We start from the raw sequence: 72089 nt of genomic DNA, 5'->3' as shown, positions 1-72089 counted from the left end.
TTTTTCACTTTCACGTACAAATTTTTTTAAACACACATTTTTCACATTTTTTTCCTACGCTTTTCTACTTTTTTTTTCTTCCCTCTCTAGAAGGTTTGTCGTAGGGTTCAATGTCTTGAACGAACCCTAATGTGTCATTGTCGTTAACAGACAACGACGACAAACCTTTTCTTTTTATCTTTTCAAATCCCTCAACTCAAACTCAAAAAACAAACTTTTGGCCGATGATTACCTATGAGGCCTCTCCCAAAAAAGGCTTTCTGACCATTGTTGTCTCGATCTAACAATGGCTGACTCCCCTATAAAAGGGTTTCCAGCCATTGTTGTTCGGCTCCCCTAAAAAAGGGGTTTTTGGCCATTGTTGTCTCGATCTGAGAATGGTCGGCTCCCCTAAAAAAGGGGTTTCTGGCCATTGTTGTCTTGATGGCCTATTTTTTTCACTACATATGGTCACATGGTTTTGGCCTTTGGTCGTTGTTGTCTCGATGTGACAATGACCATATTAAAACCTTTAAGGTTTTATCCATTTGGCCACCCTTTTTTTAAATCTATTAGTGAACAATTGTCAAACCTTTTTTTTTTTATAAAACCTAAACCATGGTTTTGGCCTTTGGTCGTTGTTGTCTCGATCTGACAATGACCATATTAAAACCTTTAAGGTTTTATCCCTTTGGCCACCCTTTTTTTTTAAATCTATTAGTGAACAATTGTCAAACCTTTTTTTTATAAAACCTAAACCTAAAGATTAAATGGGTCCCCTGAATACAAGGGAGGCAAAGGGATTAAATGGGTCCCCTGAGTACAAGGGTGGAAAAGGGTGGAAAAGGGACTCAAGGGAGGCAAAGGGATTAAATGGGTCCCCTGAGTACAAGGGAGGAAAAGGGTGGAAAAGGGACTCAAGGGAGGCAAAGGGATTAAATGGGTCCCCTGAGTACAAGGGTGGAAAAGGGTGGAAAAGGGGGGGAAAGGGAGGCAAAGGGTGGAAAAGGGTGGCAAAGGGAGGCAAATGGATTAAATGGGTCCCCTGAGTACAAGGGTGGAAAAGGGTGGAAAAGGGTGGCAAAGGGAGGCAAAGGGTAACACCTTCCCTTTGCCTAATTTATCTGCTTACCCAAATCTCTTTTTTAAGGGTTTCTCACTTGTCCAAATAAAGTGGGTGGCGAGTTCAAAAGGGTTTCTCACTTGTCCAAATAAAGTGGGTGGCGACTCGTTTGAACGTAAATTTTTAAGCAGGTTGCTACAGTCATACATTTTAGATTTGTAAAATTTGAAATTTGACGGGGTGTTGTCATATATTTTAGGTTTGGAAAAATAGAATAATATCTAAAATAGGTTTAATAAATTTTTAGAATTAACTCATTTGGATTCAACAGGGGTTTGTTAACTCGCTTGAAATCACGGGTATATGTGAACATATCTATGAGCTACAAGCTATTGCACAAATGTTTGATATATATAAAGGAACTTTGCAAGTCAGAATTAGATACATGTAATGTGAAATCCCGACCAGACCCGTGCGACAGTAGGGGTTTCCTACTTTTTAAATTTAAAAAACATAGAAGTATTTTAATTTTTTTTCAAAACTATCATACTATTTATTAAAACATAAATTGAAGAATTACATTAAATTTAAAAACTCGCTTTTACTAAATTTTAAAATTTATTACTATTTTTAGAAAACATTTAAATATATTAAATTTAAAAAAAACATTTTATTTTAAAATAAAATATTTTACATTATTTTTAAATTCAAAAAATAATTAACTATAATATAAAGGAAAACCCACCTAAAATTTTCCAGTGGAATTACATGCGGATTAAGTAGTGTAGTTTGGTTTTTACTCAAAATAGAAACTTCGCAGCAAATTCCACAAAAAAAATTCCTGCGGATTCTATAATTTTAATCAAAATATATATTCTACAGCAAAATCCGCGGGAACTCTTGCAGAATTTTCTGCAAAATCTTAATCCGCAAGAAATTTTATTTTATTTAATAATGTCCTAGGAAATCCTTGATAATGCTTTTGAATTGTTATATTAATCCCATCCCACTCTCATGGCTGAATCTTTGATAGGGATAACCTTGAAGCAACTTGCAGATGTTCTGACGAAAGCCGACAAGACTGAACACTTCATCAATTTGAGAAATAGAATTGGTGTTGTTGACTTTAGCTCTATATGTAAATTAAAGGATGGTGTTGAAGTGTAACTGACCATTTAGTGTTATTAGGCATTGTGTTGGACTTTAATTAGTTTTACCCCATATGGGTTTTGTGTGTGTGTCTATATATATATATATATATATATATATATATATATATATATATATATATATATATATATATATATATATATATATATATATATATATATATATATATATATATATATATAGTATCATATGAGAATGACATTTTTATACGAAAACATGAGAATGAATATGAACCATTAGATTTTAAAATAAATGGTAGAGATTATGTGTCAATCTTTTTTTCTCTCCTCCATTATTAAAATAAATGATGGAGGAGAGAGAAAAAAACAATGACACATAATCTCCACCAATTATTTTAAAATATAATGGTTCAGATTCATTCTCACATTCTCATATAACTTATCAATTCTCATAAGATATATATATATATATATATATATATATATATATATATATATATATATATATATATATATATATATATATATATATATATATAGGTTAAATTACTCCCAAGATCCTTTAAGTTATTTAATTGTAACAGTTTAATCTTTTAAGTTTTTTTTGTAACAACTTAGTCCTTTTGGGTGATATCCGCCTCTTTTTTCTCGCGTTTTAATCATTTAGAAATGTTGATTGTTGTGTTTCAAGAAGCACTTCATCATTTTTACATCCCTCAAAATAATTGCATCCATAATTATCACATTTTCTCAGTTAAAAAAGGATAATGGTGCACACATTTGATAATATAAAAGACCTAATTGTAGCAAAAATAACACGAAGGACCGAATTGTTACAATTAAATAACTTAAAGAACCTTGAGAGTAATTTAACCTATATATATATATATATATATATATATATATATATATATATATATATATATATATATATATATATATATATATGCTCTACAATGATGTAGAAGATAGAATCATTCATTTTAACCGCTTTTTCAATTGAGTAAAAGTTAGTTACAATTTTTCTCTCTTTTATTCCATCATCATCTTGTTTATTGTGCTCCAACAAACACTTTCTTTTCTACTAATTCATTCTTGAAAGTATAAAATTTAATGCTTTGAAAAATGAACAAATATGAAAGAAAGTTAAACGAAAAATAGAAGTATTGGAGAGATTTTAACTATAAAAGAACATGAGATGAATAATAAGTTGCAGAATGTTAGAAAAATATTAATCAGTATAAGATATGTTTCAAATACAACATAATTTTTCATATGATTATTTTGAAAATCAATTTAATAGGGATTAGTTAAATAAATAATCCACATTAGATATAATAAACTCAACTCGACGAAACAAGATGAGAGTTGCACAAAGAATCACAAAAACATAATCTTAAACGCAAACTCAATAACAATAACTAAACTGCAACATATAGACTTTCATAACTTTGGATAGTAGAACAGCTAAACAACAACGACATCAACAACAACAAAAACATCAACAAATCAAAAACAACAACTAACATTAAACAACAACTTAAAAAAAACTCTCTCAACAAAACTATAACAACATAATTAAAAAACCTATAACATAAGTTATTTAAACAACAACAATATCCAGATTAAACCTTTAGGGTTTCGAGTCTCAACAACAACATTAAAGTAACATGAGAAGTGGTGTTTGACTTATCAGATCTGAAAGAAGAAGTGAAAAAAATATTTTGGGTCTTTCATTCGGACAAGTATCGAATGAGAGCCCTAAATACATATCATCTTCATATTAGGGATGATATGTGTTTACGACTCTCATTGTCCAGAGTTCACTTATTTTCTCTATTGTTTAGGGTTCTTTTGCCAAGGTTCTGTTTGTGTTGTTTTAGGCAAGTGAAACTTAATGCTTCAAAATATATATATATATATATATATATATATATATATATATATATATATATATATATATGAAAATATAACCAAGGAGAAAAGTGGTTTATTTTTAAATTCAAAATAAAATATTCAAGTATTTCTAATTTAGTAAAAACATAATTGAAGCTGCTGAGATTCAAAACATTTACCATAGCACATTCTTCATCATATTTTTAACAATAACTTTAATATATTTCCTATTTATTTTTTATTCTAATTTTTAATTAAAATCACCACTATTTTTTGGTGAATTAATTTTTTTACATTTATTACAATTTGTTATAAATTCCTAACAACAAAAAATTTGTTAAACTTACATGAGAGAGTGTTATGCATGCAATTTATGAATGGTGTGATATGAAACAAAATGAGTGTGTGCAAGGGATATTGAAATGTCAATTTACTGTGTATGCATGGGATTTGTTCCGAGTTCAAGAATATTGCATAGACCAATAAAATTTCAAGGATAAAAAATTTAACAGGAAAATAAAGAATGCGTATCTAGAATAAGTATAGTGTTTAGAATCCATGATTAAAAGGTTTTGATTTACCAAATGGAATGCATGATGAAGAAAGTTTGTAAAATTTAAGAATGCATGAATAAAATTGGAGAGAAGGGAGAATTTCTTTCTAGTATAAGTATGTATACAAATGTAGTGTTTAATAAAAAATTGAGTTTTATAATAAAAATATTTGTGCGTTGGTACGAGTAAATTTATTTAAATAAATAAATAAATACATATATATATATATATATATATATATATATATATATATATATATATATATATATATATATATATATATATATATATATATATATATATATATATATATATATATATATATATATATATATATATATATATATAATGTAGTAATGTAGTATATAATGTTATTAAAGAATTTGTAAATATGAAATGAATAATTTAACTATGTAATGCATAATTATTATTTAAACTCTATTATATTAAAATAACTTAATATTTATAACTTTAGAAATATAAAAATCTTATTTTTAGAATTTAACAACAACAAAATTGAGCAAATCTATTTCATTTTTAGCTCATTATTTGCTTTAATATTTATACATTTTGAAACTCTTCTTTGTTGGTTATTTATTACCATTCCTCCACTTCCAACCACACTATTCAATGCATTCTCCTACTTATCCTTTCAATTTTATAGATTAAAATCATTTTGTTTCACCACTTTCCATCACACATGGTCTAAATCTCAATGACACATTAAAAAACATATATCTTACCCTTTTTTATTCTCATATTAGTAGTTTATGTTATTTTCGGATGCATTCTTCTTCTTTCATTCAAAATCTATATTTTTTTTAAAAAAAATGTTTATATTTTTATTTTTTTAAAACTATGTTTCTATAAGACAAACATGATTTTTTGTTTTTGTTTTTGTTTTTGAATTTTATTTGTTGTTGGACAAAAGATATTTTGGTTTTAAATTATTTTCTTAAAAATTAAAAGGGGTTACAAATATTAATTTATTATTTTAGGTTGCAAAACTTGAAATAAATTTTGTTGAATGATTTAGAGTTAATTGTTGATTTATAGGTACATGATAGCAGTGTTTTAAAATTCAGACAGGATCGGCCGATCGAACCGATTCAGCCGGAAACCGATGACATGACTGGTTTGATATAAATAGGAAGATTGGACCTGCAAAGAAATCAGTGTAAACCGGTATAAACGACCGTTTTTTACCAAACTGGCGGACCAACCAATAAGTGTGAACCGGTTCAGCAGATGTATGGAACCCATGACTTGATTTTCTTAGTACTGATACTAAGTCACTCGCTATTTAGTTCTTTTGTGATGCAAGTGAGATAAATTGTATATATTTTAAGATAAAGATACATTATATATTTAATAAAAAATCAAACCAACCATATTGATATAAAATAGTGTATAAATAAGTAATGGCATAATATTTTGTTTCTCTTTTATATATATATATATATATATATATATATATATATATATATATATATATATATATATATATATATATATATATATATATATATATATATATATATATATATATATATATATATCAATGTATTATTTTTAAATAAATTATAATATATTTTTATTAAAAAGGAAACATTATAAAAAGGATGGGATTGACAAAAAAACCTATCAAGAGACGAACCTATAGTTAGGCATTCCTAGCCTATTACGAACAAATTATAATATAGCATACATGTTATATTTATAAATATAATTTTCAAAGCAATATTTAAAAAAAAATTGTATTAAATTAAAAATATATTAAAATATAATATATTTGTATTACATTTATTTTTATATGTTTTTATTATAATCATAAAGTAAAAAAAAAAAAAAAAGCATGAATTAGGTGATATATTTAGGGTCGGATTAAGATTTAGAACTTCTAATTAAATAAGAATAGGTCAATTGTATTTTAGATTAGTTATTTTTTAGTTTAATATATTTAAATTTTGTATACACGTGTTTTTTTTTTTGATTTTTTATAAAGAGACCGGATTAACAACCATGCAGGTTAATTAGTGATTTAATGGTCCGATCACTAACCCAGTGACCCAGTCTATTGTCCGTGTCAATTACCGGTTCAAATTTTAAAACACGTACTACATGATAGAATAATCTTTAAACTCAAAGTTAATCTCCATATTAGCATTTAAATTAATTAGTATTAAATGTTAATTTAATATTTTTTTGAAAAAATATTAACTTAATATATTTGATTAAAGTAACTCAAATACATCTACAACTCAACTGGAGAGGATACAAGTCCGTGAATTATGCTATTAACAATAGCATTCGGTACAAATTATTATAATCATGGAATCAATCCAATCCTAGTGATTCTCCACCTACTTCACAGTATGGCCATATTTACGGGATGCAATACACTTGTAAATAGTTTTAGTAAGACACAGGTACTTTATTCCATACGGATATTTTAAATTGACGTTAAGACCAATATGTACAAACCTGAAAAAAAAATCCAAATAACCATGTTTAATAAATAAATTACACCAAAAATCATGTTTTCGGCAAAATTACGCATATGACCAGGTTTCAGAGGCGGACTCCACATAGGAGCCACCCCAGGTGGCGCCAATGCCCATTTCCTCATAACCTATGCGCCACCCAGGGTGGCATCAATGTATATTTTGGACTTTTTAGCCACCTAGGGTGGCGCCTATATATATATATATATATATATATATATATATATATATATATATATATATATATATATATATATATATATATATATATATATATATATATATATATATATATATATTTTAATTGTTTATATACTATTTTTTTTTTAAATTTTTTTTATTTATTAATAAAATTGTTTTTAATATAAATATACATGATTAAAAGTATATTTTGTTTTTTTTATTTATTAATAAAATTGTTTTAACAATTAAATAAATAATGAAACACCACATGTCATTCATTCCAAACATTACAAATACAAGAAATGCAGAAACAACATTACAAATACGGTCATACAGTTCAAACATTACAAATACGGTAAAAAAAAGAAAATTTATAAAACATGGATATTATGCTATTCACCACCCCTCCGACCACGACCCCTCCGACCCGGAGCCGGACCATGACCCCTCTCACCGCCAGTTCCGCAATCTGGAACTGTTCGATTCCGGTTGGAAGGTTCTCGACGAGCCACTTCTCCACGACCCCCCCTATTCCTTGGTTGTTCTTGTTGTGTCTGGGTAGGTGGTCCTCGGATTAGCCCCTCCATGCGCTCATTGGACATGTATTCTTGTATGTTGCTGTCAAATAGTCGGGTCCCCATGCCCTCAAAGATTTGTCTTGGCGGTGGAGTTGCGTCACATGGTCGGTAAAACCCAGCGCTTGATTGACCTTGAAAAAATGGCATTGTTTGTTGGGGTGTGGTGTACCCATATTGTTGGTGTTGTGGAAATTGGGGTGTGGGGTATCCATGTTGTTGGTACTGTGACGATTGAGTGGTCATTTGCTCGTTTGGGTCGTAATTGTCATCTAGACCCATGTCGGGGCTGGGTTGCCTATTGTAGCTGGAGGGGCCGGCGTCGCCGTGCTGTTGGGTGAAGGCCCATGATTGTTGCTGGATGGGTTGCCTAGTGGAGGAGATCCGGGATCGGTTGATGCATGCCAAACTGCAGTCTCACACGGTCAGATTGGTGCATCTCCACGATGTTGAACCTTATTATCGGTACTACTGCAGTCCAAACTTCCCGGTCACTCTCGTTTGGCTCATGGTCCAGCAACAAGTATGGTCTCCAATTAAACTGCGTAGGAGAAAAAATAACATATTATTAAAAAACATGATGAATTGTAATACATCTATATGATCATATAAAAGTTTAGGGGTAATACATCTTCAGCTCGGAGGTGATCAATTAGGTCCCGATACAAAACAACACTCCCCCTCGGATTCTTACTGTAATCCAATTTAGGACCACAGAACCTAAGAAAAAAGAGCAAAAATGTTATTTCAGATTTTTATGTAAAAGAGAGTTAGCGTTCAAGGAATAGCGTTGAAAAAGAGAAAAAGACGTACCTTGTTGCATAAGGGAACGTGTAGTTGTTCCTGCTGCAGGGGACAGCGTCGGCATTCTCCACCAACCCCATACTTGTAGGAGGAACGCACATCCATAGAAGGTGCACTTCTCGGCAACCGCGTTCTTACAAAGAGACTGGTATAACATCGCCAAAACGGCGGACCCCCAACTATATTTCCTAATCTTGCTAATACTATCAAATTTACTTAAATAGAAAAAGTTGACAGTGTTACCTATCGACTCCGGGAATAAAAGTTTACCAAACATCAGCATTATATAGACCTTAGTCATTAACCAAACATGCTCCTCGGTAGAGTTGTCCATAAAGACGAGTTCATCATAGTAAGCTCTAAGTGAGACCAGACTGATACCCTGGCCTCTTGAACCTTGAGTAGGCACAACTAGATCTCTTCCCAACACTCTCTCACACATTGAATTAGCATGTTGAACAGATCCATTAACAGCCTTGCCATTAATGGGCAGACCAAGTAACATATAAACATCCTCTAGAGTAACAGTACACTCACCTATTGGAAGATGAAACGCGTGGGTTTCAGGCCTCCATCGCTCTTGTAAGGCAAGGATGAATTTTCTGTCTATGGTGTTGTTGCTGACTTTTATGATATGTCCGAAGCCACATGCTTGGAGATTCGGAATAATCCTCTCGTCGGGTTCAACATAAGCGTGAGAACGTGTACGGAATCGGTCAACAGCCTAAGAACCACAAATAAATCGATTAAACTGGATATCATATACGCATAGATGTTTAGAAATAAATAAGTATAAACTTACATAGGTCGCCAAATTCGCTCTAGTTCCTCTGTGTGTTTCACCCATGGTAAGAAGTTGTTGTTGAGCCATTTTCAAGAACTCTTTAAGTTTTCTGCGGATTTGAAAATGCAAAGTGGTTTTTTAAAGAAGAAGAATATATGTTGGTGAAAAGAAAGCAAGTCTATGAGAGTATTTATAGAGGGTTGGTGGTTGCTGATGTTAAGTGCATGAGGGCCAAGTGGTGAGCATGCATGTGATACAGATATCAAAGTGATAAAGATGGGTTCACATGCATTCTGTGTTGAAATGACCATGCATTCCCGTGTTTTGTGCTGACTTTGTCTAAGCATGCATGCATTAATTGTTTCTGGCAGAATAGACTAGGCCTGCATCCCGTGTTCAGTGCTGAATTGTCTAGGCATGCATGCATACAGTATTTCGATGCAGGTAGATCACATGCTGGCGGATCAGATTAGGGTTTTGGAAGTGGGGACCACTAGACAAAATTAGGGCAAAAAAAAACAAAAAAAAAAAGAAATAGCACTAATGCGCCACCCCAGGTGGCGCCATGCTGGGAACTTTTGGTCTAATGCGCCACCCCAGGTGGCTCCTACATGGTTCTGTTGCTTTTTTTTTTTTGAAAATTTAGGGTTAGGGTTTGGTTAGGGTTTTCTATGTTTTTATTTTATTTTTAGGGTTTAGGGTTTTCTAGTTGCTGTGTCACCGAAAATAATTAGCATACAGTCTTCGCATGTGATTGTACAGTGTACACTGCTCAGTATGGTTGTGTCTGGTCAAGTCGGCAAAACTGTAGTTCACCAGGTGTCAAGCACACCTCAAATCAAATCAACTCAAGCATTCATTTTCCGTCAACTTTATTCGCATGTGATTGTACAGTATGCACTGCTCAGTGTGGTTGTGTCTGGTCAAGTCGACTGTGCGGTTGTGCAGCAGTGTCATCCATACCTCAAATCAACTGTGCAGCAGTCTGGGGTGCAGCAGTGCAGCAGTTCACCAGTTCACGGCTCAGTACGCATGTGATTGTACATTATTCGCCTTCATAATTGTCATCACTCAATGATCGTCTACATAAAGGAAGCCTCTAATGTGGAAAGAAACACAACTCATTACATATCTCATTTCACATCTGAAATAACACTCTCTACCCACTCAACAATGGCCCCTCCACAATACATTATCAACGCTCATGTTTTTGGCGAGACATATGATAACGAAGAAGTTGGTTTTCTGTTTAGAAACACCGAGGTTAAACGATTTTGTTTAAGCAGAAAAGCAAATTTCAATTACTTCAAACAGAGATTAGAGACGAAGCTTGCGTTGGGTGATGTATCCCAAATTTTTTACCAATATCGATTTCTTCGTGGGGACAACCCGATCAAGTTTATCCAAGTTGAGATCAAAGACGATGAAGACATGCATAATATGTTTGCCAATCATGAGTATTCTGGTTACGAATGCATAGAACTGTATGTTACTCTACCAGAAGTTCAACCCACACAGATGGTTGAGTCACAGGTCATTGATGCACTTGGAGACGAGCAAGCAGAGGTCGACGTTGTAGATGAAGAAGAAGAAGCACCGGAAATAGAAGTTGATGACCTGGTAAACGAGGAAAGTGAAGATGAACCGGAAGTTGTTGTACCACGAGATCAAGTGCATATGCCTCCAGTGCACATGAGGAACCTGAATTTTGATGGGGATGACGAACCATCGACTGATATTTTCTATGATCCATACACCCAAACAGATCAACGGTTAAAAGTAGGAGACATATTTCGTTCTAAGGAGGCATGTATCATGGCGATAAAAAGATTTCATATGGCAAACAATGTTGATTTTAGAGTTGATCGCGCCAATGTCGAAAGGTACAAAATTTACTGTAGTAACACTGATTGTGGATTCAGGTTGCATGCATCATACAGGAAGAGAAGTGACTCATGGGTTATAGGATATATTTCCCAAGATCACACATGTATTAACACAAATGTATCACAAGATCACCGTAAGCTCAGTTATGACATCATTTGTCAAGAAATCTTGCCTCTAGTTGAAAAAGATCCATCGTTAAAGGTGAAAACGATAATCTCTCATATCGTTGCAACGTACAACTACACTCCGTCTTATAGAAAGGCGTGGCTGGCGAAGACCAAGGCGATCGAAGTTGTGTATGGAAATTGGGAGGATTCGTATAAACGACTCCCACATTTCTTATATGCGCTTCAAAATTATGCTCCTGGAACTGTTACTATTTTAGAGACCCTTCCGGCGCAATCTCCAGACGGAACATCACTTCAAGGAAATGTGATATTCCACAGGCTCTTCTGGGCTTTCCGCCCATGTGTACAAGGATTTTCATATTGCAAACCAATTCTTCAAATAGATGGAACTTGGTTGTACGGAAAATATAAAGGCACCATGTTGATGGCTGTGGCTCAAGACGGAAATAGTAACATCTTTCCTGTTGCTTTCGCTCTTGTGGAAGGAGAAACTGCTGGAGGTTGGGGTTTCTTTCTCAGAAATCTTCGGACACACGTTGCCCCCCAACCTGGACTTTGCCTGATTTCGGACAGACATGCTGCCATCGAGAGTGCGTACAACAATCCAGCAAACGGGTGGCAAAACCCTACATCAACGCATGTTTACTGTATTCGACACATCGCACAAAATTTCATGCGGGAGATAAAGGACAGGGCTCTTCGGAAGACTCTTGTCAATGCCGGATATGCGTTGACTCAACCAACGTTCCAATATTATCGACATGAAATTGTAGCGGCAAATCCAGATGCAGGAAGATGGGTAGACAATCTTGCTAGAGAGAAATGGACCAGATCATACGACAACGGGAAGCGATGGGGGCACATGACTACGAATCTTGTGGAGTCTATGAACGGGGTGTTTAAGGGCATCAGACACCTTCCGATTACTGCCTTGGTGGAAGCAACATACTATAGGATGGCTTCTCTTTTCGCAAGAAGAGGTGAGCGTTGGAATGCAATTATAGAATCCGGACAATTATGGAGCGAAACATGCGTCAAATTCATGAAAGAGCAATCTGCCAAAGCCAACAGCCACATTGTGACATCTTTCGATCGATTCAACCGGACCTTCAGTGTTAAAGAAACGATTGACCATAACGAGGGCCTTCCGAGACAACAATACAGGGTTCTTATAGATGAAGGGTGGTGCGATTGTGGAAAGTTTCAAGCCTTTCGAATGCCATGCTCTCATGTAATTGCAGCATGTTCGTATGCGCATCAAGATCCGTTAGCACTTTTATCTCCCATTTACAAGGCAGAAACCTTGCTCGGGGTGTACAACAACTCATTTCAAGTGATGGCAAAGGAGGATTATTGGCCTACGTATGAAGGGGACGTGGTTTGGCATAATGATAACATGCGGAGAAAGAAAAGAGGTCGCCCGAACAGCACCCGGATCACAACCGAGATGGATCATGAGAAAATGGTACGAAAGTGTAGCATATGTCGTGAAGTCGGGCACAATAAAAATACCTGTCCTAACCATGGATCAAATTCCACCAACAATTAGTTGTATGTCATTTGTATTTTGTATCTGTATTTTTATTGACAATGTTTTCGTATTTGTATTAGTATTCGTATTTGTATTTGTATTTGTATTTATATTTGTATTTGTATTTCTATTTCTATTGGTTATGTATTTGTATTATCCTTTATTAAATCAACTAGTTATGTCTTTGTCTCGTTGTGAAATTGTTTTCATGGCCCATACTGCCACTCTTTATTTTGGACAGTCAGTCAAATACGCATGCTTTCGTCTAGTCCCATCAAGTCAGTCATTGATCAGTGTGTCTGCATTTATCATACATGTTAGGCGTGCTTGTAAACAGTACGCAACATCATTAATTTTTTCTACAAACTACTATTATAAATTAGGGGCTCCTATGGTTGAGTTTACACACAGATACACAAACTCCAAATACCAAACAATCACACAAACACAACCATGCCTCGCCGGACAACCATTAGGCCAGATGGATGTCACCGGACAACAGAGTTGCCGCCCCGAAGATCAACATGGCGTGTCGAACCTGAACCGGAGTATCGCAGAAGGAACAGACATGTCATATTCTCCGCCGTCAAACCTCCCATGCCGGTTATGTTTTGGAATATCTCTTCCGTCGAGCAGCTCAAGAGGACTCTCCTGAGATTTTTAGAGGGGGAGTACGAGGCCGGCGAACAGATAAGAAGCATCAAGAGGCTTAAAACAAGGGCTGATGATGTGACTGGAGCAACGATAACTTTCTGGGATAACGTGGAATACGACATTGATGTCATTCAAATGATGCATGGACCTAATGACATTGTTTTAACCGTGGTGATTTCTTAGATGTTTTACTTTATCTTTTTCTGTTGGTTATTTTCTATGTACCTTTTAATTAATGAATGAACTACTTTTTTCCGTGGACGCTCGAGTTAGCTGATTCACTGATTTTATCTGTTGCAATTTAATATATATATTTTTTTAATACTTTAAAATAAAAACAATTTTATTAATAAATAAAAAAAACAAAATATAATTTATTTATTTATGTTAAAAACAATTTTATTAATAAATAAAAAAATTTTAAAAAAAATAGTATATAAACAATTAAAATATATATATATATATATATATATATATATATATATATATATATATATATATATATATATATATATGTACATAGGCGCCACCCTAGGTGGCTAAAAATGAAAAAATGTACATTGATGCCACCCTGGGTGGCGCTTAGGTTAGGGAGTTTTGGTCATTGGCGCCACCTGAGGTGGCTCCTATGTGGAGACCACCTCTGAAACCTGGTCATACAGGTAATTTTTCCGAAAAGATGGTTTTTGGTGTAAATAAATTATTAAATATGGTTATTTGGATTTTTTTTCTACAAACCTACCTTTAATAAAGGTACATTTTTGTTTTTAATTTAAGAATTTGTCATTGAATAATTGGTAAAAAAAAAGTTTATATTTTAATACAAATATTTTAAAAATTTATTTTCATCCAAATAGTGAAGAAATTTATTTCCTTTGTTAAAAGATCAAAATCGGAATAAATGGATGGTCCAAATATAAAACATTTTTCAAGAATAGCCGAGGCACATTTCCAAGAGCCAGCTCATCATACTCTTGAAGCTCACTTAAAAACCACCATCTCAAATGTTTTGTTAATTATTTTACCTGAATTACACCTATCTTTACCCACAAAGATTCGAAGTTTTGTTTGACCCATATTTGTAGAGCGAATTCCTTTCCTTCTGCTTGTTTTTTTTTTTTTTAATAAGCAATTTTATAAGATATCGCATTAGGGGTGCAACCCTTACAAAGAAATTCTATAAAAGGTTGAAACAGTTTAAAGGTAATTTATACCAATCATAAAAGGAGGTTCTAGAGGTATACTCACTACCACCTAACCATCTCCAAGAGTAAAACAAAATGTTGGAGATTATCGTTTCGAAGCTATAAGTAGCGTTCTCAAAGATAATAGCGTTTCTCATCAACCAAATACACCAAATAATTGCCAACCAAATAGAATTTAATTTAATTCCACAAACTTCATCATTAACGGAAATCAAAACCAATATGTGAAGATTGAGCCATCCTTGACGGAATTTCCACAACCACTCCAATAGACAATTTGAAATTTGTAACTTTACCTTCTGAAAAAGAGGTATTTAAAATTTGTGCTAAGGTCTTCAATGTTGAAACATGTGCTGAAGGAGAGGTCTTCAATGGTAAAATGTGTGCTCCCAAAGAACAAGACATATTAAAAGAAAAGAAAAATTATTTACAAATATTATGGAAGAAAAATTGACTCATTTAAATATCTTTATGCATGTAAAATCCTCTATTTATATATTTTTTTCAAAACTTACGTTCATAAACCATTTTATTTAAAGTGTAGGCATGTGCCTCCACTTGATTTTTATGTCTATGTGGTACTAGTAAGCTACTATGGGTTGCAAATGTCATATCTAAGTGTGACAATGCAAAACCATAATGTATATATATGTCCATTAAATTCATATGTTTACATGCAACTCCATTTTTTTTTTCTATTCATTTAACTTTTAGAAAGAAAAAAAAACCATTAATAATACATATACTTATCTATTTTCTTTTTCTTTTTCCTAGTTTATTTTTTTGAATATATATATCAAATTTTTAGCATTTAAATTTTGCATATTATTTTTAGCATTTAAAGTATATTATTCAATTTAATAAATTATTCCAAATAGTTGTTTTATTTTTTTAATTTGAAAATAAAATTATTTTAAAAAATTAAAAATTTATATACAAAATTGCCTCCACTATTCAAATTTTCTAGCTCCGTACTTGAATTAAAATAATGTGTTAATTTAAATAAAATGATAGGGAAATACCACTATCAAAAAATTTTCAAATTACAAGGTGAAAAACACCTCCCAACGCATAAAAACACCTAACAACTACAAACTTGTGAGGAAGTGTTTTTCACCTTGTAATTTTTTTTATATAGTGGTATTTCTCTGTATTTTGAATTAACACATTATTTTAGTTGGTTTATCAACGTTAGTTTTGAAAAAAAAATAAAATAAAAGATTTTACATGCAGAAATATATGTAAATCATATTTGGTAGAGAAAGACATGTACACCTTTATAAATAAGGGTTTGATAGAATAAGCCTTGAAGAATTTTGGGGGAATTGATAGAGAAAAAAACGAGTGATTGTGAGAGAGTTTTGTTTGAGAGAAAATGCAAGAGTTTATGTTTGGTTCTTGTTTGAGAGAGAGAAAGAGAGAGAAAAAGAGTAAGTGTGTAATGTGAAGAGGTTGAAGATCTTTGGAATTCTTAAACTAGTATGGGGCTTGCAAAACACCTCACAATTTCAAGTATGCGTTGTGACTTGCAAAGTGAAATCCCAACCCAATTCTTTCACTTAATGGCGGGTGTGCGGGCCGGCCCGGCGGACCACATTCTGTTTTGTCATTCTTAATGGTGGTGTTCACGTTCTTATTAGATGTAGAAGGTTTCTTTTGGATTGATGTGTTGTCAATATCTTGAGCATTGTTACTTAATGAATGTAGGACATGAATTCGTTGTTGGTTAACTGAGTAACTTTATTCCTCAGTTCTTTTATAAAACCTGGGGAAAATGTTTTAATTAAAAAATAAAATAAAATATGGATATTTCCCTCAGTTTTATAAAATAACTGAGGTAATATTTTACTTGTAAACAAATGGTGAATGATAAAATATTTTACGTGTATTGTTTCTTTTATTTAATTTTTTTATCATTCATCACTTTTATAAATAGATTTCTCAATGTTGTCAACCGAGGAAAGCAATAAATTATGGAGTGTTGTCTTTGATTGACAACATATGAAGGTTATTCCAAATATAACAATGAATTTGAAAGAGGTGGAAACAACAACAACGCCATTATGTTATATAGATTGCAAAAGCAGAAAAAATGTTTTGTTCAAGATTCGTGTTAGAAGAACAACATACAACACAAAACCTTGAAGATTTTTATGTCTTGCAATCTATCCCAAAGAATAATTTGTACGAGTTTGGAGCGGTTATATATGAGTTAGGTTTTGGGTTAAACTTAATTAACGAGGACTTTTATAGTAAAATCACTACTAAAAATAAGACATCTGGTTAAAGGATTTTATATCAGGTTTCAAGATATATGATGTGAAAAATATTTGTCAAAGGATTTTACATCAAATTTTTATTTCCAATGATGTGAAAAATATTTGTCAAAGGATTTTACATCAAATTTTTATTTCCAATGATGTGAAAAATATTTGATATAGGGAAAAATATAATACGGTGGTAGTTCGGTAAATAAAGTGAAATTTTGTTATAAAGAATTTCACATCGGACCTAGATTTGCACCGATGAGAAAAGTCCATTGATGAAAAAAATAAAACATGGTGTCCGTTTGGTAAATAAAAGGAAGTTTTGTTATATCGGGCATTTTCCTCAACTGATGTGATATCTTGAAGCATTTCACAAAAGCCCACTCCCATCTCCTCCAAACCCTAACAATGCCCAACGCCCCACCAAAGAAAACGACGACGACATCGACGACCAAGTAAATGAAGACGACGATGAGGAATATTTGAAGGTTATGTATGGAGATTCAAAAAAGAAGAATAAGAATTTGAAGAACAACTAAAATCAGAGAGGTTTTCTGGAAATTTAAAGATGTTATGTTTTGTGATCTACCTTATGTTTAATATTTACTTTGTTATGAAATGTAATAGTTGAAGATTCTATGTGTATGTTTTATAATTTAAGTTGTTAGCTTAAGTTGATAGCTTAAGAGAGTGATAAAGCCTTAGATTTAAGAAGAAAGATTAAAATTTCATTACATAATTCATTACAGAAGGCCTTAATAATCTAATCTAAATCCTCTGGCTGATAGGAAGTTTGAATAATCATAGTCTGCCTCATCATCAGAGTCGAAGAAAATCATCCGCCTTCTTAACTTTCTTCTTTTTCTCCTCAACCTGAGAGCTCTCCAGATTCTTTCCTCATCTTGATTCGGAGGAGGGTGTAGCACAATTACCTCTACAGCAACAACATCTTGATTCTGAGGATGGTTTTACAGCACAACACCCTCTACAGCAACAACATCTTCATTCTCAACATTGTTGGTAGCTTGAGCATGATAACTTCTTTTGATTAATTTGAATGAAGATGTTTTTGTGTTTTGGTTCTTCCATTTTTATATTGTTCCTTCTAGTTCTTCATCTTTTTCTCTTGGAAGTTTAAAAACCAAAATATGCACGTATGTCAAGCTAGTTTGCTCATTATTGGTTCATTAATTCTATACACTTTCTCTTCTCTTGGAAGTTGGAAAGATCATTTTCCTACCTCAAGTTGTTCAAAATTATTCTTCCATTCTTAGATATTCATTATACGTATATTTTGATGTACTTAATGGAATTGTGTACTTAATACAACTAATTTTGATATCAATTCAAATATGATATATTGTTGATTCTCGTATAATATAATTGACATTTATTCATAAACAATATCACGACGATTATTAGGCTTAATCGTTGTTATATGGTGTGCACTTTCAAGTTTACTATAACGGTCACAAGACCGTGATTGATAGTACCGCATAAACAACAACACGATACATAACAACACTTGGACTTGCATGATTATATACCTATTCCAACCATTGTTAAATGTCTTTTTGTAGTAGTGGAAGCAAATGGAGATTCAAGAAGAACTGAGGAGAAAAGAATTAGAGATGCGGAAAGAAATGAGGAGAAAAACAATGGAGTATGAGGAAGGAATTCGGGTTGCAAATGAGCGAGCACAGAGATTTGAACAATTTATGGCGTCACAAATGATGAACCAAGGTTCCAGTAGTGGATATGGAAGATTTGATGATGAAGAGGAGGACGAGGACGACGAGGAGGAAGAAGAGAGGAAGAGGAAGGGGAAGATGAAGATTAAGATTATTAAAATGTTTGAACATAACAGTTTTGTATTTTATTTTTTGGTTTAGCCAACCAATTTCGATCCATATACGATCCATATAGTGAATCGACTAATCCGGTTTCGTGGTTCAGAGGTTTAACATTTTGAATTAATTTGTATTTCAACTTTAATTTTGAATGATGTAGTTTTAATTAAATTTATTTTTACAAAATTTAATATATATATATATATATATAATTACATTAATGTCATTTTATAATAAATATTTTATAATAATTATATTATTATATAATAATATAATTATAATTTTTTTAATATGACAATCTGCAATCTGCTTGGGATTAAACCCCTCACAAATTTCAAAATACAAAACTTTTTTAGGGGCTTAACCCCCAGCTAAATGCTGACACAGTGCTCTGCATCTACCCTCTGTGCCCATTGCACCTACGTCTGTGAGTTAGAATTCTGCAAAATATTGATTTACAATTCGCGAGGGGGTTAGCCCCAAGCAAATACAGTGAGGTGGAATGTCCCACGCAAATAATTTGTGATGCCCTTAGCTAGGGGTGTTGTCCCCTCGCAAATTTATATTTTGTGAGAGGCTTTTGGCAGTTGTGAGGGTTTAACCCCTGGCTAAACATATTTTTCTTGTAGTAATTGATATATTAATATTATTAATAACATGTCTTAATTGAGTTAAATGACTGTAACCTGTTAGTTAGGAGCAATGTTTTAAAAATTGGATCGATTCAGTCGGTTTAATTGGTTGGACTGAGAATCGGAAACGAATTTGATTAAGTTAACCTTTCAAAATTATTAGTGGATCAAAATCAGAATAAAACTGAAAAAGCTAGATTTAACCATTCAAAACCATTCAAACTACACTCTCTCATCATCACGATTGTCTCTTTTAAACATAGTCACGTTTTACTACTCAATATTGGTTATCATTAAAGTTAATATTGTTTTTTGATATCAATTATGACTTGTTTGTCATAATTTAACTCGGATTTACTTTTGGTTGTTTAATTAAGTATATAATATTATTTATTTTGAGTGAAGGTCCATTTTAGTCCCTCACAAAAACTGCAGAGGTTAGATTAGTCCCTGAGAAAAAAAAGTCCCTATTAAATCTCTTACAAAATTTAATCAAGTCATGTTAGTCCCTTAACTAATATTTTTTCAAATAGATTTTTTTCTTACTTTTGAACCGTGATTAGACTTCCAGTGAAAACTCATTTTAGTCTCTCACAAAAAAGGGAGAGTCCAAATTAGTCGTTTAGAAAAAAAAATCTCGGATTAATCTCTTACAAAATTTAACTGAGTCATGTTAGTCCCTGTTTTAATTTTTTTTCAAACGATTTTTTTCTATTTTTAAACTGTGACTGGACTCCTATTTTACGACTGTTGATTTGAAATTATTTGTGAAAGGATTGTAGATAAATCATCGCGATACCATGATGTTCTTTTTTGTTGGGTTTATTATCAGGCTTATGGGTGGGTAACTACGTTTTTTCTTGTTATGTATTCTTATGTATTAGGTATTGTTATTGTTTGAGTTGTTAATGATACTTTTGGAAATAATACTTGTGGCGAAAATAACACACTGATATGTTGGAAGAAAATTGGTTTATACCATATTCTTTAGGTTTTGATGATAACAAAGTATTTAATGAACAATTACGTATACTAACATATGTTCAAGTGTGCAGGATCATTAGTCAAAGAATTTATCGGGCTCTAACTTTGATTGAAACATATGAAGAGAAGCTTGAGACTCAGATTATGAAAGATCAAAATCCGATGACTCAAATTCTGAATGATAATATTCTGATGTCTCACAACTAGGTAACCCAGCTTCCGGTAGAAACTCAGACTCTAAAGACCATGTGCAAAGGAACTTAATCTCTGACCCGTGCTCAATTTTGAAAGCAGGTATATCTTTTCAAGTAGATTCACATTTAATAGAAAAATATCGTTTGAAAAAATATTAAAAGATAGACTAACATGGCTCAGTTACATTTTGTAAGGGATAACCCGAGAGGGTTGGTCTAGCGGTGGAGCTTGGGCCTCAAGGGTGTGCTTCCCTTGAGGTCCTGAGTTCGAAGGAGCCCGGGGCCAACTTTTGGAGGCTACGTGGGGGGCTTAAAAAACTCCTCTCGGGTGGAGTCTTCATTGGCAGTTTAGTCACGGTTCAAAAGTAAGAAAAAACTAATTTGAAAAAATATTAGTAGAGGGACTAACATGGCTTGGTTAAATTTTGTAAGGGATTTAATAGGAATTTTTTTTCTCATGGACTAATCTGATAGGAACTTATTTAATAGGAACTTATTTTAATTTAATTAGTTGATTCTAAATTATAATTTTCAAATAAATTACAATTGGTATGGTAAGATTTGTGTTAATTGTACTTACTGATCCATGGTATGGTAAGATTTGTGTTAATTGTACTTACTAGCAATTAGATATTGGATAATGACATAAGTAGAAATATCTATAGCACTCCAATCATGAAAGATTCTCATCAGCTCTCCAATTTGTGGTAAGATCTTTTCATCAACTTCTACAGCACTGTTAATCCACTTCTAAAATGGTATTTACTCTGTTTTGTCTTGCAGCGTTACTGTACCCTCGAGTTCGACGGTGCATCAAGTGGAAATTCTGGAAAGTTTAGTTCAGAGCTGTACTGCGTTCTGGGAATGAGGTGTATACTCTATGTATCAATTCATTTTTGTCATGCAAAAGATTGATTTTTTTATTAATATTTTCTTCATCATGTTTTTTATAAGCAAAGTATTAATGAGAGTATAAGAATTCAGCAAACCAATTTTCTTCATCCTATAATAATAATTAGTAGAAATTATTTAAATTTATTTGACTAAAAATACTATATGTTACTATGTTAGTACTAAATTAATGCTAACACTGTTTTGTGATTAAATTAAAGTAAGTTATTGTTCTATGAAATTGTCTTATTTAAATTTAAAACATTTTAAATTCTAATTTTATTTTTATATTATAGTTATTTTAAATTATAATTTATGTTTCAAAAATTTATAAAATTATTTTTTTTAATGAGAAAGAAAGTACCTGCGGATTTATCTGCGGAACTTCCTGCCATAAATATTACCCACGAAGGTTTTAGCTGGGACCAGAAACCGCAGGCAAAATCGCAGGAAAAGTGTTTTCTGTGGAAATTTTGCTCAAATTCGCAGGTAAATCCGCAGAAAAACAGAGTATTTCTAGTAGTGTTTAATTTATTTTAATTTAATTAGTTGATTCTAAATTATAATTTTCAAATAAATTAAAATAAAATAAAATAAACGTGGATCGGCACACCCCACTAAATCAGTTTAAATAGTTAATTAAACTAATAGAAGTTATAGCTAATATCACTAACCTATTTTACAGGTATTAACATGTGAGGAGAATGGTAAAATTGCACGAATTAAGGTAACATTCTCCCTTTACACACTTTTGCACGTTAATAGTTGCTCAAAATTCTATAATATATGATATTCTCCATATATTTCATATATAAGCCATTAAATTACATCATCATTTTTAATTTTTTACTTTATTACATTAAATAATACTTCAATAATATGTCAAAAATAATATATTTCTTGTCAAAAATATTTTTTTAATTAATTTTTTTATATAGATGTTTGTGGTCGATTTCAATTATTTATTTACTTTTTATAATCATACATGTTCAAATGTGATTATATTTCAAATTATTTACTATATTATGTCTAAAGTTTTTTAAATCAATACCAATAATAACAATGACAATAATTTTAATATTTTTTACTCTATTAATTTTACTATTTTTACTCAATTAATTTTTACTATTTTTACTCTATAATTTATTTCTCATTTTGGTTAACATACATTGTTATTTTTTAAGACATGCAAACTATTAAATTATTATCAAATTATTGCTAATTTATATCATTATATTTTAAATTATTAATTTAAACTACAATATTTATTATTAGGCTAAATTACATTTTTGGTCCCCCTGTTTTAGGTTTTTCACGATTTTGGTCCTCCTATTTTCTTTTTAAACAGATTTGGTCCCCCATCCCAATTTTGTCCATGAATAGTGCATGAACAGTACATGTTCGTACATGAACAGTACATATCCGTACATGAACAGTACATGAACAGTTGCATCAAAATTGGGATGGGGGACCAAAACTGTTTAAAAAGAAAATAGGGGGACCAAAATCGTGAAAAACCTAAAACAGGGGGACCAAAACTGTAATTTAGCCTTATTATTATTATTAATAATTTAATAAAAATTATCCGTACATCGTGCGGGTATACGTCTAGTTAATAAGAATTTGTGTTAGTTGAATTAAATAAGGTTAACCAGTTGGTTGACAATAATTGTTTATATTTACATATTAATATAAATAAGTTATTAATATTTAAAAACCAACAACATTAGAAAAACATATTTAAAGCCAACAAGTTTAGAAAAATATGAATAACAAATTAAATTAAATTTATTTTTAAGAGTTAAAAAAATATTAACCTGAAACTTTTAATTTTTTTTTCTAATAGTAGCATGCATCACCAATAATTATTAGATATAAAAAAATGTTTTAAAGATTTTTGGTGTATGTATATAAATTTAATATTTTTAAAAATAAATATATAAATTAAACTGTTTTAAAATTTCTACTTTTTTGGCTTAATTGTAGGAGTAAGATTGACCTAAGAGGATAGATAGTATATAGATAGTATATATATATATATATATATATATATATATATATATATATATATATATATATATATATATATATATATATATATATATATATATATATGCTTAGTCTTTTTCAAGTTAGGTTAATCACGGTAGCAGTTTCTCTGGTAAGTAGGATATATTGATCGATCTCATCAATAACATGGTTATTAGTTACCTTATGCCAGCAGAAGAAGAATCAATTGGTTACAGTTTTCATGTTTCTACAACCCATCACAACTATTCAAGCTATCTCAGTCAAAACCATAGGCTAGATCCTGCCGTGTCCGATTTCTTCAGGTTTCAAGTCACAGCATACGTTCGAGAATTCCTTTCACCAAATCTTATGAGGGGGTCAGAAATATTAAGAACCTCGATACGTATAAATTGCAATGAATTCTTCATGCACGACCAAGATTTCCTTTGGTTATACCTAAGCGAATTCTCCTCTCCATATTTCAACTCTGAAAACCTTTCCCAAATGACAAGGGTTCTTATACCTAAGGTCAAACAATTGTTCCTTCCTAATCCTATTGATGATATTGCGGCAGCTGTTCCCAATCATGTCCAAGAGTTCCCTGTGGATTTGACTATTAAAGTGGAAGACATGAGAACGATTCAAGAGAGAGAACGTGCAGTCATGGAACATTTTGAAAGAATAATTCAAGAGAGAGAACGTGCAGTCATGGAAGAGTCTATGCAATTTGGTCCTGCATCTGATGAAGCTATTTTGTCTCTTAAAGCATACTCACTTCCTCGGAATTGTTGCATATGCATGGAGAGATTTCATGATGAATTAGAAGAAGGCGGTGACAGTGATGACGTGAAGATATCAACCATGGTATGCGGTCATGTTTTTCACTATGACTGTATTGTGAAGTGGCTCCAAACGAGTCGTGCATGCCCCTTGTGCCGTTATGCTATGCCCACTTGAATATCATGTTATTTTATTACTATGTTTCCTAGTGTTTGTTTTATCTTTTACAATTTTTTACATTAAACTGAATACATGATTATTGATCTAAAATTCCTCTGCATTTTGATATCTTTTATTTATTGGTTTCCATGAAAGCTCCAGAAAGAAACCTCAACAAATTGGGGATATGTACTTTTCATAATATTATGTTTTAAATTGCGGTTGTGGTCCATGTGATTGCGGTTGTTACAATGCGGATTACAGTTGTAACAGCCTAAATTTCCTAAATTTATAGGAAAGTCAAATATGACGCAATCGGAATAAGAAAGGATTAACAAATGCTAAACTCTAGAACAAAACACAAGTTTGCAACCAATAAAATAAAATTATGGAATCCTCAATAAAGAGAAAAATATTAAATTTTATTATGATAAAAGATAACCTTAACAGTCTAGTTACTTGTATTTTTCGTAAACAAATGACAAATTTTAGTTTACTTAAAAAATTTAACTCGAAAAAATCTTAAAAATAATTTGTATAAAAAATTTGAAATAGTATATTCGTGCTTAAAAGTTTAGTGTTTGAATTTAGATGGAATATAAATTCAAAGAAGTAAAAGGGACAATTGCTTCAAAGGATAAAGTGAATGAATAAAAATAGGAAAAGCAAATGAGTAAAAATGCTTAAATTAAAAGTAGGACACAAGTTTATATATTTCTCATGATGAGTTTCCAAGTGCACGAATCAATAATCTAGCTACTGTTAACTACTATTGTAGCCTACAGATCTAATTTAGTTCATAATAATATTTTCCATAAATAGCTCCAAAAGGCTTATTAGTTCCAAGTTTTTTTCCATAAATTCATAAAAATATTTTCTACCTTATATGTAGAACAGTCAAAATGAGCTACCGACTATAAACGGGCGGACCCTGAGTTTTGTAAGGTTAGGCCAAAAAGACCTATGTAATATGGACTCAAGAATTACTAGCCGAGTCTGACCTTAGATGGGTTTCGGGCTACCTGACCCTAAACGGGCTTTTATATTTTAAAAAATAAAATAAAAAACTCTATAATATTTTATTATAAATAAAATTAAAAATTATGTTAAGGTTTTTTATTTTCAGATTTTAAAAATGATTTTTAGTATTATTTGCTATTTTTTTGTTTTATTAATTAAATTAAAAAAAATTATTTTAATCATTTTCAAATGTTTTTAGATCCAAGTTTTGAGATCTATTTCTTAAGAATATTTTTTATTTTTCTATTATTTTTGTGGCCATGTATTTGATGTTTTGATTTTTTTTGGCATTTTCTCTTTTATTTTTCTTTTAAACCATTTAAAAAACTTTTTAATTCTTTTTTTTTGTTTATTTTATTTGATTTTGGTTCTGATCTTTTGGTTTACTCGATCAATTTTGGTTGATTGAAGTTTCATCTAGTTCAATTGACTTTGAATTTATGCTTAATGAATTTTCCTCATTTCAAATCTACCATTAAATGATGATTTGATCATTTTTAGTATTTTGGATTGATAATAAGTTTGTCTCAAGGTATCATGAAGAAGGTAGATTGAAGTAATGATCTCATATCCTTTGCATTAGTGCTTGATCAATTCTCCCTTCTCTTATCTTCTTCTGCACTTCTTTCTTTTTTATTTTGTTTTGACTTGTGCTACTTGTTTTAGGAGAATGATTTCTAGCATTTCTTTAACAAGTATGATACATAAATTTCTATTGACCAGCCTCATACAGGTGCTACTTCTACATAAGTACACTTACGATTGCTTAACATAACGATAAATTGTCCTGAATTGGTTGATTGATCATTAATACTAACTTTGACCATTAATTAATGTACTAACTTTACTTTTATGTCTTTACTTTAATGTCATTTATTTTATGCCATTTACATTCATAGGATTTTATTTTTCTTTCTCTTTATTTCTTGCCCTTTACTTTTATGCCTTTTTCTCTTTTCCCCTTGGTCCTTTGTCTCTTCTTTTATTCAAAAGACCAAAAACATCTAAATATGAGAAAACCCTAAAAAACTCTTAATAATTTTGTGTGGACTTGATGTTACTATCTCATGCTTACAGAGTTTGGACTTTGGACTTAGACTTAAAATGTTTTCCCTTTGCATGGAGATTCATCTGAAACTTTGATTCATCAGGACCCTGGACTTTCATCTGAGAACTTGACCCCTATCTTGATAAATACTTAAACTTTTGAACTCGAGATTCATCTGGTGTGAAATTCTAGTATGTCAAATTCCAAATGTCTTATGAAGTGTTGAGACATCTGATATGAAGAAAACACATAGGTAAGGTATAAACAATAATGAAAAGTAAACAACACACAAGATTGTTAACCCTGTTCGGTGTACAATAACACCTACTCCGGGGGCTACCAAGCCAGGAAGGAAATCCACTATTAGCAATATCAATTCAAAGTACTATGCAAACAACCTCTGGTTCACACGTAAACAACCTCCGATTTACTAACTTCTCACTTAATCCCTACCCAGTGCAACTTCTACCAAAGAATTTCCTAGATAAGAGAAACCTCTCTCATTTCCAATCACCGCAGTGATGTCTCACAATAACAATACACATTACTGACATTGACGGCTCTTTACCTTGCTCTTCAATTACAAGAGACACTAGATTAAGAACTTATTAATTAAGAATACTTGATCTTGCTTAAAAGTTTTGATCAAGAACAATACTCACTCTTGCTTCACAGCTTCGAGGAGAACAATAATAGAGACTTATAACTCTATAACACAGTCCAACTCACAATCTGAGTGGATCACACAAACCAACTCTCCTAGAGAGTGGCACAATTACAAAGCATTAATGCTTTTACATCTTGGACTCCTGCCTTTTCTAGGTTATAATGCTTCTATTATAACCTTTTCCCGACTGGATTTAGGCTTCAAAATCACAGCATATCAGCTGCTACAAATCTGTAGAAGATTCTCCATAAAAATAGATCTTTAATCAAATCTTCCTAAATTATCTCCATAATTAAAAAGTGAATATTTTTCTTGATTTTGACTTGATTTTTTAGACCTATTAATATGCGCCACATAGAATTGTATAATATTCCCAAAATATTCTGCATCTGTTGAATTCTTGAACTAATTCAGCAGCCCAATAGAGAACAAACATACACTAGAGATTCCACATAATTAGAGACATTAGCAAAAATGTTAGTCATTGGAATTTTGAAGCAAATAGGTCTTCAATCTAGAGTTTCCTAAAATGTATCAACATTCCTAAAATGTCTCAACATTTAGAAAACAAAATAAACCAATAAAGTCTCTGATTCATCAGTCTTGGACACCACATATACTTCTGGTTAGAACATCACTGACTGACTAGATGTCCTATACTTCTGGTTTGGACATCTCATTCGACATGTTGAGTCTGGAAGTTGATAACATCATTTTCAACATGTTGCTGCCAAGTTAGTTTTACCAAAATTTATGCTAATCATAATTTCAGAGAAATAACATGGTGCTTTGTGATCTTCATATTCATATGATACTCGGCTTTCATCTAAGGCTTGGGATTCATCCGATCATATTGCTTGCTTGTTGCTTCTTGTGGCTAAACTCCAAAGGAAAAGAAATAATCATTTTGACCAATGTCAAATACTTGCTCCATCTCGTTGTTAGTTCACTTGCAAACACAAAGGATTTTTCTTGGGATATCTTACAATGAGACCTTTTATTTCATGTCTTTTAATTTAAGCTTTAGGATAGTCTCTTAATCTCCTCTCATTCTTCAATTTTTAAAACTTCTCCTCTTTTTCAAAACCTTCTTGTTTTCAAACTTAAAACCTTTCATAATAAACATTGACTTTGTCAAGTTGTCATCATGGTTCATGGGTTCATGATTCAAGTATGGTTCATGGGTTTATTTCCATGTCATCACCATCATTCTATCAAGGTTTGGTTAAGAATCTTCAAGGAATTGTCCAGCATACATCATTTGGTTGATATATTTTAGGAATAAGCCACAAAAATACCACTGAAAAATAATTGAAATAGATATATTTATTATTTCTATCTAATAAAGAGATTTAAATAAAATGCATATGTTAAAAGACCCAACAAACTATTAGATTGATTCAAACCTAATACACAATCCCTTTTTTTAATTGTTAGATGCAGATTTTCTATTCAAATTCTTAGTTTCACATGATGTAAGTCGACTAAATCATTCAAAAATAAGTTACATTTAGTTTTATTATTTTATTTAACATAAACATGATGAAAATTTAAATACGTGAGTAAATTTTTGTTCAAAAATTTTGAATTTTTTTCTAAAGTTGTTTATTTGCAGATTCAAAACATAGGATATATGTATAAATTATAAAGCTTACTACAATTTAATATTTTTCAACATGTTTTATGCCTTAAATATTTATTTGAGTTAGAGACTTTCTATCACAAAGTTGTCATTCAATTTTCATACTTATACTAAGATTAATTATGACATAAACACTTATTTATTATTGGCTTATGATTATCATAACCCTCTGATACATATGACTTAATGAACCAAATAAATTCTAGTAGCTCTTAATCTATTAATGAAACATGTTAAGCAAAAATCTATTTAATGAGTTTCACATAAAGTGTTAATGTGATAAGATCTGTCTATATATATGAGATCAGAACATGAACTAGTGATGTATGTCTACAATGTCAGAGTAAATGCATAAATAGCTAAGAAACAAATTTATAAGTCTCACAATAACATAAGTGCACACCCTTGTTGATTTATGATTTTCTACTATGATTCTGGTGCTTTATCTCTAATGTAACTAGATGGAAAATATTCATATTTACTTTTATATCGATATTTGTGATGATTTCTATTTACCAAAAGATTTCTCAACATTGATAAACTTTTGCGTACTACTAAGATGATCATCCAAAGTAATTAACATATATCATTGAACTATATGACAAAATAAATCACTAACATAACATAACATCACACAATAAAGATACTCTTCAATAAATTTAACATTGTTCAACATAAAAAAAGTTAGTTCATAGTAAGCAGAATAAATACATCAATAAAATTTTCCAAGTCTAATAGTTCAAAGCACAAGGAAAATAAAAATTAAACCTAAAAGTGTCAGTTTTACACCTTGAACTCTTTAACCAGGAAGAGGCAGATTGTAGAATGCCAAATTGAGTGATATCCTTCAAGAATTGCATGTCAAGAGATGCCTTAGTAACTAGTTCAACTTCTCTTCCCTCGTTGTGGAATATTGTCTCTTAGTGATTTCTCATATTCTAAACCTTTTTGTAATCCCAATGCAGCTCCTTTTATAGGATCCTTCAATATTAGGGTTAATACTAGACCTTAGATCGTGGGCCTTTTAATTATCTGCTGATGTGACTCAAAAAATAAGGTATATCCCATTTCTTATCCAATATTACGTGTACTGGGTTAATACACAACAAGACAACACATTTCATAGTAAACTGATGAGTGTGGTGACTTCTTTAGTACCTCAATTAAGCTTTTTAGATCTTTTTTTCTTTTAGTGTGTCATCCTTTTCCATTCAGTTCCTCCATCTAAACTCTAATTTTTCTTCTCAAATCTCTTATACGTTAGCATTATCACTAGAGTTAAGAACCCTTACCATAATTTTCTGGCTAAAAGCCTAGTGGGAGGTGTTCCTGAGTTCAATGGTGTTGATGTTTTTGTTGTTGTTGTTGTTGTTAAAGATTTTGAACAACTATGATTTATTCCTTAAAGCCTTTACGGATGGATTGCAAGTGCTGAAAAAACATTTTCCAATTTTTGGAACAATCGTCTAATTAGAAGTTTGATGCATTCTAAGCATCCGAATTGCATACGCTAATGAAAGAAATAATAATGATAGCATCAACAATCTATCTTGGTGAAGACAGGTCTGACATTCAAGTGCATATCTCTAACACCATGTATGGGACCTAAACATGTTGTATTTTTAATATTCTGAATAAACAATTTTGATATTCTAGGAAGATTTGTTGTATACAATATAATTTTGATATTCTAGGTAAACAATGTAACTATTTAAAAAAAAACTCTAACCCCTCGCTTTTGTTTTAAAACTGAGGGATTAGAGTAATTTTTTTCCAAAAATGGTTACATTGTTTACGCCGAATATTAAAAAATACAATGTATGCAACAAATATTGTATGAGACTTGCTCATGCTGTAATTTTAATATTGTGGGTAAACAATATGATATTCTGTGAAGATTTGTTTCATACAATGTATTTTTAATATTTTGGGCAAACAATATAACCATTGTTGTAAAAAAAAAAATTACTCTAGCCCCTCGGTTGTTTTACAAACCGAGATGATAGTTAAGTATTTTTTTCCATTATTTTCAATAAATGGCCTTACACAAATCTTTATCGTCTATTTAAAGGTTATCAACGCTATAGAATTCACCATTAGCGATCCTCGTGAAACCTAAGGGACGTCCATTATATAAGTTCTCTTACAATTTTGGAAATCTAAATGAAACTGGAAATTAGAAAAGTTCTCTTCGATGGATTGCAAGAGTAGAAAATTATATGGGTTCAAGGTTTGTTGTATTAAATTTTTATTTATACTGAAATTTTTTTTTATTACAGATTTTAATTATCTTACCCTTTTTTTCACAAGAAACAAATACATGCAAGATTCGTATATGAAAGAGTTTCTCAGAATATCAAAGAATTGAAGATCCAACAACTGATCTTCATGGACAATTAATGTAATATTCTTTGTAAACACTGTAATGAGTTTTATTAAAAAAAGTAATATTATGGTAAACACTGTAACAAGATTTAATAAAAAAAACTAATGACACATCGATTTTTATGATAAACCGAGATAAAAAAAAGGCGTTAGATTTTATAAATAATAAAAGTGCAGAAACTGGGGTTCGAACCCATGCCATAATAAACCTTTACCTCGGTGTCTTAAAAACCGAGGTGTTAAGTCGTTACTTTTTATGACGCCCTTCGTTACCTCGATTATTTTGCCGAGGTAAAATGCATTTCGCGTCTGATGTTAGAAGCACTTTTTGTAGTAATGACAAAACTTGTCACTAGAGCTATTTCTACATAAACACAAAACGCCTAAAAAAATAAAAGAGAACATCTAGTATGCTTTATCCTAATTTAACTAAAGTAGCACAAAACATGAATAAATGACATTTCTCACACTCTAATTTAACTTAAGATTTAAGTATAAGAGGATTTCATATCTAAGAAATAATGAGTTATCACCTTAGGTTAAAGTTCTAATAAAAACGCCTACTAAAGCCTTCGTCAAAGATATAAAATTTATCATAGTTTTGACTAAAGTCTACGCACCCACCGCTTTTTCTTCAAAATACATAATTGTGATCATTTTTAATGAAATTCTTTTACGGTCATTTATAATTCATATTTTGTGATGTTTAAAACTGATCAAGATTTTTGTTTTGGATTTGTATAAATTTTGGGAAGGATAGTCAGTTAAGGAATATTTGACTTACTCTGATTAATGATCTTTTATTCAAACATATATAATTTATTTTCTTTTTTCTAGGCATTATGGATCAATTCACCTTTAGATTAAATAATTGAATGAAGGTTATCCAACTTAGTAAGTACAATTGGCTTTTAATGTTTTTATTTATTATTATTTTCATTATAAATTAGAAAATACAAATAATCTATTATGCCAAACCATCGATTTATGATTTTCCAAAAAAATGTGGTAAAGCAATTAAAATTACATGTCAAAACAGGCTAAATTAATATCAAATTGAAAGGACTTGTGCATTAGGATAAGAACAGTAGCTAAACTTTTCTCAAAATCCTTAAACCTAGGTCTTACGTAACATAGATTAACTACTTTTAAACACAATGCATCAGATCAAAATTTTAGAAGTTTTCCAATTTTAAGTAAATATTCAATATAGTATCCATGTAGTACGAATGGTTTTGTAAGGAATCTTAGAACTTTAATATTGCCAGGAACTGTTCATGTTTATGAATCTTTTGGTGATTGATTTGGTTAAACAATATTTTTAGTTTAATTTATGGATTTACTAGCAGAATACTCGTGCGTTTGGACGAGTAAATTTTATTTAATATAGTAGAGATTTTATTTAGATATACATGTAAATTTAAAATGAGTTATTTAATTAGAAAATAATGATAATATGAACTCAATCGTATTAAATAACCATTAAAAAAATGACTTAAGAAATGGATAAAGAAAAAAAATAAAATTTTTTGACATTTGAAAATATGAATTTTATTTCTTAAATAAAACCAAGTGTTAATTAAAATAAAATAGATATTTTGTAGATAGTGACTACTGCGAGATACAAAGTTAGCTAATTGCATAACTATGGAATATTACCCAATTTGATAAAATAAATTGTTAAATTATTATATTAAAATTATTCTATTAAAATTATTATAAATTCTTTTTTGATTTTATTCTATTGGTAATAAAAAAAATTCTATATAATTATTTTGTCTACTTGTATAATATAATATTTTTAGAAAAACAATAGGAGATTTGTTTTTAAAAAATGACCTAGATTAATCTATATTTAAATTTTGAGATTTTTTTAACTTAATTGTTTTATTTGTTCGTATTCACATGTGTTTTATGTTTCTTTATTTTCATTGTTGATAGATGTGAAAAATTAAAATAAAGTAATAGTTATAAAATGTAAAATATTTGTTTGTAATCATCCGTGTTTTTTTGTTTTATTTGTTTACTTTATATATTTTTATGTTACAATCATTTATATTTTTGATAGAGTAGAAAACAAAAATAGATTTATGAGTATATGAAACGTATAAAAGATAAAATAATTAAATAAAAAAAGAAAATAAATATATAAATCTGAAATAAAAATAATTGAAGTAAATTAATATTAAGTATATAAAATAATATATGTGATGGGTTTAGATGATGGAGAATGAGTGGTTAAGTGAAACCAAAATCTAAAAAGTGAGAAAAGTATATTTAAAATGAGGAAATCAAATTGAAGTGTCACATGTCATTGCATGGATGAAAGTTGAAAGTATTGCTACATTTGTAAAAGACTTATGTATCCTTTTGTAGTGTAATTAAATTGAACATGGAAGGGCATGTTAGACAGTGCGCTAGTATCTTTCAGTAATAGTTATATAGTTGATTAGGAAATAGATACAAATATTTTTCATTTGTTCGATTTGAGTTACAATGATTTTTTAGATTCAATTTGAATGAAACATGTGATCTTTTGGATTTAAACTAAAGTGTTATGCTTTGGTGTTGTAGTTTCCTGTTGCTCAAAGAAATTTATTTTTAAATTGACATGTATTGCTTTGTCATGTCAATTATTTAAATGCAAGTTAAAATAGAATTATGCCTTATTAAATTATTAAAGAAATGAAAGGGCATGTTGACTTATAAATTTGTAAACATGTTGAAATATCAATAAAGGATGCAGAGATGATCAAATACCAGTGCAACTTAAACTGTCTATTACTAAATTTTTGTGCCTGATTTGTTGTTTTCGTGAGGATATTTCCACTTTTGTGATCGAAGCTTGTAGATATTTTGGTGTTGTGTAGGCTCTTCATTGACTAGAGATATAACTAGTGAAGTGTTGTCTTGAAAAATTTGTTGAGGTGCAATGGTGGAGATCAAAGAGACTCGCTAAAGAATTACAGCTAAAGCTAATCATAAGTTAACATATATTTTTATTTATGTTTGTTAGGGTGGATTCTGCTCATTGGAGACTAAAAAAACATGTTGGATACAAGCTGGAGAGATTTATGTTGAAGTTGGGATGCTGTGAACACCATGTTGAAGTTGCAGTTAGGTTCAGTCAGAGTGTCGTACTAAAAAATTATTAAAAATATTGAGCATCGGTATAACACTCCTTTCTATTCCAGGTTGCATGGTTTTGTCTTAAGACATTGTATACAACTCACTGAAAAGGAACAAGAAATGGTGAAGCATGTTGGTTCTAGCCAAGAAAGATGTGGTTGCTTCATCATAACAACATGTGGGTTATCGTGTGCCTGTTAGTTTGCCACTTTCCAAATACTAGGCAATCTAGTTCCTTTATACTCGATTCATGCATTTTGAACGAAATTGCACATTGAAGAACATAAGGTCAGTTGTAACACTCCAATTCTACCCGGTAATTATAAGCAAAAATCAGAGTATTTAAAAATCTTCATCAAACAATGGGATGTCACATTTCAATTTAAACGGACAAACATACTTATATTTCATTTAACATTGATACATAGCATTCGGAAACACAACTCCATGCAATTGAATCAAACTTCAACTTATAAATTAGAATCAACTTAGAAACATCTTTTATTCGACTTAAAAATAAATGTTGACTTAAAATACAACAATTTAAATAATAATAACTATCCCCTTGAGTGCTACGTATCAGAGCAATGGACACCAACTCGACTTATCATAGAGCAACATATATACTTCAAATAATTACTTCGAATATCCTCAGCTATTCTTGAGTACGTGCCAATTTCCCATGGTAGGGGAAATATCAGCAAAGGGGTGAGATATCTTACAATATAAAGGAATGCATGATAAATAATATAGGAGATATAGATCATATATAATTTCACTACTTCTCATCACATAACATCTCACAACAATTTTCATCGCAAAACAAATTATCATTATAATACAACTTTCAACACGACAACAATATCATTAATTAATTAGGACAATATGTTCAAATTCATAATTATAATATCATCATGTCACAACAAACATTTCATCATCTCATCATCTCAACAATCCAAACACAATTCAAATGCGACTCGAATATGAGTCAAACTTATGCATATGCATGTGGTACTATTTGGAGTAAAACTCTCAACTTAAACATTGCCATTGGGCACATCGTTGCTATTTGCCATTAAGGCCGTCATGTTTGCCATAGTTTTCAGGCCGTCGTGTTTGCCATAAGTTTCAGGTTATGCAATGGATGCGACTCAATGATGCACATCCACAAATACAATATAAACAATATGTCACACCTCGTCTAAACCACATCAACTTAATGCCAAGGTTCTATTGCAATAACCATATCATTACTATCATAGTAATTCATCACGTCTCAATCAAGTCGCTATGTCGTATCATCATACAACATTAATTCACTTCACAACACATCACAATACAACTTATCAACATTGAACATAGGATCTATAACAACAACAACAACAAATTTCACATACTAGCAACAATGACAACAATTTTGTCATATTAATAACAACATCAACTAATTCATCATCTTAACAACCAACATCAACAATTCAAATTATTAACAACAACATCAACACATTCATCACATTAACAACAAACATCAACAGTTCATCTTATTAACAACAACATTAACACATTCAGCATACTAACAGCAAACATCAACAATTTATCTTATTAACAACAACATCAACAAAATCATCATATTCCAAAATTTAACTAACATCATAATACGACATATTCAACTTCTTAATAAAAACACATTTTTTGTTAATTCATCCCAAGGAAACATTACCAACTCATACCTATCAAGATGTACAAATAATTGCATATAGCATACAACATCATTATCAATTCATACATATCAAACACATACCAAAGTATAAGTCATATTAAATAATCTTCTAATGGTCCTCAATCCATTCTTATAATATGGGAATTTATTTTAGCTTTCCAACGGTCCAAACGACACGTCAAACGGACCCCCAAGTCAAAAGTTATGGATTTTTAAAGTTTTGAAACAATTTCGAACAGTGGAACCCAGTTCCTTAAAACCGGGAACCGGTTCCCCTCTATTAAAATGCAGTTTTTATGCAATAGAACACCCAGGAACCTGGTTCCTTCAAATTGGGAACCGGTTCCCACTGTTGCAGAACCCTAAAAACCCAGATTTCTTGCTGCTACGAGTTCCCTCTCCTTAAACCTTCAAAACCCCATTTCTCAAACATCAAAACCTCATTTTAAGTCAAATTTCTCAAGTCTAACATTGGTATCAAATAGATATTCAAATACACATATCATTTACATCAATTGCACAACCAATCATCCATCAATTTCAACATTCATCATTCATAACATCCTTAAACACATAACAACTCAATTTCTTCACACATTCTTGGATTTACAATTATGAAATCTAACCTCTAACATACCCATCATCATGCCAACCCTTAGAGAGTAAGAACCCCACCATTACCTTAGCAAAAGCTTCATATTCATCAATGGAGTTTCTTCCCTTTATGCCCTAGCTTTCCTCTCTTCTTCTCTTCTTTCTCTTCTTTCTCTTCTTTCTCACCAAAATGAATTATGAGACTAAATCTCTAAGAACCTAACTCTTATTATCTCACTAATGGGCTTAACCCATAACTCTACCACTTAGGCCCAATACTACTAACTCCATTATATCATATATCCAATAAATCATAAAACAAACTATAAATAATTAAATAGTCACATAACATAAAAAAATATTATTTCTAATAATATTCCACAACTACAATCAATCCATAACGCAAATAATACCAACTCGCAATTGTATTTCTCCGACTAATCCGACCATAAACTTAACCGCTCAAATCAACACGTTAATCCAATCACGCCTTTAAAATAATACCGATAAGTACCGACTTCAACTAATTCTAACGAATAAATCCTTAATCAATTTAATTAAATAATTAATTAAATTTGGGGCGTTACAACTCTCCCCCACTTAGAATATTTTCGTCCTCGAAAATTTATCCGACATAACCATCCTCAACTTCGCTTCCAAATCCATGATCCTCAATTGCGTTTGACAACACTCTGACTACCACCATAACTCAACACGACTTAAATCCAATGTCAATTATTCGACATTTCTACAACATACTTGTTAACAACTTACCATCCACCTCAGAAATAACACGCTTTAAACGTGGAGATACAATCTCACCTCATCAACTTAGCAACATAGTCATCATTGCTCAACAATACCTTGACATATCGATTCTTAATGTAGTAACAATCATAACCCTCATATTCTTGGGTGTTCAACGCCACACCATTATTGTATTAACAACATTCTCAACACCAGAACACATACGTACTTTCATTCCCATAATTATGCATACCAATATTCAACAAATACCAACAACTCTAACTCCGCCTCGTCATATCACTCTTATAGTGACATCAACATAGCCAGCATACTCAACTCATTCATAGTATGAAATATCACTTCTTACTTACAATAACCAACAACAATATCATGACAACAGAAACCAAATCAGCATAACGTCAACTTAACAAGATTACTTGACGAACACACCTAACTTCACCATCAACTAGCAATCCTTATATCATCCTTATAAACTCAGCAAGTATTCACGAGAAAATACCATATCTCCGACACTTCATCTTCATTCCAACAACTTACTAAATCAAACATGTGGATCAAGACATACCATTCTCCTAAACTTCTGAGACTTAGTTTTTTACCTCCAACAAACATACATTCATAGCAACTGCGCCACCTTACAATTCCGCTGCGCAACTCTTATAATCCATCTTAAGTCACCATCCACATTAAATTTTCGTCAATTATGTGGGTCACAAGTCTTAATCTAGTTTGGACTTCCTTTAACATCCACCACGAAATCGTGGTTCGCTCGACATTCTCAATCCTACACTTTGCGATGTTATCTTGCCTATAAACCAACTCCTCCAACTTGTTCACTACATATCAACTATTCATGGATACTTTTCTATTAACTCACACCAACCAGAGAGCAACTATCTTCAAGACGTAACATTCATCACTTTACGCACTATCAAGCTAGCAAGATATGTCTATACTATCCAATCACGATTTATTCTACTATCAACAAGAGATTAAGGGTGATCAAGTCCTCAATTTGTTAATAGATAACCGACAACCATAATGGAGTATAAACCATCATTACCAACATTAATAATTTTCTTTTCCAACTTGTACTCATATCACCAGAAGCATTATAATTCCATAATTCACTAATCTTTCAAAATCATTTGAACAAGCTAACATCGACGTCTTGCAGCTACATATTAAAACACCTCTGACGATGCCTCAGAACTAAAATTCCTGTACGCCATTATCAACACTTCTTATTATTGAAATCATACTCATTTTTTCACATTTCCAACTCTTAATCGCGCTTCAGAACATTTCAACAACTTCAACAGCTTCCACTACTGTCTCAATCACTTACCAAGAATCCCACAACAAGGTCTACAACATTACTTTACTTAATCACTAATCCAACATCGACATCTTACGCAAGGTTTCTTAAACAACACTTCACAATCCATCAGTAGCACTGGAACATCGCAACTTTCTAAATTATGTCTTCTAGAAATATCCATCAAATACGTCTAATCATCTACCTTCAAGACACTCCAACTTAATTAACGACCAAAGTCTTAAATACAAGTCACCTTCGATTCAGCAAACAACAAACTCCAACAACACTTGCACTGTCACCCTCAGCAGCATACTACATCCTACAACCGAAACATACCCGATAAGCATAGCTTCTCCCCCACTTAGTTTCAAACCAACTCCTGCAGACAAACAACTTGAAAGCAACAAGTACCGATAATATTTCACACACTTGTCGTGTACACGGGAATAAACATCATTAGATAACATTGGCCGGACAGACCGACCTGCTCTGATACCACTAATGTAACACCCAATTCTACCCGGTAATTATAAGCAAAAATTAGAGTATTTAAAAATCTTCATCAAACAATGGGATGTCACATTTAAATTTAAACCAACAAACATACTTATATTTCATTTAACATTGATACATAGCATTCAGAAACACAACTCCATGCAATTGAATCATACTTCAACTTATAAATTAGAATCAACTTAGAAGCATCTTTTATTTGACTTAAAAATAAATGTTGACTTAAAATACAACAATTTAAATAATAATAACTACCCCCCGACTACTACGTATCAGAGCAATGGACACCAACTCGACTTATCATAGAGCAACATATATACTTCAAATAATTACTTCGAATATTCTCAGCTACTCTTGAGTACCTGCCAATTTCCCATGGTATGGGAAATATCAGCAAAGGGGTGAGATATCTTACAATATAAAGGAATGCATGATAAATAATATAGGAGATATAGATCATATATACATAATTTCACTACTTCTCATCACATAACATCACACAACAATTTTCATCGCAAAACAAATTATCAATATAATACAACTTTCAACACGGCAACAATATCATTAATTAATTAGGACAATATATTCAAATTCATAATTATAATATCATCAGGTCACAACAAACATCTCATCATCTCAACAATCCAAACACAATTCAAATGCAATTCAAATGCGACTCGAATGTGACTCAAACTTATGCATATGCATGTGGTACCATTTGGAGTAAAACTCCCAACTTAAACATTGCCATTGGGCACATCGTCTCTATTTTCCATTAAGACGTCATGTTTGCCATAGTTTTCAGGCCGTCGTGTTTGCCATAAGTTTCAGGCTATGCAATGGATGCGACTCAATGATACACATCCACAAATACAATATAAACAATACGTCACACCTCGTCTAAACCACGTCAACTCAATGCCTAGGTTCTATGGTAATAACCATATCATTACTATCATAGTAATTCATCACGTCTCAATCACGTTGCTATGTCGTATCATCATACAACATTAATTCACATCACAACACATCACAATACAACTTATCAACATTGAACATAGGGTCTATAACAACAACAACAACAACAAATTCCACATACTAGCAACAATGACAACAATTTCGTCATATTAATAACAACATCAACTAATTCATCATGTTAACAACCAACATCAACAATTCAAATTATTAACAAAAACATCAACACATTCATCACATTAACAATAAACATCAACAGTTCATCTTATTAACAACAACATTAACACATTCAGCATACTAACAACAAACATCAACAATTTATCTTATTAACAACAACATCAACACAATCATCATATTCCAAAATTCAATTAACATCATAATGCGAAATATTCAACTTCTTAATAAAAACATATTTATTGTTAATTCATCCCAAGGAAACATTACCAACTCATACCTGTCAAGATGTACAAATAATTGCATATAGCATATAACATCATTATCAATTCATACATATCAAACACATACCAAAGTATAAGTCATATTAAATAATCTTCTAATGGTCCTCAATCCATTCTTATAATATGGGAATTTATTTTAGCTTTCCAACGGTCCAAACGACACGTCAAACAGACACCCGAGTCAAAAGTTTTGGATTTTTAAAGTTTTAAAACAATTTCGAACAGTGGAACCCGGTTCCTTAAAAATGGGAACCGGTTCCCATCTATTAAAATGCAGTTTTTATGCAATAGAACACCCAGGAACCTGGTTCCTTCAAACTGGGAACCGGTTCCCACTGTTGCAGAACCCCAAAAACCCAGATTTCTTGCTGCTACGAGTTCCCTCTCCTTAAACCTTCAAAACCCCATTTCTCAAACATCAAAACCTCATTTTAAGTCAAATTTCTCAAGTCTAACATTGGTATCAAATAGATATTCAAATACACATATCATTTACATCAATTGCACAACCAATCATCCATCAATTTCAACATTCATCATTCATAACATCCTTAAACACATAACAACTCAATTTCTTCACACATTCTTGGATTTACAATTATGAAATCTAACCTCTAACATACCCATCATCATGCCAACCCTTAGAGAGTAAGAACCCCACCATTACCTTAGCAAAAGCTTCATATTCATCAATGGAGTTTCTTCCCTTTATGCCCTAGCTTTCCTCTCTTCTTCTCTTCTTTCCCTTCTTTCTCTTCTTTCTCTTCTTTCTCTTCTTTTTCTTCTTTCTCTTCTTTTTCACCAAAATGAATTATAAGACTAAATCTCTAAGAACCTAACTCTTACTATCTCACTAATGGGCTTAACCCATAACTCTACCACTTAGGCCCACTACTACTAACTCCATTATATCATATATCCAATAAATCATAAAACAAACTATAAATAATTAAATAGTCACATAACATAAATAAGTATTATTTCTAATAATATTCCACAACTACAATCAAACCATAACGCAAATAATACCAACTCGCAATTATATTTCTCCGACTAATCCGGCCATAAACTTAACCGCTCAAATCAACACGTTAATCCAATCACGCTTTTAAAATAATACCGATAAGTCCCGACTTCAACTAATTCCAACGAATAAATCCTTGATCAATTTAATTAAATAATTAATTAAATTAGGGGTGTTACATCAGTCATGATGAGAGTGGTACAAAGCGGGATTTAGAAGCGGAGTGTGAAGAGTTGAAGACATCTTTAACCTTATTGGATATTATAGGCTAGAGGCTATTGAAGAAAATGGTTTGGAAATTAATATATCCATCCACAACTTCTATGTGTCCACTGTCGGTGAAGTAAAAGCCAAAGAGGGGTGTTAAGAAGAGTAGAAAGAGTCAAGAGAGTGACGTGTTGTGGGGTCCTAACTAGTGGGAGTATGCAGAGGGCTCGCAAGGGAGTCAGACTACAAAGAGACCATGCACAACAAACAATAAGTCAAGCGTTAAGAACGCCGATTGGAAGCCATTGTCCACCAAATCTTCAAGACTTATCCACTTGTCACAGTTCCCTACTTTTTTACATACATACATTGATGACATTATTGATGTTGGTGATGATGGAAATTGTGGTTTCTGTGCTATCGTAGTTCTACTTGGATGGGGCAAAGAGCCATGGCCTTAGATTCGGACGCATTTAGATGCTCAAGTTCATCAACACTCAATTGTTTTCCAAGTTGTTCTATGACATGGTTTCTACAGTTAAGAATGCGTTACGAGTAAAACACTTGGTTGTGCAAGGTAAGGATAAATGGATGACGATTTTTTATATGGGTTACCCTATTGCTTCTAGATACAATGTCTTTTTTTTGTCTCCCTTTCCAAAAGATTTAACATCACATTTTCCCCTCTTGCCTCAACTCCACCTATATATACGATCAGACATAAAATCATTGCTATTGGTTTTGTCAACGATAATCATTGGGTTCAGGTAAAGTTGAAACCTGATTGTCCATTGCCTCCCGTCACTGACCATTGGAGACAAAATTGTACTAATGATGCAAAAACATGGGAATCAACATATGCGGGTCACTTTAATCATTGGGAAGACAAAGTTAGAAAGTCATCTTAATTGATTTTGTATCCTTGTATGTATGACCGTTATTATATGCATATATTCAATCGGGTTGCTATTTTGCAAATTAAGTTATTCGAGAAAAATCAAGGAAAAAATTGAAAAAACAACTTTCTGGTTTAATACCAGAAATTTGGAAATTTTCGAATTTTTCAGTAAATATCAGAAATTTGGAAATTTCCAGAAAATTATATCGGAAATTTTGAACTTCCGAAAAGTTTTGGTAAATACCGTAAGTTTGAAAATTTCCGAGAAGTTTTGTTAAATACCGAAAAATTCAAATTTTCGGGAACCGACAAATTTTTCAATAAATCAGAGTCATTTTTGAAATTTATGATATTTACATATAATTTTTTAAAATTCTGATATTTTAATAAAGGTATTTACGACAAAACACCATAAAAGGAAGATGACATATATAACTTATAGGGTGATGTAGAATCCTTCAAATGAAGCCATTCAAACAGGATTTAGAATTGAAGATGGGCCAAATTCTATTAAGGCCCACACGAGAAACATTCATTTCAATTAATTGAATTTTTCTTTAAATTAAGAAACTAAGTTTACTCAAAAGGCACATTTATTTACATATTTATCCAAACACATGCTTGCATTCTAAAGTCCAACTAAACCTACACGTCATCACGCATCACACTCCGTGGCAATTGATAGTTTCAACAGCGCGTGCAAAGGTCAAATACCCATCTCATATAATTTATTTTAAAATTTTTTTTTTTTGATTACCAAGAAGGCAAAAGCCCAAAAATAATTTAATTATAAATAGTATAATTATATAATTTTATTAATGAATAGATTCTACATTGAATATCGTCTCATAGTTTATTTCTTTTAAATAAAACTTATATTATATTAAAAATAATCATTAGAAAAAATATAACACTTTTAGTTTCTTAACATTGAAGTAATTTTACTATAGATGTTAAAATTTAGAAAAATTCCTTTTTATTTATTTAACGGGATTCAGAAACGTACAACAAACACACACAATAAAATGCGTGACACATCGCAAAGAGTTGAGAGTAAGAAGAAAGAATGCCGAAATCGCTAACACGAAGCAACAGTCGCAGAAAACCGCATTTCAGAATGGCGGATCCTGAACCTTTCAACAAACCCTACCGTTTTCTCCCTCTCTGATCCCAATCCAAAACATCGTTTCAGGTTTTCAATCTCTCGCCATTGCAATGGTGTGATCAATTATCTTTTTGTTTACCGAATTTATGAATTGTTGAATCTGGATCGTGTTGTTTGTTTGTTACAGGTATGGTTGAGGTGTCGAAGATATTGTACTTGGTGGTGGTGGACGAAGGCGAGAAGAAAGAGAAAGAGAAAGAGAAAGAGAAGGGGAAGTTGAAGGAGAAGGAAAAGGAGAAGGAGTCGTTCCGTTATACGCGTCCTGTTTTACAGAGTACACTGCAGCTTATGGGATGTAAAGCTCGTCATGCTTTCAAGGTTTCTTGTTTGTTCAAATTTGATTATCATGATTTGGTTATTATACAATACTATGTTTGTTTTCAATTTCTTTGGGGATTGTTTATTATTGTGCTTTGATAATGTTCTGGTTGTTCATTGATAGATTGATAGGAGATCGGGCGAAGTAAGTGTTTTAACCTATGAAGCACGGACGCTAAAAATAGGATACCGATATTGACATGTCGGACACCGATAATAATTTAAGAAAATGAATAAATTAAAAATAATCACAAGTGTCAGTATTGGTTCGGACACTGACACTGACACGAACATTTATCATTTATGAGAGGTGTAGATGCTACAGGGATTTTAACTTTTGTTGTTTGATGTTGTTGATCTTTTGGATTATTGATTTGTTTGTCTGCATTTGTGCTTTTTATAAATTGGCTTTTTTCTGGGGCACAATTTTGTTGACTTTGATGGTTATGTTTTTGCTGTCATTTTGGACTGTTTTTAAGTCATGTGAATTATTTTTATCTTTCTCCTTATCTTGTGCACATGGAGATAGCAAGAACAATACGATTTGAATATACCAACTTAATTTGCAGCTTATAGGACAAGCGCTTATCATATATTGCACTTCTTAAAAGCTATTTCCATAACAAAAGATAAAATTAAGTCAAACTGTTTTTGCATAATCTTTGCTGAAGGGGTTATGTAAATAAGCTAAAAACAATTTAGTAACATGTCATATATTGTTTTCATAAGTTCTTCGGAACAGTCTTACAAGTGCTTATGCAAGTAGATAAATTGAAATAAGTCGATGCAAACAGTCCCATAATAGTATGTGCTCCTCACAAAACTATAGATGGGTTTAACATGTGTATAAACTTCAACCTTTTTATTCCTTCTTTCTTGTTATTTATTTGTTTAAAGTGAAAGATCAATTGAATTACACTCTCAAGTAACTACAGTGGCTCAAATTTGGACCTTTCTTTTTAGTTTTTATGAGTTTTGTTAACTTCACTATAGTGAATATTTTGTTTGTCCATTTGTGTTCACTTTTGGCATTTGAGCTCCAACATCTATTGTTAATCTAGTGTCGAGCTTTAGGTTCAATCCTGTACCAATGTGTCTTGTTCTTGCCACATGTTTTCTTTTAAACATTGATAGGTCATTATTGTCAAAGACTAAATTGAGGACATGTTTCCCTATTAGGTTGCCTACAATCTATGCTGCAATCCAATTAATTATGGTATATATATCAGGTTCTTAATTATCACCTGACATCTCTTCGAAATGAGTGTTTACAGTAATGCATGGTCCACCAATAATCAATTACTTGTGGTTCGAGCTAGGCCATGGAGCTGCAACATCCATTATATCTGCCATGTTTCCACTGTAGGCCTTGAGCCCATGTCACTATTTATATTGCAGAATTTTAGCCATAATATGGCATCTGCCATTAATATCTGTCGTTGTTACTCATTATATCACATCTGCCAATTTACTTGATGTCTTGCAGATCTAAATTAAATCTCTATTGAAAGTTAGTCCTCATATTTCTGATAATTGACTTTTTATCTTATCAGATCAGCCAAAGGGTTTTTGAACTCACAAGGATTGGGAGTTCTACTGAGCCTTTCAAGTCTGAAGGAATGGTTTTATCATGTTTTGATACTTCTAAAGGAAATGCGAACAAAGATTGTCAGGAAACTTCTGCTTGCCTAAGTAAAACAGATATAGACAATCACTTACTTTTAGGAAAAGATCTCGAAAGTAAGAGTGTGCCATTTGAGTTGTACAAAAAACGTACAACTGTATTTGTTAAGAGAGAAACTTTTCTAGATATTGTCTGTGATGTTCTGGCTGAGTACAAGTATGTGGGTCCAAACCAGAGAGCAGACTTGATGCTAGCTTGCAGGTATTAATATCTTTATGGCAACTATTTTGATAGAATCTGAATAGAAGAAAAGGTTAAATTCTTTTATTGTTGTTGTGGCATCTGCTCTTATAACGATTTTCTGTATTTTTCTTGTGGTTCTGATTTTTAATGATTAGCCGTAAGATTTGTTTTGTTAAAGTTGTTAATATTACAAATGACAGATTTTTTTATTTTATTTCACATGGAAACCGTATTGATTTGCAAGAAGCTTGAAAAAAGGAGAATGACCGATTTCTCAAATTTCCAATTCAGGGCAAACTAAATTGATTCTAGTTGGCCGGTCAAACAAATTCACTCTATTTTTCTGTTTGTTATTGTGAATATCTTCTACTTTCTGTTCTGTTCTGGCCTAAGTCCTTACTCATCCCTATGAAACCGACTTGTAGGATGAGGATTACCTCTCACTTATAAGCACATGTTCATGCCATATATTGTCCAACATGAGACTCTTAACATCCTCTCACGCCTAGGACAGAACATATGGAGTGTGAAAATAAATGGTAGACGATCTGATAAAGGAAACCTAATAACAAGTGGCCCACTGGATCTTAAGCGAGGCTTTGATACCATGTTGAAATACGAGAGAATGAGAGACATTTGAACAAAATCGTGTGTCTATAGCACTACGGAAGTTGTATTATATAGTAAAATATACAACTCAATGTATTAGTCACATACCGAATATGCTATGGTATATTCTATTCTAGATAGGCTAAGGAATATTCTATGTAATATTCTATCTATACAACTATCAGCATTAAATGTTCCTTCTTGATTGTTTTGTAGACAATATTTTTTTCCTTATGGGTGAAAGTACTGAATTTCAACATGAACACATCATAGAAACATTTGAAGCTCACTAAAACTTATATCTACAATTTGTCACAATTTTGAAAATGCTGTACAATGTTCCCATCTTGAACATGTGACTATTTTCTCTGATGGCAGGATCCGAGAACGGAAGGAATCTGTGACAGTGCTGCTGTGTGGCACTAGCGGTTGTGGCAAATCCACATTGTCTGCATTGCTGGTATATTTGCAAATAGAAGTAGTGTCTTTTTGCTATGACAAATATGTAGCGCCAGTTTTTACTTGGCTTGCGGCAGGATATGTAACTTGGAGTCAGAGTTGTTAATCCCGGATAGCGGAGCGGAGCGGCCGACCCCCGGGAATGGGAGGGAATAGCGGCATCCCGGATAGCGGGACAAATTTTTATATACTAATAATTATATAGAAAATTATAAAACACATCACTCATAAAATATTTATAAAATCTAATGTCAAACAAAGAGCCATGCTTAATAATTCAAAACATAAAGATTCAAAACATATAGATTCAAATTCAAACTTAGTACTATAATATGAAAATTCAAGCAAACATAAAAAATCATGTAGCATCATCAAAATATTCCTCAACATCTTCATCTTCATCTTCTTCTTCTTCTTCTTCTTCTTCAACATTTTCCTCCAATTCTTCATCTTCTTCAACATCTTCCTCCGATTCTTCATCTTCAACATCTTCTTCAACCTCTTCTACCACCACTTGTTGTGCAATTGTTGCTCTTGGTGCAATTGTTGCTCTTGGTGCAATTGTTGCTCTTGGTGGCCTTGATGTTTGTGGGCGTGCCATTGACCTCCTAGTGTAGATTAAAGGCTCATTAGCCCCACTAGCATCGGCAACTTGAGTCCAAGTTAAATCATGATTTGGATCAACCAATTCTTCACCAACATCTCCTACCTTTTCCATCTCTCCCACCAACCATTCGGTGTGGAAATTAATTTCGCTAAATTCCATAGGATCAATTTTATCTCGAATTTCAAACCTCTCTACCAAAGCTTGATTATACTTGATAAACACCAAGTCTTGCAATTTTTGATGTTCCAATTTATTTCTCTTCTTGGAATGAATCTAAAATACAATAATTTGAAGTATTAATTTAATAATACTTGCATGTACGATACTTTAATATCCTAGTATAAAATTAATACTCACATGCTCAAAGATGCTCCAGTTACGCTCACATCCGGAAGCACTGCAACCCAAACTCAACACTTTAATAGCCAACAATTGCAAATGCGGAGTTTCGGCTCCATAAGACTTCCACCACTCAGCTGCAAGTAATTGTAAAAAATCATTCTATATACATAACACAAAGTATATCACATGTAAAACTTCAAAAAATCATTCCATCTTACCTGGAGCTAATGTCGACCTTTGTCTCATTGCCGCTTTTATACCAAAGAGACCTGAAGCACTCCGATATTGTGCCAATTCTACTGAAATCAAATCCTCCACATCTTCACTTTCACTAAGTCTCTCAATGCACCTACGGAGGCCTTTTACCAATCTAGCATCGGACTCAATTTCTGGTTTAGAAAAATAATATTCAGGATTGAGATAGTGGCCTGCAGCATGTAGCGGATGATGAAGTTGACACTCCCATCTTTTATCAATGATTTCAAAAACATCTTTATACTTGCTTGAATTTAAATTGAAAGCTTTTTCAATCGATTCCTTCGCTACCCCCATTGCGGCATATATGTATCCCATTGCGGGTTTCCTTTCATTGTCAACCATTCTTAACACATCTACAAGAGGCGCCATGCACTTAAGAGTGTAGAGAACATCACTCCAAAATGATACATTAAGAATAGTAGTAGCTGCCCTTTTTCCTTTAGGATCTTTGGCACACTTGGAACTTGTCCATTCTTCACAAAGGAACATCTCTCTAAGCTTTCCTCTTAGTTCTTGCATTCTTTGTAGACAAAGGAAATGGGTAGCAAACCTTGTCACTCCTTGTTTAACCAATTCAACATTGCCGGTAGTCTTTCTCATTAAATTCAAAGCAAAAGTATGGTTATAAATGTAGCCCACAACCTTAATCCCTTTTTGTATAACATTTTTCACCTTTGGAATTTTGCCTATGTCTTCTAACATAAGGTCTATACAATGGGCAGCACATGGAGTCCAAAACAAGTGTTTCCTCCCTTCACACAATATTTTACCCGCCGCTACATAGTTGCTTCCATTATCGGTGATCAATTGGACAACATTTTTTTCACCCATTTCCTCAACAAATGTGTCCAACAACTCGGCTAGCTTTTCACCCGTCTTTGCATAGTCGGAAGCATCCACACTCTTCACAAACATGGTCCCCGTCGAGCAATTGACCAAGAAATTGATCAATGTTCTACCTTTTCTATCCGTCCAACCATCCGACATAATTGAACAACCGTATTTGTTTCTTTGCACCTCTTGGTTCTTCAACAAACCTTTCGTATATTCCAACTCATTTTTAAGAAGTGGAACCCTAAGTTCATGATAACTTGGCGGCTTCAAATGAGGACCATAGCTCCCAACGGCTTCCAACATCAACTTAAAAGCTCTTGCATTTGCTACATTAAAAGCAACTCCACACGTATAAAAAAAGCGAGCAACATATTGGATAGTTCTTGCCCTCGCTTCTTTATCACAAGCATCATTGATACTTGTGTCCTTAGCCTTCTTATACACCAAATCTAATGGCCCTTTAGTCCTCTTGATGGCTATTGAAGAGGTCTCATTCTCGGCAATCCTCTTTCCGGTTCTAATCCTACTTATTTCCTCGATATCAAGGGTATCATCCGCATCTATTTGCACCGCAATTTCTTGTATTCCTTTCTTAATTTTCTCTTTCTCAAAAATGTCGGCACGTAATATAGCCTTAACATCCTCCGGTGTTTTCAAACAAGGAATTACATCGCCTTGAATTCCTGCTTGATGCCTTTTTGCTCTACTTATTCCTCCACTACTTGTCATGTTACAGAAATCACATGTGACCTTCTTCCGATTATTCAAATCCTTCAAACCATTATATTTCCATCCTATGTCTTTACTATTGGTTGGTTTGAATATTGCAGCACACGAAGCAACCGACGTAGAAGAATTTGGTGTTGAGGAAGATGCTGCCATATTGTTCTATCGACAAAAAACAGTGACATATACATTTAATAAAACAGTGGAGAAAAAGAATTAACAAAAAGAAGTAAAATAAAAGAAAACAGTGGGAAGAAAAGAAAAGAACGGTGGCTGGAAGTAAAATAGTGTAAAAGAAAAGAAAAGTGAAACGATGAGAAGAGTGAAGTTACCGTGAGAGGACGGTGGCTGGAAGCAGAACGGTGGCTGGTGGTGGCTGAACGGTGGCTGGGGTGGCTGGTGGCGGAAGCGATGAGAAGAGTGAAACGATGAGAACGATGAGAAGAGTGAAACGATGAGAAGAGTGAAGTTTCGGTGGCTACTGGCTAGGGCAGAGTGAAACGAGAGTGAAATGAGATTATCGTGACTGAACTTTGAGGGAAGGATTAAAACGAGGGTAAAAAAGTAATTTTACCCAGAAAAAAATTAAAAAAAAAGGAAGGATCCGGATCCGCTCCGCCCGGGAACGATCCGCGATCCGCGATCCGGTTTCCCGGCTGTAGCGCCCGCTACCGCATGTCCGCAACCGCTCCATGTTTCGCGCGCGGGGGGGGGGGGGCGTTCCGCTCCGGAGCGCCGCTATAGCGGCCATAGCGGCCGGGAATGACATCTCTGCTTGGAGTGACTAATAATGAAAATGAAACTTAGTACCATTTTATCTTACAGTTTAATAACTTAATTTCTATTTATATCTTTACTTCAGGGAAGTCGGTTGGGAATCACAACAGTTGTATCAACCGATTCTATTAGGCACATGATGAGAGGTTTTGCTAGTGAAAAAGAAAACCCCTTGTTATGGGCCTCTACCTACCATGCAGGCGAGTGTTTGGATCCTGTTGCTGTTACAAAAGCAAAGGCAAAGGCAAAAAAGAAAGCAAAAAAGATGGCGAGTGTATCACAGTCGCTTCCTAAGGATGAAGTAACTGAGGGCCACACCTTAGGCAAATCTGATATACATGCATTGGAGGCGGTCTGTGGTGCGACTGAACTGTTGAATTCAAAACAAATGGCTGTTGAAGGATTCAAGGCCCAGTGTGAAATGGTGATTGACAGTCTAGATAGGCTAATCACTGCATGGGAAGAACGAAAAGAGTCTGTTGTTGTTGAGGGTGTTCACTTGAGTCTCAACTTTGTTGTATGTCTGATTCTCTTGGGTCCTTCAATACTTGGATTATTATGCATGTGAATTGCGTTACTTTCATTTTCACATTAAAACACTAACTTAATATCATGCAGATGGGGCTTATGAAGAAACATCCTTCAATCATACCCTTCATGATATACATTACAAATGAGGACAAGCACATGGAACGATTTGCCGTACGGGCAAAGTATATGACCCTGGACCCAGCTAAAAACAAATATGTGAAGTACATACGAAATATAAGAACAATCCAGGATTATCTCTGTAAGCGGGCTGACAAACATTTAGTTCCCAAAATAAACAATACAAATGTCGACAAGAGTGTAGCAGCCATCCATGCCACCGTGTTCAGTTGTCTACGTAGGCGTGAAGTTGGGGAACAATTGTATGATCCTAGTAGAAATATTGTAACTATTATTGATGATGAATATAGAAATCAATGTGCCGCCAATTCTTTGAGCTCGAAAGGAATGTTTCAATTGATCCAAAGGCAAGGTTCTTCAAGGCATCTTATGGCTCTTGTTAATAATGATGGGTCTGTGGCAAAGGCTTGGCCTGTTAATTCAGTGGACTGTAATGGGAAGCCTATATGGGGCCATGGACTAGAGAAGGAAATTGGAAGTCCAATGTATGGACCCTTGCGGATCGGTAAGGCGGAACCTGTAAACCTTCAGTTTGGTTTTTATGGGATCAGTGCTTGGCCCTCCGATGGTGGAACAAGCCGTGCTGGAAGTGTTGATGAGTCAAAAGCTGATGGGACTGACACGGGTAGTAGATATGTATCCTCCTGCTGTAGTTCACCAAGGATGTCCGATGGACCTTCAAAGGAGGTAAATTGGAACATATTTTTTTCTTTCTGTTCAACATGAAAATTAATGGCTTTTTTGTATCAAATGGGAAATATCGATAAAAATTATTCCCTCATTTGGTTGTTTTTTTCTTCCCTTGTTGCTATAACTTTTTTAGCTTAAGGAGGATCTTTCAGTGCATGGTAGTGATGAAGAGATTGATGATCAATTAGAGGTGGGAAGCGATGATGATTTCAGTGACGACGGTGATAAACATATTCATGAGGAGGTAGTGTTTAGTTCTATATATTGGCCTTATTATTTACCTATCTAAAATGTTGTGTACTTTATGAGATTTAGCAATATAAGCAGAGTCTCAAACCATTTGGGTTACCTTCAGTGTTGCTAAAGCTCACAAAGACATGAATTGACGCGTTTTTGCCGAAGTGATTATTTAAATAGTGAATGCCTCAGTTGCCTGTGTATATCTATGAACTTTTGCAAATACCATAGCTTAATTGAGCTATTATGGCATGGAACATCTTGAGTTATTTCTAATATATACTTTTTCATGTTGTGCAGGTAGGCTCAGTTGATGAGGAATCAACAAAGTCTGACGAAGAATATGATGATTTAGCAATGCAAGATGTACATGAAAATGGATATTGTTCAGATGATGATGAAGAGTTCAAGAGTAAAGTCGCCATTGATGACGGGGACCTAGGAACTAAAATGCAGGGAAATAAGTATCGTCAAAACCTGGATCTCTTCCTTAGAACCAGAAGTGAGCCATTGCCAGACTCTTCCTTCTACCCATATTCCTCTTTGCTGATGGAAAAGGTTGAAAGGAGACTGCCACCATCTGGCAAAGCCAGATTGAAAAAACGTTCTCTTAGTATTTCAGCATTGGGGAAGGGTAGTTCAACAATCCAGGATCCCATTCCCTCTGGAGCTCCTCAAAGGTAGCATGACACTCGTTCTTTAGTTGAATTCTTGACAACTATCCCAACTTTTTCTGCTATGCCTTTTGACTTTAGAAATTCGTTTGTGTGTTTTAAATCGACCCGCTGTCTATATAGTAAGGTCTCTTGAGTTTATATCAAAACTATTTGTTTTGGTATAGAGGAGCTAGTACTTAATTCAGATTGAGAGTTGTGAAAACTAGTTAGATTTTGCTTACAGTCTAGACAATGAAACTTGCCGAATGAAACGATTGCTCTTTTATCTAAGATGCATAGTAGCGATTTTGTTAAACAATCATGTTTCTGTTTTACAAAATGCTCAACTTATTTCAATTTTTAGCCTCAATATTTTGGTAATTAATGCATGCTAGATTTACTTTTTTGGGAGTAGAAGGTGAGTTTAGAAAGATGAAATTAGTGCATGTCAAATTTACTTTTTTGAAGATAGAATTTACTGTCTTCTAAATTGATTTTTATTCGAAGTTGAAAATTGGAGCTTTTGCCTCCAAATGAAACTTTGGTAGTGCTTCATTTTCAGCCATGTGGTGATGTGGATACGGAAACATGGTTAGAAAGAAAATGTACTACTATGGGTGACCATTTAGATTTTTTTTTTAAGATATTAATCTTGATATTTCGCCGACATGACAAGGTATAGATAGATATTAATCTAAATTGAGCCCCATTTAGATTTTTTTTATAGACATTAATTTTGATAAGCATTTGTATTATATTCAATTAAAGAAATCTAAAATAAAATCTAGAGTAAATTTAAAGCATAAATAGTTAAATACGTAATATCATTTAAAAAAGATGTACTAGTACAGTAAGGAGATATCGAATATGCATGGGTCCCTTGAGTTGCATGTCTGCCACATATACACCACTATGACATAACACTGGCATACGCGGGGACCATTACGTACGATACTTGGGGACCAAAATCTCCGCCTAATAATTACTCCAAAAGCAGAAAGGAACCACTAGAAGGAACAGATTCTCTGTAGTGACATTTTCCTGCAGGGGAATCTCAGCCATTCATTTTTTTCCATAATTGTGAGGAGTTTGAATGGTACAGATGTGTTAACTGAACTTCCTTCGGTTATGGTTTCATGGGAGAGAATCCCAACCCATAGCTAGGTCGTCCACTACTCAAATTCATTTGAAGTTTGTGTCTTAGCACAGATTGTCAATAAACTTAATTGCATTGGATGATTTATAAGTTAATACGAGATATAAGTTAATACGAGATATAAGTTAATACTAACTCTTAACTGTATTCTCTTTAAAATAATTAAGCTGAAGAAAAACTTTACTTTTATGAAATCTTTAAACCTTTTTTGAAATTGTTAAATATAATCTTTTGAATGTTTTGAACTGTTAAATTAAAAAATATATAAAATAAAATAAATCAAAATGATGTTGACATCTAAGGTGAACCATTAAATAAGTCATTCTATGAGTAGACCACTTTTTTAAAACACAATTAATGGTCGAGATGAGTTAAAAAAAAAAAAAAACATGTATTTCCTCATATTCCCTACTTCACCATCTTTTTATCTCCCATTTTACTTCTACATTCATTTCCTTTTGGCTGAAACTGATTCATCCACCACCCTCAGTGTTTGATCTACACTAAGCCACCTCTGCTTAACGAGATTTATTGGGGGAGTGTTTTCAAATAAATGACACAATGATCTGATTAAATGACAAGGTATCTCCTTCAACGAATTGTACCCCCAATATTTTATGTAACCTATGTAAATTTCAGTGCGAAACAACAATACAACAATCAACAAATTTGCTCATGAATATTTAATGACATGAAAGGGAGTTTTAAAAGTAAAAGCACTTCAAATTTTAACCCTAGTTATGAGTGATAACACCCTGGAGGTTACATGGCTAGGACAAATAGGAAAATGTGGGGGATGGGGCACTCATCAAAGTTTTAGTTGAACTTTAAGTTAAACAGTGGTGTTCTTAATTAGGCATCATACATCATACATTTAAGGTTTTTGTGATGGCACTTCATAGGCATCACAACTATCAATCCAATTTGATCAAAAACATAAAATTTGAAGTTATAATAAAAAATATGAATTGTTTGAAAATGTGTGGAAAGGAATAAACAATCTTAGATACCCAAGCGTTCAAAGAACGTAACACATCTCATTTTCAACAGAATTTTGTAGGGAGGAAATCACAAACGCAACAGAAAAATTTAACAATATAAACTTTCCCAATAAAAAAAAATTACATCAAACAACACAACACAATTTTATCGTAGAAAAATTTCTGTTCACTAGGAGTAAAAAACCACGGGACCCGTAGGCTACTTAAAATCTCCACTATAGTCAACAATGAGTACAAACAAGGTTCCCTCTAACACTAGTTAAAGGTATACATCAACATCATCGAGATTTGCAATCAATCTTGGAATACAACAAGAATCAAGAGAGACAAAACAACATAAAAACACCAAGAAATTCTGACCTCAAAGATAGACTCGACAGATCGACTTAGAAAGCTTTGAATCCAATCACCACTGTTCAGAATGTGCTCTTATAAGTCATGAACGTTGTATAAAAATTTTAGAATGATCCGACCGTTGAATTTTGAGCAAGCTCCGATTTCGTGGGACTGAACTGTGCTGAAATTGGGACTGCATGATTTTGATGTGGCTACTGATTTCTCTCTTTTCTCCCTTCTTTTCTCTTGTTGTTTTTCACACTTAAACCCTATTCCTCTTTGTTGGATAATAACAAAGGCTTACACACATCGGTTATTAACCCACATCTAATAGAGCCTTTCTAAATAGGAGGAAAAGCCCAACAAACTCCCTCGACCGACTAGTTGGAGGGCAATACCAATCCGGCTTCCATACGACATAAATCAAACTTTCCCCTAGGCAACACCTTTGTCAACATATCCAAACCATTGTCATCGGTGTGAATCTTCTCAAGCTCCATCAACTTGGAATCTAAGGTATCACGAATCCAATGATAACGAACATCAATATGCTTCGACCTCGAGTGAAAGGAGGAATTCTTCTATAAGTGAATGATACTTTGATTATCTCAAAACAAGAAATACTTTTCTTGTTTCCCACCAAGTTCCATTTCAAATTTCCTCAACCATAACAACTCTTTGGATGCTTCCACAACGACTATAAACTCGCCTTCGATAGTAGAAAGTATAACACACTTTTGCAACTTTGATTTCCAAGCCACGACTCCCCCGACAAAAGTCACCATATATCCCAAAGTAGATTTTCGATCATCCAAGCTTTCGGCCAAATCCGAATCTGTATATCCAACCAACATAAGCTTCTTGCATCTCAAAGTTAGTCTCAAATTTGAAATGCCATTCAAATATCTCATCACTCACTTCGCGACCTCCCAATGATCTTTTCTCGGGTTTGAGAGATAACGACTCACCATTCCAACGAAATGAGCAATATCGGGTCTTGTACAAGCCATAAAATACATCAAACTACCAACGGCCGATGAGTACAAAATGTTCTTCATACTCAACTTTTCTTCATCCGTAGATGGACATAGTTTATGACTAAGCTTGAAATGAGAATCAAGTGGAATGCCCACTGCTTTAACCTTATCCATACTAAAACGTTGAAGGACTTTCTCCACATACTTTTCTTGTGACAAGTACAACTTCTTCTCATTTCGATCTCGAACAATTTCAACACAAAGAATTTTCCGAGCTTCTCCTAAATCCTTCATAGAAAAAGATTCACTCAAACTCTTTAATTCTTGAAATATATTTTCCAACAATTAACATATCATCCACATAAACAAGAGAATAATGAAATCACCTTCGAAGAAATTCCAAAAAAACACACAATGATCGACCTTGGTCATCTTGTACCATGTTCAATCATCATCGAGTTGAACTTTTGATACCATTGGTTAGTTTCTTGTTTCAAACCATAAAGACTTTTTTACCAATTTGCAAACATAGTCTTCTTTGATCTATTCTAGGAATCCATCCGATTGCTCCATGTAGATCACCGTGAAGGAAATTCATCTTCACGTCCATTCGCTCTATTTCCAAATCAAGACTAGCGGCTAGCCTAAGACCATTCGAATAGATTGCATTTTCACAACCAGAGAAAAAATCTCGCTAAAATTAACACCTTCCCGTTGTTTAAAACCTTTTACCACCAAATGAGCCTTGAATCTTCTTTGAGAAGCACTCTTATCTTGCTTAATCCTATAAAACCATATATTATTCAATGCTCTCTTACCCTTTGGCAACTTCACTAACTCAAAGGTATTATTCTCACGAAGTGATTGCATTTCATCCTTCATGGCATCCATCCACTCCAAAACTTCTTTAAAGCTTTCGGGGTCTCCACCGTCGGTAAGAAAAACATACTCGTTCAAGGGGTATCGAACGAAAGGCTTTTTATCACGACTAGACCGCTTCAACTCATTAGAAGCAATCGGTTGCTCAACACTTTCAACCTCTTGATCAACCTCATTTTCAACAACGTCTTCCGCAACACCTACATCAACAATATCATTAGGATTTAAAAGATTATAAACATTTAAATCCATACCTTAATTTTCAATTGGAACATCTTTGAAAGTGATAGGGGTAGGAGCAATAGTAGTAGAGTCTGTATCAACCATTTTTCATCTTCAAAAATCAGATCTTTATTCTCTACTTTGCCAATGTCCCCAATGGTATAATCCTCCATGAATATGACATCACGACTACGAATAAGCTTCTGTTGAACTGGATCAAAGAATTGATACCCAAAATCATCAAGTTCATACCTAACAAACGCATATTTCTTTGACTTCTCATCCAATTTCGATCTCTCATCCTTCAAAATATGCACATAAGCCATGCACCCAAACACCCGAAGATGGTCGTAGGAAACATCTTTACCACTCCAAACATAATTTGGAACATCAAACTTCAACGAAACACATGGAGTGAGGTTTAAAATATGTACAACCGGGTTCAATTCTTATTCCCAAAGTATTTCGGAAACTTTGATTGAGAAAGTAAACATCTCACCCTTTCCACCAATGTTCTATTCATTCTTTTGGCTAACCCATTCAATTGTGGTATCTTTGGAGGAGACTTTTGATGACGTATACCTTGATCTTGAAAATACTTGTCGAAAGATCCTATATACTCTTCCCCATTATCGATTCGGATACACTTGAGCTTTTTCACTATTTTTCTTTCAACCGATGCTTGAAACGACTTGAAGGTATCCAACACTTGATCTTTCGTCTTCAAGGTATAAGCCCATGTTTTTCGAGAACAATAATCAATAAAATTCACAAAGTAGTATGCACCACCAAGTGACTGCATCTTCATCGGACCACACACATCGAAATGTACTAAATCCAACACTTCCGACTTCCTCTTTGGTTCGAATGACATAAATGAAACTCGCATTTTCTTACCCGCCAAACAATGCGAACACTTTCTAAAATTTGCATCGGAAACACGATACAACACATTCTTCTTTTCCAAAATTCTCAAGACCTTTTTCACTCATATGACCCAAATGTTTGTGCCTTAATTCAGATGAGCTATCATTGTCACAAGTGTTAATGTAGCACTTCAAAACCCCAATTTGGACGACATACAAGTTCGAATTCCTTTTTCCTTTAGCAACCACCATTGAGCCTTTCTTTAACTTCCATTGGTTGCTCGAAAAAGAACTATCATATCCTTCATTATCCAACTTTCCAACGGATAAAAGATTAAATCAAAGTTTTGGAATGTGTTTCACACCTTTGAGAACTAGAGTAGTCCCGTTGCTAGTTTCGACACAAATATCTTCCATTCCGATGACATTAGCTTGCCCATTATTTCCCATACGAACAACCCCAAAGTCACCGATCTTATAAGTTGAAAAAAGATAATGTCTCGAGGTTGCATGAATAGAAACACCACTACCAACCACGCAATCCATATCATCACATGATAGATCGACATTCTCTACACAACTATCACAAATAATAAAGGAATCATCAACAATAGCAACATCTTCATTATTGTTACTTTCCTTGTTGTCGTTGTTGTAGTTCTTCTTCTTGTTTTCCCTTTTCAACTTACAACAATGCTTATTTATGTGTCCCTTTTTCCCCACAATGATGACACTCAATATGAGAGAATCTATTAGAGCCTCTTTGTGATTTACCACGTGAAGTTCCACGATTACTTGAACCTCTACTTTGATGTCTCCCCCCGTGATTCGGTAACTAACACCTTGGAATGTGAAGTAGAACCTTGTGACTTATGCCTCAACTCCTCATTTAACACACTACTTTTAGCCAAACTTGTGATATCTTTTCATAATTTTCATAGTGTCGGTTTCGAGCCATTAGCTATTTTGGTAGAAATCGTTAGTAAATTATTGAATTGTACATTTTTCGTTGAGTTTTGGCTGAATCTAACACCATCTATTTCTTTTTGAACTTCATTAGACTTAAGAAATATTTGACTAATTCAAACTAACAATTCTTCAAGGATTTGCATGGCTGGAAATTCTCTGCTAGGGTTTGTGGCTGAAAAACATGGAATCTCACAAGATGAACAAGATATTTTAGAGCGCGCCTATAAAAAAAGTAAAAGTAGGTAATCAAAATTTCAAATAAAGCTCGAGCCCGCATTTGGTATATGAGGATGCGGTTGCAATGGAGAAGAATGATCAAGAAGTTCTTGTACCAAAAAAGTCCTACAAAGATTCAATGACGGGGACTTCTAATGGAGACGGGAAAAATAATAGTATTACGACTGTTATATATATATATGTGTGTGTGTGTGTGTGTGTGTGTGTGTGTGTGTGTGTGTGTGTGTGTGTGAGGACATATCATATGAGAATGTCTTATTTATATGAGAATATGAGAATGAATCTGAATCATTAGATTTTAAAATAAATGGTGGAGATTATGTGGGAATCTTTTTTTCTCTCATCGATTATTAAAATAAATGATGTAGGAGAGAGAAGAAAAGATTCCCACATAATCTTCACCATTTATTTTAAAATATATTGGTTCAGATTCATTCTCACATTCCCATATAAATAAGACATTCTCATATGATATGCCCTCTATATATTAAAACAGTGTCTCTTAAAAATTATATGGATAAAATTTGAAAAATATTATATTATAAAATATATAATATAATGTATAAGTTAACCATACACAAAAATATTTTTTATTAGTTAATTAGGTGAAAGTAGGTGGTTCATTTATCCTTTAAAACAATTTTTTTTTAATTTTTTATTATTATTCAGTTATATGGAAGAAAATGATGTTCATTTTTTTAACAGGTGTGATGAACACGTGACAGAATGTTAACAGGGAATAATTATCTCACTTTTTGAAGAAGGTTAATGATTTGAGGAGGAAGGATGATTTTGTGAAGAAGACTGATGATAAGCTCAAGAAGATCAAGTTTTTAGTTTTTTTTTTTAATTATGTCTTGGATTTTGATCATTTTGTTGATCACAAAAACCTTGGATGACTAATGTAATTTTAGTTTATATTTTTTCATCGTGTTGATTTTAATATAATGATGTTAAGAAATGATATTCTAGTTATGCTGTAATGTTGTTTTTAATGGAATAAAATGTGTTCTTATTATGTTGTGACATTGTGATAATATTTTTGATGTTGTATAATATTGTAATGTTGTGATAGTGTGGTAATATTTGTTGAGGAACAACAAGTGAGTTAAGAAGTGTTGAGAAATAAAATGTGGGGAAGTCTCATATTGATTATAAAAGTGGATATTTGAGCATTTATAAGTGAGAGAACCCATAACCTATTACCTAAAGGTTTTGGATGAATATGTAGCGTGTCTTTCATAAGGTGTGTTGCTCATAAAGAAAGACTCAAATGTAAAAATGCTCCCCCATGTTGACCCCTAAATTAATGTTCTAATATTGGATATCAGAGTCTTGTTCGATCCATCAAACACCTAGTGTGTTGCTCATAAAGAAAATATCTAATGAAAAAAATGCTCTCTTATGTTAATCCCCCTAAATTGATGACCTAACAGTGGTATCATGAGTCGTTGGTTCGAGTGAAGGATCAACTCACTGGTATCAAAAATCTTCCTTACATGGTGGTGGGTAGGAGGCATGTCCTGTTGAAAAAGTGTCAATGGTGATACAAGTGTATGTGAATGAAAGAGCTTCCACTTGAGGGAGAATATTTTGGATAGACTCACATTTGAGGGGGAGTGTTGAGAAAATGCAAGTGTGAGTTAATAAATGTTTGTTAAGTGAGAGAATCCACACACCCATTACCTTAAGATTTTTGGTGAATATGTGACGTGTCTCTCACAAAGTGTGTTACTCATAAAGAAAAACCCCAGTGTTAAAATATCCCTCATGTTGACCTCCCAAACTAATATTCTAACAATATTTTGATGTTAAGTGGGGAAACATATAAACTATTTCATTAATAATTGAAAAAACATTACACGAAAAGATGTGATTCATTACACAACTTGTTCATGGTTGCACAAAAAATGTGATCCATTACAAGTTTTTTTTGAACCATTACATATTTAAACCATACTTAAAAAAATATGTTCCATTACACACCAAAAGTAATTAAATCAGTAGACACAAAAAGATCATTTTATGTTCAAACTAATTGATTTGTGTGTTTGTGGCGCTTATAATCCTAAGGTTAACACAATAGGTGTTTCTTTATTTGAAGTTTTTTTTTCTTATTCAACTTGTTACCATCTTTGGACAAAATTTAAATATTAATTTGATTTTTAACAAATTTAATATATTTTTTATAAGAGTAATTTTGCTATATATATTATAAAAAAATTTATTTAATTAGATATGTTTTTTATAAGAGTGGTTTTGCTCATTTCAAAGTTAATCAGTTTTGGTTTATGTTTACAAAATTTTGAACTATAAAATTTGTAATGACATTTTTAAAATTGCTTAAAATACAACCTTATAATTAGGGGTGGGAATAAGTTGCGTCGAACTATACTTTACCAAACCTGAGCATGATCTCTGCTAACAAATTCAAATTCTAAGTCTGATATGTAGTTTATCATAGACTTAGTTTTATGTATCGGCCTAGCCTTTTCTAAGATTTGAATAGCCTACTTACTAAGGATGATCGTGGTGCGGTTTGGGCAGTTTTTACGTAAAAAATCATCCAAAACACAAGAGAAAAAGTGTGCGGTTCAGTTTGGTTCAGTTGCCTTTTAGAAATAAAACCAAACCAATGTGGTTTGGGTTGATTCGATTTTTTTAAAGAAAAGGGTTAAATGACTTTTACCCCTGCATTATGAGCATGTTTTGATTTAACCCCTTAAAAAAATTTACTAAACAGACCTTACCAAATAAAGATTCCATCAAATTTGACTCTATATCAAGATTCCAACAGAATCTGCATACGTTGGCATTTTTTAACCAATGCGGTGACATTTTTTTTAGTTTTTTAATTTCCACGTGGAAATTCGTTTTTTTTTTTTAAAATATGTTTAAAATTTCTTTTTTTATATATAGTTTTTAAACTTTATTGATTGGTGGCTAAAAGGTTAAATATCAAAACTAAAATATTTTGTCTACAATGAGTATTGAACCCAAGACACAATATATACAAGAGCCACAGTCTACCCAAGACACAAAACGAATTTCCACGTGAAAATTAAAAAATGCCACATGGCGTGCCACGTATGCAGATTCTGTTGGAATCTTGATCCAAGGTCAAATTTGATAGAATCTTTATTTGGTAAGGTCTGTTTAACAATTTTTTTTAAAGGGGATAAATCAAAACACGCTCATATGGCAGGGGGTTAAAAGTCATTTAACCCTAAAAAAAATTATTGAGCCATACATTCACATATAGATGACAACATAACTTTGTATTTAATTATTTATGTGTTATCAAATAACAACAAAAACATATCATATTTGAACAACAACTTTCGATTTAATATACAGAAATAAGATTAGATAAAAGTTGAATAAAAAATATAAAATAGTAACAGAAAACAATATCAAAAACATTATAATGAAATAGGAAAAAAGAGGAGTGAAAGATTAGAAAAGATGAAAAAGAAAGAGCAAAAGAGATGAGAGACTAGAGAATAAGAGGAGTATTAAAAACGTGATTGGAAGAGAGAACATTAGAATAAAAGTAATAAGATGAAAAAGAAAGAAGTTAAGAGACGAGAGACTAGAGAATAAGAGGTGATATGTACTTGAAAAAGAAGATGGAAAAAAAACACGATACCGCTAGATGAGACTTGAGAAGACTTAAACTAAAACCTTTAGTTTTGAACACCCCTACTACTAACCTACTTAAAAATCTATTTCATTTGAACATTTGTATATAAACAATGCATCTAATATTAAATAGACTAACAAATTAAAATATATATGAGACTAAAAATTTGTTTTCATTGAATCATTAGAGTTTATCTATTCACATAAGTTTTATGATGCTATTTGTTAGAAAGGACGTATAAAGAAACTTGTGTCAACAACTTATGGTATTGTTGAACATGTTTTTTCAACTTATTTTTATAAGTTATTCAAGATAACTAAACTTTATTTTTATATTTTAATTCCATATATATATATATATATATATATATATATATATATATATATATATATATATATATATATATATATATAGTTATGAAATTAACCAAAACAATATAGAGATGGAGGAGAGATGAATGAGAGAAAAAGTAATATTGTATTATCATCTTCTTTCAAGTTACCTTAACATTGCAACATGATCCATATTTATAGTACATGACCAATAAAAACCATTAACTCAAGGAATACACAAAGGTTAGGAACTTAATTTATAGGAGTTAAGGAATATAGAAAGATTGGGGAAAATGAACATCCACATCTATTTACTATTATTCATAACACTCCCCCTTGGATGTTCATTGAGGATATGCCTCGTTAAAACCTTACTAGAGAAACCCAGTGGGAAAAATTCTAGTGAAGGAAAGGAGTACAATATCCTTTGAATGTGATTTGCCTCGTTAAAAACCTTATCAGGAAAACTCAGTGGGACAAAACCATGGCGAAGGGAAAAAGAGTGCAAAACATATGTATTTCTCCCCCTCATGCAAACATTTATATGTGCGACGATATTCTTTGTAGTCGTTGCTTAAAATGTCTTCTTCGAAGTGAATTCATGTAGTGCTAATAGTTATGCAGGATTTGATGAAGTTGTTGCCATGAGTTGTTTCATAGATCTCCATGAAATGGTTGTACCATCACATGTAAACAAATAACCTGTTTCTGATATACTATTGTGAGAATCTGACAAGTAACCAAAATCTCTAAGATAACGAAGTATATGTTTGACTTCTTTCTAATATCTTCGTGTAGGTGAATAATTCTATCTTACTTATAGATTGACCGCAAATGATATATCATGATGTGTATAATTAGCAAGGTGCATTAGTACTCCAATTGCACTGAGATATGGTACTTCAGGACCAAGCAATTTTCATCCTTTTCTCGAGGCCTAAAAAGATCTTTCTCCACGTCTAATGATCTAACAACCATATTGGAGTAGGCAATATGTGTCATTTGTCCATATAGAATCATTTCAACACTTTTCTATATAGCCTTCTTGATGTACAAATATTCTTTTGTCCAAATGCTCAATTTACAAACCTAGACATATTTTGTCTTTTCTAGATCCTTCATCTCAAACTCTTTATTTAAGCAATTTATAGCTTTTGGAAGATCTTTAGGAGTTCCAATAATATTTATGTCATCCGCATAGATAACTATTATTGCAAATTCTTTTCCACATCATTTTATGAAAATACAAGTACAAATTGAGTTATTTGTATATTCATCATTTAGTAAATATTCACTTAGGCGATTATACCACATGCATCCAGATTCTTTTAGCCCATAGAGAGACTTGTTCAATTTGATGTAGTAGTTTTCTCGAAATCCACAATTACATGCCTCAAGTATATTGAACCCTTCAGGGAGTTTCATGTAAATGTCACTATTAAGTGAACCATATAAATAAGACGTCATTACATCCATCATGTTCAAATTAAGCCCTTCAAGTGTTACAAGACTAGTTAATCATCAAAAATCGATTAAATCCACTACAGGTGAATATGTTTTATCAAAATCAATCTTAGGTCTTTGTGAAAATCATTGAGCAATAAATCAAACTTTATATCATTCTTATTTTTCTTTTTCACAAAAACTCATTTATATCCAATTAGTTTCACACCTTGAGGTGCTCGGACTACATGTCCCAAAGTGAGTCACTTGTAAAGTGAGTTTAATTCTTCTTCAATTGAATAGATTTATTTTGGCCAATTCTCACTTAGTCTAAAATCTTTAATAGACTTTTACTCATGATCCTCATTATCATTGATCACTTTTAGCGCTATATTGTATACAAAGACATTGTCAATATTGACTTTATTTGGTTATCTCAATTTCGGTTCCATTCCATTTTATTCATGACATAATTTATCGAGATCTCTTTATTTCATATTTCAAGTACTTGATTTGTTCTTCTGGAACTGAAAATTAAATTAGGTCAAACTGCTCTTAGCATTTTCATATCCTCACTTGGGTCATCTTTAGTTTCTTTTCTTAGTAGAGGACTTTTAACATTAGAACCGACTTTCATACCACGCTTGAGGCGCAACAACAACTCATTTGCAATATTATATTATCCAATAGGAGAATCCACTTTGAGTGGAGTATTATCAGCTGATAATTTATTTCATAAACCTTGCAAATGAATAATATTTTGAACTTTTGGTTCATATTGATTTGTACGAGGATCAAGACTGTAAGTAAAAGCCTATACTCACCAAGGAGTTTTCGATTCATGGCAAACATCATAAGTGAACAAACAACAAAAGCACAAGTGAATGACTCAAGGAAAAGCAAGCATTGGTTATCCAAGACAATGTAGGTCGACATACCATGTGTCAAGGTCAACCTATAAAGCTCAAATTACTCAACATATGGTCTTGCATCAACTAGGCCGACCCAGTGCATCATTTGGTCGACTCAAATTAAGGCAAACAAAGAAGATACAAACATGCCACTGTTAGGTCGACCCACTCACCTTCCTAGGTCGACCTAAACTGAAGGGATTTACACATGTCACTGTTAGGTCGACCTACCCACACTCCTAGGTCGACCTAAACTGAAGAAAAGTCACAAAAATGCATTTCAACTGACTTTAGGTCGACCTAAACCTTCAACAGGTCGACCTAACTGGAAACAACTGACTTTAGGTCGACCTAAACCTTCAACAGGTCAACCTAACTGACTTTAGGTCGACCTAAACCTTCAGCAGGTCAACCTAACAGATTTTAGGCCAACCTAACAGGTCAACCTAACTGGGACAATTTCAACTCAATTAACTTTGCTTCTGTTAGGTCGACCTAAGCACTAAAGTAGGTCAACCTATTTGCTGAAAACTTCCCAAATTATGTGTTTACTCTGCTCCAACATACCAGCAACTATATATATCATTCCATGTTAATTATTCATCAACACCAACAACTGAAAGATACACAAAGGCTTCTCATCTTCATTCTTCATCATCTCTAACACAATTACACATAATCATTCTTGCGTTGAGGGTTAGTGATCGAGTTCGATAACGTCCATGGAACGGAATTGAAGATTCCTAGTGGGTGAAGATTTGTGGGGTTTTTGGTGAATAAAATCTGCGGGTTTTGTCCTCCAAGATAGGTATTTCTTGGGGGTTTTTATCAAGAGGTTTCATCGAGGATCAAGCTGAGTGTGAAGATTGAGGAACTAGGGTGCAAGCAATTCAAGACACTGCAGAAAGGATCAAAGTGAAGCTCTTGGAACACCTTGATCTGGCTCAAGATTAAGGGGAAAGAAGATTCAAAGGATCGACATAATTGGTTTATCGTTTATCGCTTTGTTAATCTTCTTTGTATATACTGTTTTCATAGTAATGGAAAACTTCCCAATTCCCGTTTGGAATTGGGGGTAGATGTAGTCGTAGCGAGGACGATCGACGAACTGCCTCATCAAATATCATGTTCTTATCGCCTTTATATTTCTATTTATGTTTTGTTCATACTTGGTTATAATTGCAATTTGATAAACGATTCAGGTGTTAAAAGTGTGCGTTAAGAGTTTGTTTAAACATCACAATTCACCACACATTGAATCACCATCAATTGAGATTATCACCAAGTGTTTGTCGTTTTGCTTCAACAGTTATCAAAGCATTGCAAACAACATATATCAAATTAAGAAGTTAATCGATTCTCACTAGAGCGACGTATTGATTCTATAGGGTATCCTTTTATCGCTAATCTCAAACTGTTTTGTGGTTTTTAACACATATACAATCGTTTCAATAGCGGTCCGGAATAGACGCGAGTCGATTCAGAACCGCTTTCGCTTAAAGTTCAAATAATTTCGAAAAACTCTGAGAGATCTATTCACCCCCTCTAGATCCTTAAGCCTAGCGTCTAACAAGTGGCATCAAGAGCTCTGGTTTATTCCGTGCTATGTGAAACACTTATTAGAAAGATGGCTTCCGGACCTAAAGGGGCTCACAATAGAGCTCCAGTTTTCAACGGTGAAAACTATGGCTATTGGAAGGATTGTATGTGCGTTCATATCAACGCCATTGATAGGAACATCTGGACAACAATTGTCAATGGTCCCTTTCAGATCACCATGACAAATGCAGCTGGTGCCGTTGTTCCAAAACCAGAAAATACTTGGGATGCAAATGACGAAAAGAGATATGCATACGATTGGAAAGCGAGAAATATTCTAATCTCAGCTCTAGGAGTTGATGAATACTATCGAGTTTCCCATTGTAGATCCGCTAAAGCTATGTGGGACACATTGCAAGTTGCCCATGAGGGAACGGATGATGTCAAACTAGCTAGAATCAATACGCTAACTCAAGAGTTCGAACTCTTTCACATGGAAGATGGTGAATCCAGCAAAAACATGCAAAAGAGATTCGTACATTTGAAAAATCGTTTAAACTCTCTTGATAGACCTGTTTCCAATGCTGTTGCTACTAACAAAATATTGAGATGCTTAAACAGGGAATGGCAGCCCAAGGTTACGGCAATAAAGGAAGCAAATGATCTAAATACCTTAGACATCACTACTCTCTTTGGTAAACTAGAAGAACATGAACAACATCTTAAATGCCTTGACATGCATGAGAAAAGGGCAAAGAAAGATAAGAACATGGAGAAAGAGGTAGAGAAGAAGTCAATAGCTCTAAAAGCTTCAAGCTCCAAGACCTCAAAGCAAGAGCTAGAGGATAGTGATACAAGTGATGATGAAGAATCGGATGATGAGGAAATGAGACTGTTCGTGTGAAGATACAACAAGTACATAAAGAAAAATAGAGCAAAACACTCCGGCAAAAGCTTGATCAATCATAAGAAGCAATTCGACAAGTCCAAACAAGATGATAACAATAAAAGAAAATCCAAAGGTACTTGTTTCAATTGCGGCAAAGATGGTCATTACAAACCGGATTGTCCATATCTCAATAAGGAGAAAGACAAGAATCAAAGCAAAAGTCACAACAAGTCTAGAAGAGCTTATATAGCATGGGAAAGTGATTCCTCAAGTGAAAACTCATCAAGCGATGAAGAAGAATCAGCAAACTTATGTCTTACGGCTCATCAACACAAGAAAAAGAAACGTGTAAGTCATCTTAAACCTGAACTTGTAGATAAGGTATCTCATGCTCAATTAAAATTAGCTTTTGAAGAACTACATAGAGATGCAATTGAAGCTTTCAAACTTTTGGCCTCAAATAAGAAAATTTTTTCATATCTTGAATCAAAAGTTGAGAAGACCGAAAAGGACATGGAAGCTTTAAAACAATCTATGCTAGATATTCAAAAGGACAAAGTTGAGATAGATCCTACATCATGGTTTGGTTGTGAGACATGTCATATTTGGCAAAAAGAAGTAAGAGATCTAAAGGCCAAGTTAGATAAGGCTCTACAACCAAAAGTGACTTTTGCGGTTGATCCAAATAAGTTCAAAAGATCGTATACTCCTTTATATAGTAAATACACTTTTGTACCAAAAGTATCAACTAGCAAAACAGCATACTCTCATCATATTACTTGTCACTATTGTTGCAAAGAGGGACATACCATTGAAAAATGCAAATTTAGGAGGATTTTAGTTCCTAAAGGAGTATTTCAATGGTTGCCTAAGTGCAACAATTTATGTACTCACCACCTAGGACCCAATGAAGATTAGGGACCTTCCACTCTAAATTAATTTTGCAGGAAAAGTGTCTTGACATTGCCGAAAGGCTGTGGTTCCTTGATAGCGGATGTTCAAGACACATGACGGGAGACATATCACTCTTTGTTGAGTTCCACGCAAAGAAAAAGGGGTATGTCACCTATGGAGACAACAATCGGGGAGCTATACTTGGTAAAGGAAGTGTAGGTAACCCGTCTACCACAACTATAACTGATGTGTTACTAGTAGAAGGTCTTAAACATAATCTCCTAAGTATTAGTCAATTGTGCGACAAAGACTTCAAAGTAACCGTTACAAATTCTGGCTGCACAATAGAACATATTAAGAAAAGAAGCATCATGTTTATTGGCATATGAGTAAACTACATTTATATGCTAAAACTTGGACAAAGGCATATTTTTTTACTCTCAATCTAGTAAGGCATATAGGCATATAGTTTCTCTCAATTTATTTACTACTTATTGTTGAAAAATCAGTTCATGTGTCCTTTGATGAATCTTACTCAAAATATGTCGAGAAAGGTATATCTTTTGATAGTGCAGGCCCATCTACTGAAGACATTGTCAAAGAAAGGGAAGACGAAAGTAAAATTGTTGCAAAGAAAGATGCTAAGGAAGAGAAAGATGAATCTCATGATAACGTTGAAAAAGAAAGCATCTCAAACAACGAAGATCTTCCTATGACCTGGACAAACGTAAAAGATCATCCAATCGACAACATAATAGGTGACATCTCAAAGGGCGCTATAACACGCTCCAAGATAAGTAACTTTTGTCACCACTTCGCTTTTGTTTCACAAGTTGAACCGAAAAACACAAAAAGACGCATTACTTGATGTGCATTGGCTAATGGCCATGCAAGAAGAATTAAACCAATTTAAACAGAATGATGTTTGGGACCTTGTCCCTCATCCGGGAGAACATCAAGTAATCGACACTAGATGGGTTTTTCGTAACAAACTTGATGAAAACGGAGTTATCACTAGAAACAAAGCTAGATTAGTTGCTCAAGGTTATAATCAAGAGGAAGAGTGAATTTGAGATGAGTCTCATGGGAGAGTCAAACTTTTTTCTTGGTCTACAAATCAAGCAACTTATTCATGGAACTTTCGTAAGCCAAACAAAGTATTGCACAAAATTGCTTAAGAGATTTGGAATGAGTGAGTCAAAGGAAATTGACACACCTATGGCAACAAATAGGAACCTAGACAAAGATGAAAAAGTATGAAGGTAGTTCATCATCAAATCAAGGATCGTGCCACTTTGACAAGAGGATTCTACTCCACTCTACGCAATGATGACAAGATACTTAAAGTGGTAACATATTTGTTGTTCACTTCCAAAAATATTATTGATACTATAATATGCTATCAATTAACATGTTTATAGTGACTTCATATATGCTTCTCCATATGTCTCATTTACATGTATATGTTGATCATCATTACTCATAGCATACCATGTTTGGGCATACTAATAAGTAGAATCAGCTTGTATCCAACATCCATAAGTATCTCCATTGCATTTCAAGCATTTGAAGCATTTTTGGTCGACCTACTATGCCTTTGAGTCGACCTACTGAAGATTTTTTGTTTTGTTTGGATATTTTGTTCGCTTGGCTGTATTCTGAATATGTTTAGATATTATGCTCTACTGTTTTACTATTATGCTATGCAAGATATCTTTCTGTTAAAACTATTATGTTACTCTCTTCTACTATTCTCTTGTTGTCTATCTTTTGATGTTGTCAAAGGGGGAGATGTGTTGAGAGTACGGGGGAGCTGAGTACGGGGGAGCTTAGTACGGGGGAGCTTAGTACGGGGGAGCTTTCGCCATTAAATCAAATGTTTGCCATCATCAAAAAGGGGGAGTATGTAAGTAAAAGCCTATACTCACCAAGGAGTTTTCGATTCATGGCAAACATCATAAGTGAACAAACAACAAAAGCACAAGTGAATGACTCAAGGAAAAGCAAGCATTGGTTATCCAAGACAATGTAGGTCGACATACCATGTGTCAAGGTCAACCTATAAAGCTCAAATTACTCAACATATGGTCTTGCATCAACTAGGCCGACCCAGTGCATCATTTGGTCGACTCAAATTAAGGCAAACAAAGAAGATACAAACATGCCACTGTTAGGTCGACCCACTCACCTTCCTAGGTCGACCTAAACTGAAGGGATTTACACATGTCACTGTTAGGTCGACCTACCCACACTCCTAGGTCGACCTAAACTGAAGAAAAGTCACAAAAATGCATTTCAACTGACTTTAGGTCGACCTAAACCTTCAACAGGTCGACCTAACTGGAAACAACTGACTTTAGGTCGACCTAAACCTTCAACAGGTCAACCTAACTGACTTTAGGTCGACCTAAACCTTCAGCAGGTCAACCTAACAGATTTTAGGCCAACCTAACAGGTCAACCTAACTGGGACAATTTCAACTCAATTAACTTTGCTTCTGTTAGGTCGACCTAAGCACTAAAGTAGGTCAACCTATTTGCTGAAAACTTCCCAAATTATGTGTTTACTCTG

The 72089-nt window shown here is 33.0% G+C and overlaps 3 protein-coding genes across 3 annotated transcripts; 2 read left to right on the top strand and 1 right to left on the bottom strand.

Annotated features, from left to right (window-relative positions):
• The first annotated feature begins 23891 nt into the window (after positions 1 to 23891).
• Positions 23892 to 24662, top strand: LOC131621396 (uncharacterized). The gene has a single exon (XM_058892434.1). It carries the CDS (start codon positions 23892 to 23894, stop codon positions 24660 to 24662), a length of 771 nt encoding a protein of 256 aa, XP_058748417.1.
• Positions 24663 to 43998: 19336 nt separating this feature from the next.
• On the top strand, positions 43999 to 53581 carry LOC131621454 (P-loop NTPase domain-containing protein LPA1 homolog 1-like). The gene is made up of 8 exons (XM_058892506.1): positions 43999 to 44202; positions 44303 to 44493; positions 46047 to 46378; positions 47348 to 47429; positions 51058 to 51489; positions 51591 to 52328; positions 52465 to 52575; positions 52869 to 53581. Exons 2-8 carry the CDS (start codon positions 44305 to 44307, stop codon positions 53250 to 53252), a joined length of 2268 nt encoding a protein of 755 aa, XP_058748489.1. The 5' UTR covers positions 43999 to 44202; positions 44303 to 44304; the 3' UTR covers positions 53253 to 53581.
• On the bottom strand, positions 47680 to 50889 carry LOC131621453 (uncharacterized). The gene is made up of 4 exons (XM_058892505.1): positions 50528 to 50889; positions 48596 to 50357; positions 48393 to 48511; positions 47680 to 48308 (listed from the first exon to the last, which is right to left on the bottom strand). The coding sequence occupies exons 2-4, from the start codon at positions 50349 to 50351 to the stop codon at positions 47787 to 47789; spliced, it is 2397 nt and encodes a 798-aa protein (XP_058748488.1). The 5' UTR covers positions 50352 to 50357; positions 50528 to 50889; the 3' UTR covers positions 47680 to 47786.
• Positions 53582 to 72089: the final 18508 nt, after the last annotated feature.

The sequence above is a fragment of the Vicia villosa genome, unplaced genomic scaffold, assembly GCF_029867415.1.
Source record: "Vicia villosa cultivar HV-30 ecotype Madison, WI unplaced genomic scaffold, Vvil1.0 ctg.000004F_1_1_1, whole genome shotgun sequence".
NCBI lineage: Eukaryota > Viridiplantae > Streptophyta > Magnoliopsida > Fabales > Fabaceae > Vicia > Vicia villosa.
Note: the sequence above shows the minus strand (reverse complement) of the source record. Positions and strands in the feature narration are given on the sequence as shown.

Bases quoted from the DNA above. Each gene is read 5' to 3' on its own strand.
- LOC131621396 (XM_058892434.1), top strand. From the start codon at position 23,892: ATGGTTATTAGTTACCTTATGCCAGCAGAAGAAGAATCAATTGGTTAC.
- LOC131621454 (XM_058892506.1), top strand. From the start codon at position 44,305: ATGGTTGAGGTGTCGAAGATATTGTACTTGGTGGTGGTGGACGAAGGC. The intron at 44,494-46,046 runs GTTTCTTGTTTG...TTATCTTATCAG, and splicing joins AAGCTCGTCATGCTTTCAAG to ATCAGCCAAAGGGTTTTTGA. The intron at 52,329-52,464 runs GTAAATTGGAAC...TAACTTTTTTAG, and splicing joins CCGATGGACCTTCAAAGGAG to CTTAAGGAGGATCTTTCAGT.
- LOC131621453 (XM_058892505.1), bottom strand. From the start codon at position 50,351: ATGGCAGCATCTTCCTCAACACCAAATTCTTCTACGTCGGTTGCTTCG. The intron at 48,512-48,595 runs GTAAGATGGAAT...AATTACTTGCAG, and splicing joins AAGGTCGACATTAGCTCCAG to CTGAGTGGTGGAAGTCTTAT. The intron at 48,309-48,392 runs GTGAGTATTAAT...ATTGTATTTTAG, and splicing joins ACTGGAGCATCTTTGAGCAT to ATTCATTCCAAGAAGAGAAA.